The sequence below is a fragment of the Eleutherodactylus coqui genome, chromosome 9 (genome assembly GCF_035609145.1).
Source record: "Eleutherodactylus coqui strain aEleCoq1 chromosome 9, aEleCoq1.hap1, whole genome shotgun sequence".
In the NCBI taxonomy this organism is placed as follows: Eukaryota; Metazoa; Chordata; class Amphibia; order Anura; family Eleutherodactylidae; genus Eleutherodactylus; species Eleutherodactylus coqui.
In genome coordinates this window covers 153133376-153205464 of record NC_089845.1, presented here as the reverse complement: position 1 = coordinate 153205464, position 72089 = coordinate 153133376, and the positions used below count along the sequence as shown (strand labels likewise).

Genomic DNA, 72089 nt, shown 5'->3' with positions numbered 1-72089 from the left:
TGGAGTGAGAAGGAGGTGGAGGTCAGACCGTTTACTACTACTCTGGCTGTCGGAGACTTATATAGAATAGAAATCCACATGATAAATCCAAATCTCCGTAGGACCTCCATTAAATATGGCCATTCAACTCAATCGAATGCTTTAGCCGCATCTAGTGAGGCCAAGGCCTAATCTGACCTCCACCTCCATCCCACCTGTGTAATCACCTGCGTCCTTCTGATGCTGTCTGATGTAGATTTTCCTGGGATAAAACCAGATTGATCGGGGTGTATTATTTCCTTGATGGCTTGGTTTAGGCGAGATGCCAATATTTTAGTGAGGATTTTGTAGTCTGTATTTAATAAGGAAATTGGTCTATATGAACCCCAATCTTCTGGGTTTTTATCTGGTTTTAAAATAAGGACTATATTGGCTTCTAGCACTGACTCTGGGAGTTGGTTTTTATCGAATATATATTTATATAGGGAGAGCAGGTGCGGCATTATTTCCTTTTTATAGTGCAAATAGAGCTCCACTGGGAGTCCATCTGGGCCCGGGGTCTTGTTTTTTGCCATATCATTTATTGCCTCCTCTATCTCTTCCTCTGTAATGGGAGAGTCTAACAGGGACTTAGAAGTATCTTGCAATACTGGGAATGTTGTGTCGGCTAGATAAGACTCTAGTTCTGCAGGTGAGTAGTCGATTCGCGATTGGTAGAGGTCATCATAGAATTGCTGAAACCTGTCTAGGATGTCTTTTGGGTCTGTGAGCGTTATTCCTTTTCAGCTGATTTAATTCTTAGGACAGATGGTGGGGCGGTCTCCTGTCTTGCCATGTAGACTAGTAGTTTGCTGGACTGGTTTCCTAATTCAAAAAAGGATTGCCGGGTAAAGAAAAGGTTTCTCTGGGCTTTTTCTTTTAGGTATATTAGGTAGTCTCTGCCTGTCTGTAGCCATGTATCTTTTTGGGTATCTGTAGGGTCGGCGATAAATTCCTTTTCTAGTTGTTGACATTGCTCTGCTAGGAGTTCCCCTTCCCTTGCGGTGGCTTTTTTAATAAAGGAGATTGAGGATCTAAAGCAACCTCTGAGGTACGGTTTAAATGCCTCCCACACTAGCATTATATCCGTGTGTGCCTCATGCGCCTCGTAATATATCTGGATCTGATCCGGTATGCGGTCGTTAGGGCCAAATAGCGAGAGCCAGAATGGGTGCACCTTTAGTCTCTTAATTGTGGCCGGGCCTGGGTTTTTAAGAGCCATGCGGATTGGTGAGGGGTCTGAGATCCCTCGAGGGAGGAACTCTATGGATTCAATTTTTGGAAATAGTGAGGGGGACCCAAATATATAGTCTATACGGCTAAGTGCATGGTTGTGGGCTGCATGACTAGTAAACTCTTTTTGTTGTGGGTGGAATATGCGCCATAAATCTAGCCATCCCGTCACTGATATAATAGAGGCTAGGCGGGTCATGTTTGTGTCTCCCTCCCTCCGAGCACCCCCTCCGAATCTGTCCATAGTGGGATTCATTACCATGTTCATATCTCCCATACAGACGATCGTTGCGTCTGGCGAGGATGATGCGAACTGGATGCCGTCTGCTAAGATGGCTGTTGCCGCGGGCGGCGTGTTATAGCAGCACAAAAGGACGTATGGATCATTATTGATTCTGGCTCTCACAAAGACGTATATACCCTCCCGGTCTCTCCTAAGTTGTTCCAGCTCCCATCTGAGCGACCTTCTTATTAATAAAGACACCCCTCTGGAGTAGGATGTGTGGCATGAATGAGCAGACCACTGTATCCACGGTTTCAACAGAACTTTCGTGGTTTCAGGTGTCAGGTGGGTCTCCTGCAGGCACAGCACATGTGGTTGCCAGGAGCGTACTAAAGAATTTATTGCTGATCGCTTTCTGGCTGATCCCATGCCCCTGACATTCCAGGACACAAAAACTATCCCTGCCATAGGCTGGAGAGAGTCAATCGGATCCGGATGAATTTCTTTATATTGTTCCGACCGTCAGGAGTCCCACCCCGACACTCAGTTACATTCTTATTATACATCATGCAACAGTATTTCAGTACATTTTTACGATCATCATGGAGCTCTTGATGCGCACAATTTGTTAACATTACGGTAGTATACTACCAACTTAAAACTTAAACAGTTATTTTGGAACAAACTTTAAATGCTTTTTCTGTTGTGTTCGCATTCGTGGCGGACTGGTATCAGGGGGAACCTACTTAGCATAGCTTTTATATGGGCTATGCTTGAGGTACTGTTATATAGATCAATAATAGAGGCCGGCTTTAGCCTGGTGGGCATTATCTAGGTGGGCCTCCTTGTTGTATGGCCAACGCTGTAAAAAAAAACAAAAAACTAAAATACGGAGGCAAAATGCTTATTTTGTTAGTTTTGCCTCCCAAAAAATGCAATAAAAGTGATCAAAAAAGCTGTATGCACCCCAAAACTACAGCTCATCACACAAAAACAAGCCCTCAAAGAGCTCCGCCTATTAAAGAATAAAAAAGTTAATAGACTTGGAATTGAACAATTACAAAAAACAACAACCATGTTGCATGAATAACGCTGCGTAAAAAAAAAAGGCAGAATTGATGTGTAATAAAAGTTTTACAATACATTATATGTACTCAAAAATGGTACCAATAAAAACTACAGTTCGCCACACAAAAAAACATGCCATGTCGACGGAAATATAAAAAGGTTATGACTTTTGAAAAGTGGAGATGAAAATACCCAAAAAATCATTGGGTCCTTTGGGCAAAAAAAAGGCAGTGTTCTTAAGGCATTAAAGCATGGGTGTAATTTTTATTATACTACCCTCCTCCTTTCCTTTTCCAATTTCTATTCCCTAGTAGGATGGGTATCCCCTAGTGGTTGGGGCACTGATGTTCTCCATTTTGCTGATTTTCTTTTTTCAGGTCCATATGGCTATTGTAACGTTTTGCACCTGTAATGCTAAAGGTCTCAATGTCTCAGAAAAAAGAAGCCAAATTTTTTACTACCTACTAAAGATGAGCGAGAACCAAAATGCTCGGGTGCTCGTTACTCGAGACGAACTTTTCGCGATGCTCGAGGGTTCGTTTCGAATAACGAACCCCATTGAAGTCAATGGGCGACCCGAGCATTTTTGTATATCGCCGATGCTCGCTAAGGTTTTCGTTTGTCAAAATCTGGGCAATTCAAGAAAGTGATGGGAATGACACAGCAACAGATAGGGCAGGCGAGGGGCTACATGTTGGGCTGCATCTCAAGTTCCCAGGTCCCACTATTAAGCCACAATAGCGGCAAGAGTGCCCCCCCCTCCCAACAACTTTTACTTCTGAAAAGCCCTCATTAGCGATGCATACCTTAGCTAAGCACCACACTACCTCCAACAAAGCACAAGCACTGCCTGCGGGACACTCCACTGCCACTTCTCCTGGGTTACATGCTGCCCAACCCCCCCCCCCACGACCCAGTGTCCACAGCGCACACCAAACTGTCCCTGCCCAGCCTTCAGCTGCCCTCATGCCACGCCACCCTCATGTCTATTTATAAGTGCGTCTGCCAGAGGAAAAGCAGACACACACTGCAGAGGGTTGGCACGGCTAGGCAGCGACCCTCTTTAAAAGGGGCGGGGCGATAGTCCACAATGCTGTATAGAAGCAATGAGAAATCCAATCCTGTGCCACCTCCATCTGGAGCTGCACACGTGGGCATAGCAATGGGGAACCTATGTGCCACACACTATTCATTCTGTCAAGGTGTCTGCATGCCCCAGTCAGACCGCGTTTTTTTATAGTCACAGGCAGGTACAACTCCGCAATGGGAATTCCGTGTGCACCCACAGCATGGGTGGCTCCCTGGAACCCATCGGCTGTACATAAATGTATCCCATTGCAGTGCCCTGGACAGCAGAGCTAACATCAGATTAAATGCAGGTGGGCTTCGGCCCACATTGCATGCCCCAACCTGACCGGGGTTTTTAATTCATAGACACAGGCAGGTACAACTCCCTATTGTGAAGTCCCTGTGGACCGACAGCATGGGTGGGTGCCAGGAAGCCACCGGCGGTACATAAATATATCCCATTGCATTGCCCATCACAGCTGAGGTAATGTCATGTTTAATGCAGGTGGACTTCGGCCCACACTGCATGCCCCAGTCAGACTGGGGTTCTTTAGAAGTGGACACATGCAGTTACAACTCCCTGTGGACCCATAGCATGGGTGGCTCCCTGGAACCCACCGGCGGTACATAAATATATCCCATTGCATTGCCCATCACAGCTGAGGTAATGTCATGATTAATGCAGGTGGGCTTCGGCCCACACTGCATGCCCCAGTTAGACTGGGGTTCTTTAGAAGTGGACACATGCAGTTACAACTCCCTGTGGACCCACAGCATGGGTGGCTCCCTGGAACCCACCGGCGGTACATAAATATATCCCATTGCAGTGCCCAACACAGCTGATGTAACGTCAGCTGTAATGCAGGTGGGCTAAAAATTAATTTGATTACACTGTAGGCGAGGGCCCCCAAAAATTGGTGTACCAACAGTACTAATGTACGTCAGAAAAATTGCCCATGCCCAACCAAGAGGGCAGGTGAAACCCATTAATCGCTTTGGTTAATGTGGCTTAATTGGTAACTAGGCCTGGAGGCAGCCCAGTTAAAATAAAAATTGGTTGAGGTGAAAGTTTGAACGCTTTAATGAGCATTGAAACGTATAAAAATTGTTTACAAAAATTATATGACTGAGCCTTGTGGGCCTAAGAAAAATTGCCCGTTCGGCGTGATTATGTGAGGTTTCAGGTGGAGGAGCAGGAGGAATATTATACACAGATTGATGAAGCAAAAAGGTCCCCGTTTTTGATGGGGATAGAGAACGATGCTTCCATCCGCGGGTGCAGCCTACGTATTGCTTAGGTATCGCTGCTGTCCGCTGGTGGAGAAGAGAAGTCTGGGGAAATCCAGGCTTTGTTCATCTTGATGAGTGTAAGCCTGTCGGCACTGTCGGTTGACAGGCGGGTACGCTTATCTGTGATGATTCCCCCAGCCGCACTAAACACCCTCTCTGACAAGACGCTAGCCGCAGGACAAGCAAGCACCTCCAGGGCTTACAGCGCGAGTTCAGGCCACGTGTCCAGCTTCAACACCCAGTAGTTGTAGGGGGCAGAGGCGTCACGGAGGACGGTCGTGCGATCGGCTACGTACTCCCTCACCATCCTTTTACAGTGCTCCCGCCGACTCTGCCTTGACTGGGGAGCGGTGACACAGTCTTGCTGGCGAGCCATAAAGCTGTCAAGGGCCTTAGAGAGTGTTCCCCTGCCTGTGCTGTACATGCTGCCTGATCTCTGCGCCTCCCCTGCAACCTGGCCCTCGGAACTGCGCCTTCGGCCACTAGCGCTGTCGGATGGGAATTTTACCATCAGTTTGTCCGCCAGGGTCCTGTGGTATAGCATCACTCTCGAACCCCTTTCCTCTTCGGGTATGAGAGTGGAAACGTTCTCCTTATACCGTGGGTTAAGCAGTGTGTACACCCAGTAATCCGTAGTGGCCAGAATGCGTGTAATGCGAGGGTCACGAGAAAGGCATCCTAACATGAAGTCAGCCATGTGTGCCAGGGTACCTGTACGCAACACATGGCTGTCCTCACTAGGAAGATCACTTTCAGGATCCTCCTCCTCCTCCTCCTCAGGCCAAACACGCTGAAAGGATGACAGGCAAGCAGCATGTGTACCCTCAGCAGTGGGCCAAGCTGTCTCTTCCCCCTCCTCCTCCTCCTCATCCTCCTCCTCACCGCGCTGAGATACAGACAGGAGGGTGCTCTGACTATCCAGCGACATACTGTCTTCCCCCGGCTCTGTTTCCGAGCGCAAAGCGTCTGCCTTTATGCTTTGCAGGGAACTTCTCAAGAGGCATAGCAGAGGAATGCTGACGCTAATGATTGCAGCATCGCCGCTCACCATCTGGGTAGACTCCTCAAACCTTCTAAGGACCTGGCAGATGTCTGCCAACCAGGCCCACTCTTCTGAAAATAATTGAGGAGGCTGACTCCCACTGCGCCGCCCATGTTGGAGTTGGTATTCCACTATAGCTCTACACTGCTCATAGAGCCTGGCCAACATGTGGAGCGTAGAGTTCCACCATGTGGGCACGTCGCACAGCAGTCGGTGCACTGGCAGATTAAACCGATGTTGCAGGGTGCACAGGGTGGCAGCGTCCGTGTGGGACTTGCGGAAATGTGCGCAGAGCCGGCGCACCTTTCCGAGCAGGTCTGACAAGCGTGGGTAGCTTTTCAGAAAGCGCTGAACCACCAAATTAAAGACGTGGGCCAGGCATGGCACGTGCGTGAGGCTGCCGAGCTGCAGAGCCGCCACCAGGTTACGGCCGTTGTCACACACGACCATGCCCAGTTGGAGGCTCAGCGGCGCAATCCAGCGGTCGGTCTGCTCTGTCAGACCCTGCAGCAGTTCGTGGGCTGTGTGCCTCCTAAGCTGAGTAGTTTCAGCACGGCCTGCTGACGCTTGCCCACTGCTGTGCTGCCACGCCGCGCGACACCGACTGCTGGCGACGTGCTGCTGCTGCTGACACATCTTGATTGCGAGACAGAGGTTGCGTTGGAGAAGGAGGAGGGTGCTTTAGTGGAGGAAGCATACACCGCCGCAGATACCACCACCGAGCTGGGGCCCGCAATTCTGGGGGTGGGTAGGACGTGAGCGGTCCCAGGCTCTGACTCTGTCCCAGCCTCCACTAAATTCACCCAATGTGCCGTCAGGGAGATATAGTGGCCCTGCCCGCCTGTGCTTGTCCACGTGTCCGTTGTTAAGTGGACCTTGCCAGTAACCGCGTTGGTGAGGGCGCGTACAATGTTGCGGGAGACGTGGTCGTGCAGGGCTGGGACAGCACATCGGAAAAAGTAGTGGCGACTGGGAACTGAGTAGCGCGGGGCCGCCGCCGCCATCATACTTTTGAAGGACTCCGTTTCCACAACCCTATACGGCAGCATCTCCAGGCTGCTAAATTTGGCTATGTGCACGTTTAACACTTGAGCGTGCGGGTGCGTGGCGGCGTACTTGCGCTTGCGCTCAAACACTTGCGCTAGCGACGGCTGGACGGTGCGCTGACAGACATTGGTGGATGGGGCCGAGGACAGCGGAGGTGAGGGTGTGGGCGCAGGCCAGGAGACGGTAGTGCCTGTGCCCTGAGAGGGGGGTTGGATCTCAGTGGCAAGTTGGGGCACAGGGGGAGAGGCAGCGGTGCAAAGCGGAGGCGGTGAACGGCCTTCGTCCCACCTTGTGGGGTGCTTGGCCATCATATATCTGCGCATGCTGGTGGTGGGGAGGCTGGTGGTGGTGGCTCCCTGGCTGATCTTGGCGCGACAAAGGTTGCACACCACTGTTCGTCGGTCGTCTGCACTCTCAGTGAAAAACTGCCAGACCTTTGAGCACCTCGGCCTCTGCAGGGTGGCATGGCGCGAGGGGGCGCTTTGGGAAACAGTTGGTGGATTATTCGGTCTGGCCCTGCCTCCACCCCTGGACACCGCACTGCCTCTTGCAACCTGCCCTGCTGCTGCCCTTGCCTCCCCCTCTGAAGACCTGTCCTCAGTAGGCGTAGCAAACCAGGTGGGGTCAGTCACCTCATTGTACTGCTGCTCTTCCTCCGAATCCTCTGTGCGCTCCTCCCTCGGACTTACTGCCCTTACTACTACCTCACTGATAGACAACTGTGTCTCAACGTCATCGTCCTCCTCACCCACTGAAAGGTCTTGAGACAGTTGCCGGAAGTTCCCAGCCTCATCCCCGGGACCCCGGGAACTTTCCAATGGTTGGGCATCAGTTACGATAAACTCCTCTGGTGGGAGAGGAACCACTGCTGCCCAATCTGAGCAGGGGCCCGAGAACAGTTCCTGGGAGTCTGCCCACTCCTCAGAATGTCTCATTGTAATGGAGTGAGGAGGCTGGGAGGAAGGAGGAGCAGCAGCCAGAGGATTCTGAGTTGCAGCAGTGGACGGCGCAGAACTGTGGGTGGACGATAGATTGCTGGATGCACTTTCTGCCATCCACGACAGGACCTGCTCACACTGCTCATTTTCTAATAAAGGTCTACCGCGTGGACCCATTAATTGTGCTATGAATGTGGGGACGCCAGAAACGTGCCTCTCTCCTAATCCCGCAGCAGTCGGCTGCGATACACCTGGATCAGGAGCTCGGCTTGTGCCCACACCCTGACTTGGGCCTCCGCGTCCTCGGCCGCGTCCATGTCCTCTAGGCCTACGCCTACCCCTCAGCATGCTGTATTACCAGTAATGCAGAAACAGAACGCTGTAATTAAATGTGCCGCTTATTGGCCTGTGGTTGGAGGCTGACTTCGCTTACGTAACGCCAGGAAATAATTTTGCGCAAGCCTGCTGTAACACTTAGCTGGCTGCGTATGAATTTGGAGAACTACTACACCCAGCAGAGACCCAGAACACTGAGGACAGTCACAGGCAGCCCAAATAGATTTTTTTCCCCAAATATTTTTGCAAAGGCCCACTGCCTATATTCAATCAATATGTCTTCTGTCCCTGCCTAAGCGCTTCTGGCCCTGGAGTATGTCAAAGAACTGCAGAGTGTTGCACTGTGAACTGCAATACAGCGGTGATTTCACAGCCCAGACAGAGCCAGGAAATAATTTTGCGCAAGCCTGCTGTAACACTTAGCTGGCTGCGTATGAATTTGGAGAACAACTACACCCAGCAGAGACCCAGAACACTGAGGACAGTCACAGGCAGCCCAAATAGATTTTTTTCCCAAAATTGTTTTGCAAAGGCCCACTGCCTATATTCAATCAATATGTCTTCTGTCCCTGCCTAAGCGCTTCTGGCCCTGGAGTATTACTGCAGGGCGCAATGCTCTGCACGGCCGATATACCAAAAAAAAAAAAAAGTGCAACACTGCAAAAAGCAGCCTCCACAGTACTGCACACGGTTAGATGTGGCCCTAAGAAGGACCGTTGGGGTTCTTGAAGCCTAAAATACTCCTAACACTCTCCCTATAGCAGCTCCACCAAGATACCACTTTCCCTCCTCTATGTCAGAACGCATCTGTGGCGAGCCGCGGGAGGGGCCGATTTTTATACTCGGGTGACACCTGATCTCGCCAGCCACTCACTGCAGGGGGGTGGTATAGGGCTTGAACGTCGCAGGGGGAAGTTGTAATGCCTTCCCTGTCTTTCTATTGGCCAGAAAAGCGCGCTAACGTCTCAGAGATGAAAGTGAAAGTAACCCGAACATCGCATGGTACTCGTTACGAGTAACGAGCATCTCGAACACGCTAATACTGGAACGAGTATCAAGCTCGGACGAGTACGTTCACTCATCTCTACTACCTATGCAAAAAAGGATCATAGTAGCCATGTTCTGGGAGACCCATTTTAAAGCAGACTATGTTCTAGATACCATGTATCCTGTGGAGGAACCATTGCCTTCCTATGTCAAATTATATCCACCAAGATAGTCCTATCCAGTAGATTTTTATTTATAAAATTTTGGTAGTGAATGATGTGCTGACTCTGGCAAATGTTTATTTTCCCAATCAGAACCAGATTTCCTTTGGCAGAAAGCTTCCGTGGGATCTCGTGGAATTCGCGGATGGCTCCAACATTATTTTCGGAGGAGGCTTCAATATGGTGTTTGACCCGAAGATACACACATTCTCGAGTAGGTCCTCTGTCTTTCTGTCTGCCATGCAAGCACTGGTAAGAGATTTGGAGGTCCTGCATCTGGTAGACTTATGCAGGCTCCTTCAGCCGGGTATCAGGGACTTCAGCTTTCACTCCTTAGTGCATAACAGCTACAGCCGTCTAGACCATCTTTTTGTTTCACACAGGCTTCTAGACATGCATCAACGGTGCTCTATGGGTTTTTTCCTATGGTCAGATCATGCCCCTGTTTATGGAAAATTTAGTAGCTTGGCTAGAACTCCAAAAGTTTATACGTGGCGTCTGAACAACAACCTTCTTAATAACCAACAATGTGTAAAGGATGTTAGAGATGCCATAGTGGATTTTACTGATAACTATTAGAACAATGAATCCAGCGCCCCTATCAAATGGGAAGCTCTGAAATGTGTAATAGGAGGGATATTTATATCATCATCTACCATGGGTCTAGACTTAAAAAGGAGAGATAATTCAAACTGAAGAACCTCCTTGCTTATTTCAATGATAAAGAAACTTCCAATAAGGAGAATCTCTCAGACGCTCTTTAGAGCTATCCTCCCTTAGACAGCAGACCTTCTCCATTCTACATCAGTTAGAAGAGGTTTGTTTGAATATGGGGATAAGGGTGGATGATGGTTGGTTAGAAGTCAGCATCCTGAATTGCTCCAGGCACATGTGCCTAAGATACAATCTAAGCATGGCAAAGTGGTTAATTCCATGGTAGATATACTAGACGAATTTCGAACATTCTATGAGAAGCTCTACAATATAAGAGAGGAGCTGTCAGGAAATGGACCTTTGGGAGGGAAAGAGATCGAGACCAACTTGGAGGAACATTCACCCAAGTCCATAGATATAGTAGACGCGCAGGCTATGGAGTCCAACTTTATGGACCCTGAGCTGGCAGAGATAATTAAAGGCCTGAAATTGCTTGAGATTCTTGGACCGGATGGTTTCTCAGTTAGCTTCTATTCTGGGAAGACCCATCACCTTTCATTTTGAGATCTTTTAATGCAATATCACGTGGAAGCACCTTTTCAGCAAAGGCTCTACAGGCATATATGGTGGTCATTCCGAAGCTGGAGAATAATGCCTTGGTCTGCAACAACTTTAGTCCCATATCACTCATCAATATCGATATAAAATTATTCTCCAAGATGTTGGCGACACGGATGCAGTCTTTGGTGCTCACCCTGATACATAAAGAACAAGTGGGTTTTGTTTTTGGGAAAGAGGCCAGGGACAGCACTATCAAGTCATTGTCTTTGGTCTACCAGGCCTGCTGTTCTGGAAATCCTATTTTGTCTCCTGGTTGTGGACACGAAATAAGCATTTGACAGGGTATGTTGGGAGGTCTTGGAGTCAACTTTAAAGTAAATGGGATAGGTCCGCACATGAGGGAGTGGATATTAGTGTTCTATAATAATCCCACAGCTCGAGTCCATGTTAATGGCTCCTTGTCGGATTTCAGATTCAAAATAGCACATAAGAGGGATGTCCTTTATCGAGGTGTCCATTTTAGACAAAGGGTCTTCCTTTAGATGGTGACAATGGGTCCTCAATTAAATATTTTGGGATCCACCTGCCAGTGGACCCATCACAGGTTTACTCTCAATTTCAAACCATTTTTATCCAATCCCAAGAAGGATTTGAATAGATGCCGCTCACTCTTCTTGTCCTGGTCTGATACCAATGGCAAAACACAGCGTATGTTACCCTGTCATGTCCCCACAGCACCCTAAGTTAAGGTGGGGACATGACAGGGACCCAAGGATGTGATTTTATGCACCAGGTCCACGCTAACAGCCCATCTTCTTCCCTGTAGCGACGGCTTCACTCTACCAAAAGGAGATGCCGCTGGGTCCGTTTTTTTGTGTGAATGGATGTGTTTGCCAGCGTAATACGCCCAAAAGATAAGTGTTCATAGAATACAAAACCTATCTAATAAAGTAACTATCTATTGTTTGATTTTTTCCCACCTTGACTAAAACATACAGAGTACCAAAACAAAATATTTACGGGGGTAGAGGGTGGATGGGCTAGCGGGCAGGGTGTGATGAAGGGGCCTAGTTGGTATTCTGGTAAGGGGGCCTCTGAAAAAATGTGGGGGCCTTGCGCTTCCAAAGTTTCTTAATATATGTTAAACAATGCCTGTGTGCCTATCCAGAATATTTTTAATACGTATATCTAGAATAATTAATACATTTGTATGGAAGGGTTGCAGGCCAAGAATGAAACATGTAAAAAATTTTTTTTTTTTTTAACTTTTATTACCTTTTCGTTCCTTCTACTAATAAAAGTTTGCTGTTTTTTTTCACTCATCTTTACCTTCTTTTTAGTCCCCATACGGGAGTTGATTTGCAATCATTTGATCGCTCATGCAGTATTTTGACAGGCAGCCAATTAGGATGTGCGACAGACACACCTTGCTATGCATTCATTTATTTACCGTTATTTATCATATATGCGTAATATATATATATATTTATCATCCACTATTACATATACTGTATTTTCTGTTATACGTTTTATGCTATCATATATAAAAAAAATAACACATTTATTTTAATAAGACTGCCTATGACATTGTATGTTAAAAATCTTGTACCTAGAGGCCATTATACTTTTAGCGGTATACCTAGTGCTGATTGCTGGCTTCCACAGTATACGCTTTTCCTGTTTGTCTAGTCAGGAACAGGCCATAACCATTTTTATTTTTTACCATCAACATAGGGTCCATTTTTGTTGCCCACATATTTTCTGATGACACCATTTGGGGTTTATATGATGAACCTTTATTAAATACAGAAATTCTGCCTTTTTGTGGTAGTTTTGCTTCTATGACTTTCATTATGCGGTATAAATAACACAATAATGTTATTCTCTCGGTCAGTACAATTATAAGGATGCAAAATTTATAATTTTTTTGTTCTACTACTAAAATTTACCAGCGTACAGTGGGTTGGGTTATTGACCATCAATAGGACGTCATCCGCAAAAGTGTTCACTGAGATGTTGGTGTGGTATAGGTGGGCTGTTTGTTGTAAGGTTGGTGATTGGAAATGGTGCAGTAGGGGATCTAGAGAGAGGTTGAAGAGTAGGGGTGAAAGAGGGCATCCCTGTCTGGCCCCCCTGAATATATCTATGGGTTGTGTATTTTGCCCATTTATTGTAAAGATAGTGGATACATTAGCTTGGATATGGTGAATGAAGTTACAAAAGCTCAGACCAAAGTGTCTCTTTCGTAGGGTAGAATGCAGGAAGGCCCAAGATACCTTCATAGAACGTTTTTTTCCGCATAAAGGCTAAGTAGAAGTGTTTGGGGGGCTTTTGGGTATTTAGCCTCAATGGTGGCTGCCATGGCAGTCTGGATATTCTTGGTGAATTGTCTTTGGCCAGAAAAGCCTCTTTGGGATGGGTGAATAATAGTTTCTTTTGGAAGGGATAGGCCAGGAGTTTTGCTAAGTATTTATATTCACAGTTCAATAATTAAATTGGGTAATATGATAGTACCGATGTAGGGTCTTTGTTGGATTTAAGTATAAGGACAGTTATAGAGTTGAGGAGCGTGTCAACCTGAACATTGTGGGTTGAGATGTTATTATACAATTTTGTTAATGTGGGTATAAATTCTATTTGTAGGATTTTGCAGTCTTCATTACTATAACCGTCAGGGCCTGGGGTTTTGTTATTTGGCGAGTTTATCACCACTGCTCTTACTTCTTCAGAGGAGGATAGCGATTCCAGAAGGTCAGTTTGTTCCAACGTGAGTTTGCGTAGCTTAAGGGTGCCTTGCCGGACTTCAATATCATTTATGTTAGTGGGGGATGCCCTATATAAGTCTTCAAAATAGGTCTGCATAATCTCTTCTAAGTCTGCCTGTTGAAAGTGTTTGTCACCTGTTGTGGGGTTGGTTAGAGCTAGAATTGGTTTATGTTTTGTTTGCAAGTTAGTTATATGAGACAAAAGCTGGCCTGGTTTGTTGGCTTGTCGATAAAATTTATTTTGGTCTGATTTGGAGAGCCATAGCGCTTGGCTTTAAACAAAAGATTCCAATACTTGCTTTGTTTGGTCGTAGGACGTCTTGTTACGCTCAGAGGGGGAATGAGCATACTTCTGTTGGACAAATAATAAAGGAGAGTTGTAATTTGGAGAATTTAAGTTGTATCTGTTTGCATTTATGGGAGGTGTAGCTTATTATGTGTCCTTGTATTACTGGCTTAGAGGTTGCCCAAAATAAAGCGGTGTCATCTATGTGGCCAATATTATAATCAAGATAATTGGCATAGTGTGTTTTCAAAATAATTCCTGAAGTCTTCCGGGTTATACATGTATGAAGGGAAGGACCAGATTTTTGTTTTCCATTGTGGTACCCTACCGCAGAAGGATAAGAAAATCAGAGCATGGTCCGAGCTTACAATAGGGTGTATAGGGGCATCTGAGAATTTTTTAAATAGGAGGAATGATAGGATAAAAAGGCTATTCCTGAGAAGCTATGATGCGCTGAAGAGTAGCATGTGTATTCTCTTGAGGTGGTGATAACCGTGCGCCAGGGTTCACAAAGCGATAGTGTTTCCATGAGATGTAGGAGATACGTAGAGGCCTGTCTGTGTGTGTTATTTTGTGAAGATCTATCTAGAATTGGGTGAATCATGGTATTAAAGTCTCCTTCTATAATAAGGTTGGAGTCTTGCCAATCAACCTACTGTTGGATCATTAAGGAAGTGAGCTTTGCGAAAGTATTGGGCTGTTTAGGGGAGTATATATTAAAGAGGGTATAATGTTAATTGTAAATACAAACTTTTGGTAGTAGGTATCTACCCTACTCGTCTATGAGTTCTTCTTTAACAGAATATGTCAAGCCCCTACGGAAGAGGTCCACAGAGGGGTCCCTGTATTGGGCCTCCATTGCATCTCCTGCAGGTAGATAATATCAGGTTGAAGGCATTTTAAGTGATTCAAAACCTTCTTTCAATTGATTGGTGTGTTGAGGCGTGACACATTCCATGACATCATATTAATGTCAGTTGGAGTTGAGTATTCTTGTCCTGGTGTGTCTTCTATATTTGTGGTCATGATAAGTGATTTGGGTTGTGTATTGTGCAGTTGTGGTGTATCTTACCCCCCCCCCCATCCCCGTTGTCCCAACAAGCGACGGAAGGGCCAATTGGGGCGTGACAGAGAACCCGCATGCCACCAGTCTAGATCTATGGAGCAGCAGAAGAGAGAAACATATTAGTGCTAACATATAATCAACAAAAACATAAAGAAACATATTCATAAGTTAACTTTTAAACTGGTATGAGGCCTAAATAGCGAGGAAAGGGAAAAGCAAGTTCACATTGCAGTCCAAAGTTATAAATATCGTATCAAAATGTGAGATACGCACATCTTCCAAATGATGGTTTATTGTGGTAGGTCATCCTCCTGGAGGCGGAAATGTTGGTGTGTTGAGTGGGGATCATCAAAGATCAATTGTTAGCAGTTTATCCTGCACATTTAGTTTAGCAGAAAACAATAGCTAGAACTTTATTTCCTTTTCATGGAGATGGCGGAAAATTGGGCAAAAGGCTTTACAATTTAGGGAGACTGAGTCAGAGACATCCTAGAATATTAAGACCCTAAAATCTCTGTTCCTCTAACAGGTTGGTGACAGTAATTTCTGAGAATTTTTTCTTTTATTGCCCAGTTAAGCTATTTTGCAATTACCTGTCTGGGGCGTTGACTTGCATTAGATGATCTGGGGTGAGTTTGCTCTATGGTAGTTTCATCAAGAGGGATGTCAAATGAAAGGGCCTTGGGGAGTTCTTCTGTTAAAAGGACAGTGAGGTCATTTCCCACAATGTTTTTTGGGATGCCCGCAAAGCATAGTGTTACGTGTGCTGCTGGAAGCACAGTAGTACAACATGTCTCAGCACACGTAACACACAGATTATTCCTGCAGTCTCAGTTTTCCAGGTCTTCCAGTTTTTCTCCCAGCGCAAGTTTGTTTTCTTGACATCTGGTGACTGTTTGTTCCAAATTAGAGACTTTTATCTCATAGGTGTTCACTTTGTTCTCCAGATCTGTGATTTTTTTGAACATTTCTATTGAGGTATGGAGCATCTCCAGTCTCTTATCAAATATTGGCATCAAAAGTCTTGATACTTCTTGCACCACTGAGGTGGCTTGTGGAGGCTCAAAAGGTCAATGCATGAGTAGGGCTGTGACTTGGAGATGATTGGAGAGATATTAAGTTATTGTCCAGAATGGAGTTTTGCGAAAGATGTTGATCCTGGGCTAGCTACGAGGGGATCTCGTAGGGAATTTGAAGTAAATTTGTCTCTTCTGCCTTTGGATCGCGTCATGGTTCAGTTGCTTTTGTTTCCCAAGGCGAGCTGGGTGGGACACTGTCGGGAAGGCCGGGGCGTACTACTTGCGTCGGACGTCCGCAGATATTTTTCCATAATCTGGCATCACAGACTAGCAGAGAAAATGCTCAGTGGCCCTCGGGCCTTAAGAAGATGCATCTCCTCTTCTTGAAGGGAATGTGCGCATCCCGTCACAGGGTTTACTTCTTATAGTTTTGCGTGGGCTGCAATGTGTGTGCAGGTCTACTCAGGATGCATTGTATTTGGAGAGTTTATGTTAGTTGCTAGTGTTCATGCCACTTCAGCAATATTGGTAAGGTCGGAGGCTGTAGCGTTGGGCAGTAACAGGATACAGGGGTTCTGTCAGGTATAGGGCGTAACACCCCGGGGTCTTCAGAGATAAAATGTGACCATACATGATGATTCACTTCTGGAGGTCCCAAAGGTCCTCTTTTAAGAAATTTTGTGGCTTAGCACCCTCTGGCTTTCAGGTTTGGCTGCGTATATCGGATGATAAGTGTCCCTCTAAGGTTTCAGGGCCTGCTTTTCTGTTTGGGGTCTGCTTCAGGTCAGCTGTGTGGCTATCGGGGGTCTTGCAGTGGGTTACGACCGCTGCATGGGGGAGTTGGTTGTGCTTAAGCGCCTGGTGACCTGTGTGGCTAAGGGTGCAGTATAGGGTCTTTCCTCCACCAGGAAGAGTGTCCTATATGTGATCAGTCGCACCCAGGAATATTTTTTTCCCTTAAAAATTGGCTTCTACCTCATTGAGATTTTTTTATTTTGCCTTCCTCTGGATCAACATTAGGGGGGTAAAAGGCTAAATTGGATTGACATATGTCTTTTTTTTTGGCGTTACACACAATGTTACATCATTAAGCCACCCTGGTTGTTGCTCGGTTGCACACTAATCTCTAGAGCTAGTGTTATGGTAAATTTGATTTTCCGGCGAATTTCACCAAAAATCAGTTCGGTCATACACAATTACATCTTGCGAAAATCCTGGTGATTTTGTCATCTGGCTGGTCAGAACGAGCAATAATAATTATGCAGCGATCCCACAGAATTACATTAGCATATATTTATACCACCTGGTAAAAGCTGTAAAGGAAAAAGCAATGCCAGAATTGCTGTTTTTGATCATCACTATACCTCCTAACAACAAAATAAAGAGATCAAAAATTCACATACAGCCCAAAATGGAACCGATGAAAACATCAACTCATCCTGCAAAAAGAACCCCTTAGATGAAATAGTCAAAAAAAGAAACTGTCTAAATATAAACAATTATTCTTGTGCAAAATGAGTAAAAAAGAAATGAAAAAAATTATATTGTGCAACTATAATGGCCTGCAGAATAAGCAGATCAGATTTTACCATACAGAGTTTTATATATTTTTTTAACAGCTTGGCTCCTAAAAACAAAAAGTAAAGCAATCGGATCAAATGCTCGCACCCCAAAATGCTAACAATGAAACGTCATAGATGGGAAAAATAAAACACTTAGGTTCTCGGAGTATGGAAACGAAAATTTATTAAGGAGAAACAGTACAACAAAGTCACCTATATGAATGTGGCATCACCGTAATCATACCGACCCGCAGAATAAAGTACGAGGCAGCTTGTCAGTTTGAACATGGTGCCTAAACTGTTGACATCATGTTATGGAGTAGGAGGAGCTGAACAGATTGATATACTCTTGTAGGTACAGTCATACACAGATAGCTGTCAATCACTGATAGGACCGCCCATTGGACTCTTCAGCTCAGAATGTGCAGAGGTTTAAATGCATAAAGTCCTAAAACTATAAATCAATCTGCTCAGTTCCTCCTTCTCTATAAGATGCTGTCTGCAGTTTCGGAACCTGTCACACCCCCATAAACTAAGTTATGATTAGGGAACATGACACGGAGACGGGTAATTATTTTTTATGCTCCCAAAATCCAGCGCTGTTACCTGGTGCCTGGAGTCCCATGCGTGCGGTCTCCCATAGGCTTGTATGGAAAAAGATACTCACGGGACTCCGGAAAGAGTAACATTTTCCTGCGATCTTCACCAGATGACAGCGCTGGATTACGAGAGCGAGTATAAAAAAATACATCACCCAGCTCCCTGTCACGTCCCTTAACAGCACCATAACTCAGTTTATGCTGCTGTGGGGATGTGACAGGCTCCCTTTAATATGTCATTTATACCACACATTGAAGGTAATAACAATGAAACCAGTAGAACAATGACGGAATTATTGGTTTTCCTACTCCCTCCCGCCCCCCAAAAATTATTAAGCCCTGATGTACTCCGTACAGCATACATACATCGCTACTAGAGATGAGCGAGCATAATCGCTAAGGGCAATTACTCGAGCGAGCATTGCCCTTAGCGAATACCTGCCTGCTCGGGAGCAAAGATTCGGGTGCCGGCAGGGGAGAGCGGGGAGGGAACGGCGGGGAAATCTCTCTCTCCCTCTCTCCTCCCCGCACTCCCCTGCTCACTCCTGCAACTCACCGCTCCCCCGCACCAGCAGGTGAATCTTTTCTTCCGAGCGAGCAGGTACTCGCTAAGGGCAATGCTCGCTCGAGTAATTACCCTTAGCGAGTATGCTCGCTCATCTCTAATCCCTACTTTATAAACTGACATACCAGTAAGACCCTAAACAAAACTATTACTTCTTATTTCCCTAGATAAATACACTTAAGGGTGTAGTTTCCAGAATGGAGTCACTTTTGGGGGGGGTGTCCACTTTGCTGGTACGTCACAGGCTCTGCAAATGCGGCATGGTGTCCAAACATTATTCCAGCAAAATCTGCGCTCCTTTCCGTCTGAGCCTTGCTGTGAATCCAAGCAGCAGTTCTGGCCACATCTGGGGTATTTCTGTGCTCAGGAGAAATTGTGTAACAAATTGTGGAGCGATTCTTCTTTTATCGCCCCTTGCAAAATGTAACAATTTTTGGACAAACCTAATTTTTTAATTTTTTATTTTCATTTATTTTCAAAGCCCAATTCTAAAACCTCTATGGAATAAAAACCTTTACTATAACCTAGAGGGGTGTCGTTTCCAAAATGGGGTCTTTCGAGGCGGATTTCTTATCTCTCAGCAGCTCAAAGCCTCTGCAAACTTGAAATGATGCCTGAAAAGGGCCCCAATAAAAGGGATGCCCCATAATCCACAAAGTGCTCCTTCATCTTTGAGTCCTGTGTTTGAGTCATGGTACGCACTAAGGTCACATGTGGGATATTTCTGAAAACTGCGGATTCAGGGTAATAAATATTGAGATTTATTGGCCAACTCCTGCTGTGTTACAGAAAAAAATATTGTTCCACATCTGCAAGAAAAAGAACTTTTTAAATTCTTCTTCCACTTTGCTTTAGTTCCTGTGAAACGCCTGTGGAACTAACAGACCTTGTAAATGCAGTTTTGAAAACTTTTAGAGGTGCAGTTTTTAAAATAAAATGACTTATGGTGGTTTTCTAATTTATAGGCCTTCTTAAAGTCACTTCAGAATTAAAGGATTCCCTTAAAAAATAGATTTGGGATATTTTCTTCCAAATTAGAAACATTACCCAAATTCTTATAAGATTTCTGATGTCTAAAATAAATAAAAGGACTCTTAGGATTTTAAAAAAAATGTAGCGACTAAAATTATTACTGCATAAAGAGAAAAATGTCAGATTTAAGAAACAGAGCTTGGTCAGGAAGACCAAAACTAACTGCAGGGGGGTTGGGTTAAATATTTCTAAACCCATGTAAATGTAAAAAAAAGAAGTCTAGATTAAAATATACCCCTCAGAGACTCATAGAAATAAAATAGCCTAACCCAACTAAGATGGGGAAATATGCCAATAATGGTGCTGTTTGTAGTATTGGATAAAGAAGGCCCAGTCATGGGGAATTTTTCCTGGTTCAGATTAGGTTAGCCGACATCTGACCCTATTAATCCCCATACCCAGTCACCCATTTTAACGCTAACAAAAAGCCACAGAGCATCCGCCCAGAGAAGGGTGACCCAGTCGAGATCCTGCCTAACTAGATTCACCAGCACTGATAGAACTTCATTCCCACAATGCCAGACTTCAGTAAGACTACTCTCAGATGCTACGACTGAAGTGTCAACTGGAATGTGTCAAACATAATAAATAAGCCTGAAATGTCATTAATTCTGGTAACGTATGTACAGTTGTGTCCAAGAGGTTTGACACTCACAAATTTTGGTTTTCACAAAGTTCGCTGCTTCAGTGTTTTTAGATCTTTTGTCAGATATTTCTGTGGTTACTGACGTTCAATCATAAGCATTTCTTAGGTGCTTAAACTTTTGACAAATACATCAAGTTTAGGTAAAAACTCAGTATTTACAGTGTTGACGCTTATTTTTCAAGACTTCTGCGATTCACCCAGGCATGCTGAATATCAGCTTCTGAGCCAAATCCTGACTGATGGCAACCCATTCTTCCTAAACAGAAATTGCTTTTGCACGATGTTTAGACACCGTTTTCTATTCATGACAGTGTCCTTAGGCAAAATTGTGAGTTCTCACATTCTGCACACGTAAATGGCTTCTTTCCTGTGTGACTTCTCCCATGCTTCGAAGATCGGATTCATCTCTAAAGCATTTCCCACATTCAGAACATGAATGTAACTCATCTCATGTGTGAATTCTCTCATGTTTAACATAACCCGATTTATCTGTAAAGCGTTTCACAGAGTGAACATGAATATGGCTTTTCTCTTGTGTGAATTATGCAACATTTTCCACAGTTAGAACATGAAAACGTCTTCTCTCCTGTGTGATTTTTCTGATGTGCAACAAGACTTGATCTATGTCTAAAAAATATCCCACATTCAGAACATGTAAATGGTTTCTCCCCTGTGTGGATTCTCTCATGTATAATTAGGGTTGATTTCTCTATAAAACATTTGCCACATTTAGAACATGAATACGGTTTCTCTCCTGTGTGAATTCTCTCATGCCTATCGAGGTGTGATTTTCTTCTAAAACATTTCCCACATTCAGAGCAGGAGTACGGCTTAACCCCTGTGTGAATTCTCCTGTGTGTACAAAGAGTGGAGTTTTTTGTAAACCGTTTCCCACATTCACCACATTGAAACCTCTTTCCCTCTTCCGGACCAGCACTTGTGGTAACAACCTGTGACTGGTCAGGGGACGGTTCCTCATGATTAGGAGGAATATATGATAGATCCGTAATGTGAAGTCCTGGATGTACATTAAGGATAATGAGGTTTTCTGCTGAAGAGTGCTGCAGGATATCTTTATCTTCTACTTTATAACTTACTGATAACAGGACTTTTCCCTCCGAGCTCTTACTGGGATTTCCTGTTAGGATTAAAAATAAATTTTGTAATTTGTTTTAAGCCTACAAAATAGACAAATTTATAATTTTTCTATTAACTTGGAAACAAACATGTAGTTTGTGATGTAATATATGGAGTCAAAGCTAAAAATTGAGAAGTCCAGAAGTGTATTCATCAGGAAGAAGTAAAAGTCCTTCCTTTATATTTCCCATTTCTTATGAATCCCCTTCTGACTTTGCCTCAACAAGTTGCATCAAAAACTGCATGCTTGATTCTACATGTGACAAAGGAAGCCAGCTTTAAGAACCAGAACTATCTTATTCAGCAAGCTTGTACTCATCCTGCTCCAACAATGGTGCAATGAGTAGATAAAAATGTCATAATTAGAGATGAGCGAGCGTACTCGGATAAGCACTACTCGCTCGAGTAATTGGCTTTATCCGAGTATCGCTGTGCTCGGGTCTAAAGATTCGGGTGCCGCTGCGGCTGACAGGTGAGTCGCAGCGGGGAGCAGGGGAGAGCGGGCGGGAGAGAAGGAGAGAAAGATCTTACCTCCGTTCCTCCCCGCTCTCCCCTGCAGCTCCCCGCTCCGTGCCGGCACCCGAATCTTCAGACCCGAGCACAGCGATACTCGGATAAAGCAGATTACTCGAGCGAGTAGTGCTTATCCGAGTACGCTCGCTCATCTCTAGTCATAATGTATTAATTATTTAAAAGAGAAAGAACTGGCAAACAGATGTTAACCCCTAAAAACATGGCTTGGTTTGGGCATAAGGACGCAACGATTTTTGGGGGGGATTTTCATCTTTACTTCATAGGCACGATCATAGGCACTGGCAAAGCAGGACGACTGTATCTGGCATCCTGTTTCCATGGCAACCTGCCGGCCCTCTGCAATTACATTGCTAGGGTCAGATGACATCACAGAGGGAGCATATTTTTTTTTGTTATATGCGATTCCTGCCTGATAAAGCTTTATATACAACTAAAGCTCCTTTTTCATGGAGAGATGTGCAGCCGACCAGTGAGCATTATTATGCTTGGTAAAAATCAGTGCTCAACTGACAAACATAGTAGCTGACAAATGTAGTTAGGAGTCCAGTTAGCGTTACTATTGGGGATTCAGAGCATTCTCCCTATCAGTGTGCATACTGTATAGAGCTGTCAATCACTGATAGGAGTTCACTGGGTGGTCCTAAGTCCAAAATGAGTAGAAGTTTAAATGAATAAATTACTAGCTCTACTGAATTTGAAAGCGTTGCGGAATACGTTGGCGCAATACCAATAAAGACTATTATTAATATCTCTATCCACTCAGCATCTCCTGCTCTATACCATACTGCTGGCTGATTAGACACCAGGTTTAATGTGTCAGATCACCTTTAAAAGGGGCTGCCCCACATCTAATTCTTTGTTGCAGAAAGAAACGGCTCTGCACAGTGCACAGTGGCCCAGGTTGGTACTGCATGCTTAGTCCTATAAAAGTAAATGCTACTCAGCTTGCAGTACCAACCTGGGCCACACCTTGAAATTCACTTTCTCCATTCATTATTACATACCTGGGGTAACATCTACTGGAATCTCCTCCTTCACGTCTCTCATAGACGGGTGATCGTCCATCATCCGCTCTTCTTCTACCTTCACTTTAATACCAGTCAGATCTTCCCCCTGATTAATCATATGTAATAATTTAGTACAATACAGTAGAGAGGAGGGAAATCTAACAGACCACCAGAACAGACCCCCAAAATCTATGACTGCACTATCCCCCCTATATAGATCTGGTACAGGGCTGAGCATCATCTACCTGATGGTTTTCTGGTACATTGGGATCTTCCTCTGGAAAGTTCTGGGAATACAGAGGATGGGGACATCTCTTCGGGGGATTTCTCCTACTGGCTCTATCTTCGACATTGGGCTCTTCATCTGGACAGCCCTGGGAATACAGAGGATGGGGACATCTCTCCGGGGAATTTCTCCTACTGGCTCCATCTGCGACATCGGGGACTTCCTCTGGACAGTCCTGGGAATACAGCGGACGGGGACATCTCTCCGGGGAATCTCTCCTACTGGCTCCATCTGTGGGGACACAAGCACACAGTGATGACTACACGAGGCCCTGTATATCTATATATCACACACTGCTCTCAGCACCTTCACTTCTATACCAACATTATACAGTCAGCCCCACAATGAGATCCCCAGCTCGGAGCTGCTGCTCCATACAGAGACTCAGCCTTCACTCCTTCCTAAGAGTCACATTTTCAGCAGGAGCAAGGGACTCAGACATTGCTGGATTGAATAAGCAATGAAAAAGAACTCTGTTCGAAACATGTAAGCGCAAAAAACTTTTTCGGAAGATGTTTTTTTAACCATGAGGTCTAAATAAAATACTGTTTTAATTCTGGTATACATGGAAGTGCCAGAGGTTCTGTATTCTAGGGTATTGAATACATATAAGTCTCTCAATGTCCATATACCATACTGTTCCCATACGTGTGTGTAATGCAAGGAGTACAACTCCGAGAGTCCAGATGTATGCCACAGGGGCGTATCAGCCACTATATCAGTGCATTTACAGATTTAGGCTATCCTCTTGCCTCTGGCAATTTTCTTGGAAATTGTTTGTTTAGCCAGGTATACCCTAAGGCTGTCTCCTTTTCTTACAATCAGTATTTACAGATTAACTTGGATCGTCTCCAAATCGGTGAAGCCAGTTTATGTATAGAAAGCAGTTTACCAGGTTTCCAATACCGCCCACAAGCTAAGAATTTTTAAGAAATGCGCCAAATGAGCCTTTCAAGTAGAGAGACAATCATCTCCAAGCCGACAACTCAATTTAATAAGTTGACTAGCCACATAGTATACAAACAGGTCCGGAAGCACACCCCTCAAGGCTTGTCTTGGTCTTTGAAGGGTAGAGATTCGTAGCTTAGGACGGAAACTACCTCAAATAAAGAAAGCCATAATAGAGTCCATTGACCTAAAAAAAAAACACACAAAAAAACAGCATGGTAACAGCGTTGAGGTAGTGTCATGTCTGTTTCCTGAGATCTGTGGTTCTACAGGTTCTCTGGAGTTCTCCTGCTCAGGTGTGGGGGATTGTGCTGACTGGGTGTGTGTGTGTCAGCCAATCACTCTAGGTCAGTACACATAAAAGCTGTCTTCCCAGGTGTGGGTGGAGTCAGCTGCCTTCCCAGGTGTGGGTGGAGTCAGCTGCCTTCCCAGGTGTGGGTGGAGTCAGCTGCCTTCCCAGGTGTGGGTGGAGTCAGCTGTCTTCCCAGGTGTGGGTGGAGTCAGCTGCCTTCCCAGGTGTGGGTGGAGTCAGCTGTCTTCCCAGGTGTGGGTGGAGTCAGCTGTCTTCCCAGGTGTGGGTGGAGTCAGCTGCCTTCCCAGGTGTGGGTGTGGTCAGCTTTCTCTGTTTGCATTCTCTCACTGTGTGTGGTGTGAGCAGGTTCTATGTGTGGTGGCTGCAAGAAAGGTTTGTGTTTGTTTGGTTATGTCGCTGGACTCCTGGTTAGTGTAGGGGCTAGCAGTATAGCCAAAAGAATGACGTGGCCCACTAGTTTCCATATTTTGGTCAAAATGTCAACAAATACCTGGCATTTATAGCATTAAAATATGCTACTAGTGTTTGCGTATTGGCTGCTGTATGGTGTGATTATGGCTCTGTGTGTCTTCTTATCCCGTGCAGTTGTCCATGTTGGTGGTAGCATGTGTATGCGTCCTAGCCTGGGTGAGTGTGTTCCCAGGGGCAGCAAGGGCCCAGATCTGGAGACAGCTAGGTCGCCCTTTATTAGGGCGATGTCCCCGCTGAGGTAGATCCTTGCTCATCTTCCTTTGTAGAAGATAGGGAGAGGTGTTAATCGGTGGTTGTTTCACCTGATGTTCCCTATCCTTGGTAACTTTTGTGTTGGCCCAATGCTCACTTGCTTACACGAACGTAACAGGTATGTTGTAAAATATAGATGCATTTAGGTAGCACTATCATTATTAGGTTGATACGACCAGCCACTGAAAGTGGTAGTCACTCCCAAATCTTGAATTTTTTTTAGAAATTATATATTAAAGGGTATACATTATGGTCAACAGAGCACTTAAAAAGTTAGAAGAAACTTGGATTTCTAAATATCTAAATGAGTCGTTAACCTGAAGGCCACACAGTGAGCCAACATTACTTAACCCTAGTTACTGTTAGGTCTAACAGACAAAGGCGCCGTCCTGACTTCTGAGTCTGCCTCTTCCAGCATCCACAGGGTTACTGTGTCTGGCTTCTCCACCTAGCTGATGGTGATTTGCAATTATCCTCCTCTCTAACCTTCCCAGACCTTTCTCAGAATGCTTAGTGGTGTTGTGTTATTCCTTGCATGACTGCATGTGAGCTGCTGCTGCAGCTATCCTGGTTGCATCCAGTTCTTTGTGCATGCTTTTGCTGGATGGTATTGTGTTTCCGTTTTTATCCAGCTTTCTGTCTGTGCTACTTGTCCGTTGTCCGTCTCCTGTGTCTGTTACCGCTGTATAGGATCATGTTCTGCTTTCACTACACATCCACTCTTCCCTCCTCCATAACTGCTCAGCTCGGAGCAACTGACCCTTGGTTTCTGTATTCACCAGGTAGGTAGGGGCAACTAGGAGTTAGGGATGGGCAAGGCGGCCTGGACCTCCCCACCTTCAGGGTTACCTCCAGGTGAGGGTTACTTAGCCCATCCTAGTTCAGGGTCAAGTCCGTTCTCAGCCGTTGTACTGAGTGCCAGATAGGATTAGATTTACGGAGAATGTTTTTTCCACATGTTTTTTATGGTGTCAGCACCAGAAGACACCCTTGTGTTTGTCTAAAATTGTGACTTAGATACAGATACTTACCAATCAGTGCAGAAATCTGGAATTTTGAAATGTTCCCTTACTTTTCATTGCAACTGTATACAATCCTCCTTACCTTGTGATGTAAGGGTCTGGTGATCCTCCATCATGACCTCCTCGTACAAATCCTTCTGTCCTCCTATATACTCCCACTCCTCCATGGAGAAATAGACAGCCACATCCTGACACCTTATAGGAACCTGACAACACAATATCCGGTCATCACCCAGACCCCTCCTGTTACTGTATAATGTCCCCCATCCCCCGCAGCATCACCTCTCCGGTCAGCAGCTCCATCATCTTGTTGGTGAGCTCTAGGATCTTCTGCTCATGTATCGGAGAGGGAGGCTCTGTGATGGGGAAATGACTCCTGCTCCATCCTCCTGACTCCTGGAGATGGATGATGGGAGTCACACCGTCCCCCGATGTCTTCTTCACTATTGTGTAATCCTGTGTATGGAGAGACACTGAGAAATATCATCATGTACACAATAATAAGTGACGTCACATCCCCCTTTCTGGAGGATTACAATCTGCCCCCCGTCCACCCAAACTGCCCTCATTACACTGCAAACTAGGAAATACCACTGCTGCCCTCACATTGTGGAAGAACTCTATCAGGTTACTCCAGATCCTCCTGGAGACCTCATCTCCTAAATTCTATACTCATCCTACCATCTTAGAAGAAATGTACAGCAGCCATAAAATCAAGTATTACTTTTATGAAAGAGGGAATAATCTGGAACCTGCCTGCTGTATGGCTGGAAAAAAAGACACAAGTCTATCCAGTTCAGCCAATTCTCCTGCCATGTAAATCCAGAGGAAGACAAAAAAATTTATGAAGACCAAAAGTAAATTTTCTTCATTCTAGGAAAAAATTACTTCCAGACTCCAAATTTGTCATTAAGAATAAATCCTGGAATCAGCGACCTATCTCTAGTAATGATAACCTGTAATAGTTCTAAGATGTCCAGGCCCCTTTTGAACTCCTAATTTTAAAAAGGTTGTCCGACTTAGTAAGTTTTTATCTAAACAGGCTGCCCATGTGAAAAAAATAACAAAGCATCTTATATTCACCTCTCCTGGGTCCTTGCTGTATCCGGTGCTATGGCACTGGGTCTCACTTATGACATAATATTTCTGTCCCTCTCATCTTGGTTATAACCTGCCTCCTTATCATGGTCATTATTCCGTACATTGGTTACATGATCGGATTTTTGTACTTACTGTAAAATATTTTTCTCATTTCATTCTTTGGGGGACACAGCTGAAGACCTTAGGTATAGCTACTGCCACTAAGAGGCGGACGCAAAGCAGAAAAAGTGTTAGCTCCTCCTACTAGCTCTACCCCTCCTGCAGGCACCATTCTAACTAGTTTATATGTAAGCAGTAGGAGCAGCCAAGTAGGATGCACAATTAACAGTCAACATGACAACAACATTATTAAAAAAAAAAAACGAAGCTTGCTGTAGCATCAACTGCAACTGCAAAGAATACTCTCCAACAAGAAGGAAAATATCAGTAAAAATAGTCATTAACAGCATAGTTGGGTGCTGTGTCCCCCAATGAATAAGACAAGAAAGAGATTTTATGGCAAGTACAAACATCTTGCTTTCTCATCCATACCATTGGGGGACACAGCTGAAGACCTTGGGATGTTCCAGAGCAGTTCCTCAAAGTTGGGGAAATTATAGATGGGTGCATGCGGTCAGTTTACAGCCATTTGTAAAACTCTTCAACTGAGTGAGGCGTCCACAAATGCAAAAGTATGCACTGGGTAAAACTTTGAAAAGGTGTGCAAAGAGGTCCATATAGCAGGTGTGCAAAGAGGTCCACACCTGGATAGTAGAAGCCCTGTTGTGTATCGCCCACGAGGCAACCATTGCTCAAGTAAAATGCGCCGTAACATGGAACCATCAGGAATCACAAACATAGGATCTGAGCATCTGAAAGATGTTGTTTAAGAAAAGTAGTAGGAACTACTGGCGGGTCCACTGATCGAGCTTGAGGGTCCTGAGACCAGGCCACAAAAGATTGGTAGCTTGCAACTAATTCTGGGTGCCATGAGGTCAACATCCAGATGACCCGACCTTCGACAACGTTCCCGTAGGACTTTGGGATGTAGTTCCCATTCTCCTGTATTGACTTCACTCTGCTAAGAAACTGGGCTATCCAGTTGTCCACACCTAGTATGTGGAGTGCCGAAAGCGCTGGAAGATTGTCTTTGGTCCACTTCAAGATCTTTGTTGCTTCTTCCACGACCTTGGTGCTGAGAGTCCTGCTGCTGTCGCATTTTTAGTTCAGTTTGGTCTCCTCTTTGGACTAAGCTCCTTGCACCGAGAGAGACTTCAGAGTACCCCCCAAACGGAAAGGCTGGCATCTGTGGTGAGTAATGTAAAGATTTGATCCAGCACCAATATTCTTTTTAAAAAAATTACTTCTTTATTGAAAACACATTAAAAATTCCCATGTGCACAAGGATTAAAAAAACAAGCTGACGCGTTTCAGCTCTTATGCAGCCTTAATCATAGCATGGCATCACAATAGAAATTAAGGTCTTTTTGTCACAATAGTACAGAAGGATATGACATGTTAAAGCTGTCTTCTTGGTCGTTCATATTGCTGGACACATGACCATAATAATCTTTTTTGACAAATATCCAAACTATATATTGTCTGTATTGCCAAACATGTCACTATTGTCATGCTCTATGACTGATAGAAATGTCTTTATTAGTATGTGCTCTACACCAGGGGCGTGCGTTCCCTCACATCTGTGGAATGTGTTTAACAGCTAATACTCATTCAGTGGTTTAACCCCTTGAGTGGCGGGTTTCCTACCACCCTGTCGTGCCCACCAGGGCAGGTTTTTTAAAATGGTCTAATCATTGAATTTCAACTAGTTTTGCAGTTGCGTCAAGAGACATAACTTTTTCATTTTTCCATTGACATGGCCATATGAGGGCTTGTTTTTTGCGGGACAAGTTGTGATTTTTTTAAACGGGGGAGGAAAAAAAGAAATGGGGAAAAAAGAAAAAAAGGGGCCATGTCATTAAGGGGTTAAATAATGTATTAACTTCCTTCTCTGGGTCATTACGACGCATGGATACCACATGTGTGATTGTATTTTTGATTTTTTACAAAGTAAAGGGAGACAAGTGTTTTTATTATTTTTTTTATAAATTTTTAACTTTTTTTTTTTTTAATTTTTATTTATTTTTGTCCCTTTAGCGGACTTTCACAGGGACCCATCAGGACCCCCTGATTAGATTCCGGGGGTCCGATGGTGACAGCCCTTTACATGCTGCAGTGACAGCCCTTTACATGCTGCAGTCACATAGACTGCAGCATGTAAAGGGTTAACCCAGCAGAGATCGGAGGTTTTCTCTGATCTCTGCTGTAAGAGCTAGTACCTAGCTGTACTCTGACAGCCAAGCACCAAGCTCTCCCTGCCACAGAGACCATCGGCGGTCTCTATGGCAACCTGTAAACAAAGCAGGAGATTGCCGGCATATCGGCAATATCTTCTGCTGGTTTTTTAAAGCCCTTGCTTTGTTCTCTGTGGGTCTGTGCAGGCAGAGCACAATGTCACAGCTTGTGGCATTGTGCTCTGCAGCTCCCATAGTGATACATAGCCCGAAAATCTTCCGGGCTATGTTGCTTTGAGCAGTGGAGCTCGTCCCGGAAAATTTCCGGGCGTGCCACTCAAGGGGTTAATCTGGAGACCAATGTCAGCACTCATGATTAGTATACCTGGAGGAGGGGTGGACAACTTTAACATGTCATATCCTTCTCTAGTATTTAAGACCTTGATTTCTATTGTGACGCCATGCTATGAGTAAGGCTGCATAACAGCTGAAACGCGTCAGTTTTTTAAAAACCCTCTGCACATGGGAATTGTTAATGTGTTTTGAATACACCATTCATGTAGTAGGAATCTGATCTGTGACTTGAAAGGTATCCCTTATGGTAGCTATCAGGTAATCGAGTGTAGTGAAAATTTTATCCAAATCAGAAGTGGACTCAGAGAGTTTGCCCTCTAACATCTGTAGAGGGAGATTGCAATCTCAGGCTATGAAAAACTGAATGGGATGATGATGTAGGAGATCTAGATGATTGCCTTGAATGGGAGGATTTAGCTCTCTTCCAATGTCTACTATGGTAAGAGACCATGGTAGGCCTGAATCCAAGAGGTAGATGAAGACTGGCAAGAGCCAGGTATGCCTCCTACAGACACTAAGCTAAAACTAGTTAGAATGGTACATGCAAGAGGGTATAGCTAGTAGGAGAAGCTAACATTTTCTCTGCTTAGTGTCCACCTCCTAGTGCCATGAGCTATTCCCAAGGTCTTTAGCTGTGTGCCACAATGATATGGCCGAGAAACATAACTGACCGTATTGGTGGCAAATCTTCATATTTTATGCAGGTCACGTGGCCGCTCTTATACAGGACACTGAATATAGGAAAAAACAAAAACAAAAAAGATCCAGCGCTCCAAAAGAAGGAAAAGAGCCTTAGCAGCTAAATCAATGAAAGGCTCTTTAAGTATCAAAACATACAGTTACTTTTATTGAAGAAATGTCCGACGCGTTTCGTCGCATAACAGCGACTTTTTCAAGTGACATATAAAACAGTTACTAACCTTATATACTGTCATACAGCCCACCTTACCTATGTAACAACTGTTGCCTATTCTCTACTCAGAAGGACCGAGACGCCGTGTCACGGCTTCCGGCGCAGCGGAGGGCTCGTGGAGGACTTCCGGTTCATGTACATTACTTCCGGGTTCACTCCCCATATACAACTCTCCATGGTATGACGTCTCGCTGTGCCGATCATGTGACTATAATAGTCACATGATTACTCAGCGTCATGCCGTCATTACGCTCAGCGTAGGTCATTGAAACCTTTGTATGGAAGGTGCGTTACCATGGTAATGGAACGCTATCATCCAAAGCTGAGCGGATATATCCTTATATGTCACGCTGTGACCAATTTATGAGGCAAACCCATATATGAATCATGTAACCATATAAATTTACAAGATTATAAAACATCTCATCGTCATTCTTAGAATTATCTAAAATTCTTTAAAAGAAAAATTACATTACCATAACAACACTTATCGTGTATAGTGCTGTAAACCTCATTATTCTGCCTTCTATCTCTATTACATACAATACTACTACATAAAAAATCAATAAATAGTACAATTTATGATATATAATCTGCAATCTTATAAAATTTATATATGCTATCATTAAACCACAAACATTAAAAAAACAAACAATGAATACTCCATAAGCACATTTCCACCACTATATTTAAATCTATACCCCTGAATGTAAATCTTAATGTGTATATATACTGACTCCCTGAAGAGTAAAAGAATTATAGAATAAATTGGGTAGATATAGAACCCCCATTAGAATTTCTCCAAAACCTCATTTGGGCCATGTGGAGTGAGTGTATTTAATTTGTATATCCAATACATCTCTTTGATTCGTAAATTTCTAACGGACCGTAAAGGGATGCTTTCTAATGGGGTGACCTTCAGGCCTGATGGATCACTATCGTGGTAAATTTTAAAATGCCTGGAGATGCTATGTTGCATAAACCCCTTTTTTATGTTACTTTTATGTCTTGAGACCCTCGCTCTCAACATATTCAGAGTTCTTCCAACGTATTTTTTGTAGCATGGACATTCCAATAAATATACAACATTCTTGGACCTGCATGTAAGATGTTGTCTAATCTGAATTTTTTCATCCTCCTGGGTTATTATTTCCTTGGTTTCATGGGTAATATGCAGGCAACTCTTGCATCTCTTTTTGCCACATCTATACGCGCCCTTTTTCCCAGTTTTTTCATGTCCCTCTTGATCTTCTCCCCCTCTTTTTTCTTTTCTTGGACTAATAGAGGGGGCCTATAAACGGGTGTGTGCAATATCAGAAAATAGTGGTAAAAGAAAGAGTAGGGAAGAGATACAAGAAAACAGATCCCTGAGGACCAGGTTTATTACAAAATATAGTTCACAGCATAATGAAATAAAGACGATTTTTGTTTTTTCCTATATTCATTTATACTCAGTCGCATCCCCACCCAGGGATGTGACAGATCCCTGCCTGCTCTTTTTGCATCGCTTCCTTATTTCCGGACTGGAGAGAGGAGACTGCATTATATATATAACGCCTACCAGGACGTGGAGGTGCTAGGTGGAGGGTTCTCTTTTGAGGCCCACCCACCTACACCGGGTAAGTCCCATCCTTTTATTTATTGTACCACAATTATATTGCAGTGGGTGGAGCGCCGTCTCTCAGCAGTTTCTTCATTTCCTTATACAGGACACTGGGCTCTTCCTATTACTCCCCATTAAGGATTCCCCTTCCTGATGACTTGGTAAATACTACAATAAAGAGGATAGAAATGTAGAAAAATTCACCTCTCCAGTAAGCAGGCAGATGATCTCTAAGGTGAAGTCTAATATTCTTCTGGTGATCTCCTTCCTGTTCTTGTCCATCCTTGGTAGGTCATTCATAAAAGGGCCTATTTGATGAGAAAATTAGAAAACAGATGAACTGTAGGTTGTAGTACTGTAGGAAACTGTATGAAGAAAGAAGGTAAAGAGGCAAACTAGTATACTTGTATGGCCACATAAATATTAATCAGCAACAACAAAAATGTGCATAAAAATGCCAAATTAAAATAATATTTTACTGAAAACACATTAAAAAAAACTAAAGATCAATCACCGTAGGAAAAATATTGAGCCACAGGTGAAGAATCCCAAAACAAACACATCAATCAATATATTACCTACTAAAGGTCATACATAGAATATCAATGCAAGAGCAAATTAATAAAGTAGCTTATATTATAAAAAAAAGTATAATACACGTGCAAAAATATAATACGGGAGAAATATTTAGTTCAGTTATCTGGGGTGCCTCACACCATGGCATCAGCCCCGACATACGTTTTGGCGTATATGCCGGCATCTGAGGGTGTGGGATGGTGTTAACCTCATTAAGGCCTCATGTCCACGGGCAAATTAACAATTTAAATCAGCAGCGTTTTTCCTGCACGTGGATCCGCGCCCCATAGGGATGCATTAGACACCCGCCGGTAGTTAAATACCTGCGGATGTCATTTTTCCCTGCAGGCGCGGGTCCCGTGTGCAGGAAAAAATACGGACATGCTCCATTTAGGTGCGGGTCTCCCGCGGGGATGGCTCCCGCAGGCTTCTATTGAAGCCTATGGAAGCCGTCCGATTCGCAGGAGACCCGCGACTGAATTAAACTCACCTGCTCTGGGCGATGCAGGTCTTCCTTCCTTCGCGGCCGGAAACTTCTTTCTTCGGCCCGGCGGATGTGCCCGTCGCATGAGCGCGGCACACAGCCGGCGTGCCGCGCGCATCCGCCGGGCCGAAGAAAAAAGATTCGGCCGCGAAGAAGGGAAGACACACACGGCCCTCAGCAGGTGAGTTTATTCTTATTTTCAGCCCTCATGTCCGCGGGGCAGAAGGGACCCGCTACAGATTCTCCATAGAGAATCCGTAGCGGGCCTGATTTTCCCTGTGGACATGAGGCCTAAAGGTGTTTTTCTGCACGTCAATTCTGGCACGGGTTTTGTGCAGGTTGTTTCTGCAGCTGGTGGATGAAATTTTCAAAATCTCATCTGCTTTGCTGCTACTATAAATGCCGCAGAATTTCCACGTGGATTTTTTTCTTCATTAATATATGGAATTGAAAGAGTTAAGGCTTATTTACAAAGGCGTATGCAGTTTCGGTCTGTGCAATACACAGTGTTTTCTCGTACTGAAACTGTGTATTCACTGGGTATAGCGTTTTTAAACAATGGCGAAAAATCGCATGTCTGATTACCACAAGGCAAATCAATGGGGCTTTTGCTCTCCCCATTACCAGTGTTACACGGACTCACGGGTTCTGCTCAGGGTGGAGATAGTAGGCGCTATCTCTTTAGCTAAGAGGCATTTTGAATGTGGCGTTTTATGAACTCATGCGTGAGTTTGCCCTAAAATACATTAAAAACGACGGGTTTAAAATATACTTTGAGGGGTGGAAAACACATTTGGACAAACGTACTGTTTCAAATGGAGCGGCTGGGAAGGAGAAGGAGGTTGTAAGATGCACAAGTACTTAGATTATTTTTATTAAAACAAATTCCTGTTTCTTTTGGGGACCTCCTACAATGACGTTTTTGTCATGTGATTATTTCTGACATGTCTGATTGGATGGGGCGTATTTTAAATACACGGGTTGTGCGTGTGTAGTTGTACAGGGACGAAGAACGATTAGTACACCTGAAATGTGTATATGTGAACATGAGGGGTGTGGAGCACTGATTTATACTGCTGTAGTTCACCTCACGGTGGCCATTATTAGTGCATCACTCCATTATCCAGTCAGTCACACAAGATATATAAGTGTGGTGACCGGCAGGAGGGGTGACAGATGAGGTAACAGGTCACTTGTCACGGTGCTGTAGTTCACCTCATGGTGACCATTATTAGTACATCACTCCATTATCCAGTCAGTCACACAAGATATATAAGTGTGGTGACCGGCAGGAGGGGTGACAGATGAGGTAACAGGTCACTTGTCACACTGCTGTAGTTCCCCCTCATGGTGGCCATTATTAGTGCATCACTCCATTATCCAGTCAGTCACACAAGATATATAAGTGTGGTGACCGGCAGGAGGGGTGACAGATGAGGTAACAGGTCACTTGTCACAGTGCTGTAGTTCACCTCATGGTGACCATTATTATTACATCACTCCATTATCCAGTCAGTCACACAAGATATATAAGTGTGGTGACCGGCAGGGGGGGTGACAGATGAGGTAACAGGTCACTTGTCACAGTGCTGTAGTTCCCCTCACGGTGGCCATTATTAGTGCATCACCCCATTATCCAGTCAGTCACACAAGATATATAAGTGTGGTGACCGGCAGGAGGGGTGACAGATGAGGTAACAGGTCACTTGTCACAGTGCTGTAGTTCTCCTCATGGTGGCCATTATTAGTGCATCACCCCATTATCCAGTCAGTCACACAAGATATATAAGTGTGGTGACCGGCAGGAGGGGTGACAGATGAGGTAACAGGTCACTTGTCACAGTGCTGTAGTTTTCCTCACGGTGACCATTATTAGTGCATCACTCCATTATCCAGTCAGTCACACAAGATATATAAGTGTGGTGACCGGCAGGAGGGGTGACAGATGAGGTAACAGGTCACTTGTCACAGTGCTGTAGTTCATCTCATGGTGGCCATTATTAGTGCATCACTCCATTATCCAGTCAGTCACACAAGATATATAAGTGTGGTGACCGGCAGGAGGGGTGACAGATGAGGTAACAGGTCACTTGTCACAGTGCTGTAGTTCCCCCTCATGGTGGCCATTATTAGTGCATCACTCCATTATCCAGTCAGTCACACAAGATATATAAGTGTGGTGACCGGCAGGAGGGGTGACAGATGAGGTAACAGGTCACTTGTCACAGTGCTGTAGTTCCCCTCACGGTGGCCATTATTAGTGCATCACTCCATTATCCAGTCAGTCACACAAGATATATAAGTGTGGTGACCGGCAGGAGGGGTGACAGATGAGGTAACAGGTCACTTGTCACAGTGCTGTAGTTCTCCTCATGGTGGCCATTATTAGTGCATCACCCCATTATCCAGTCAGTCACACAAGATATATAAGTGTGGTGACCGGCAGGAGGGGTGACAGATGAGGTAACAGGTCACTTGTCACAGTGCTGTAGTTTTCCTCACGGTGACCATTATTAGTGCATCACTCCATTATCCAGTCAGTCACACAAGATATATAAGTGTGGTGACCGGCAGGAGGGGTGACAGATGAGGTAACAGGTCACTTGTCACAGTGCTGTAGTTCATCTCATGGTGGCCATTATTAGTGCATCACTCCATTATCCAGTCAGTCACACAAGATATATAAGTGTGGTGACCGGCAGGAGGGGTGACAGATGAGGTAACAGGTCACTTGTCACAGTGCTGTAGTTCACCTCATGGTGGCCATTATTAGTGCATCACTCCATTATCCAGTCAGTCACACAAGATATATAAGTGTGGTGACCGGCAGGAGGGGTGACAGATGAGGTAACAGGTCACTTGTCACGGTGCTGTAGTTCCCCTCATGGTGGCCATTATTAGTGCATCACTCCATTATCCAGTCAGTCACACAAGATATATAAGTGTGGTGACCGGCAGGAGGGGTGACAGATGAGGGAACAGGTCACTTGTCACAGTGCTGTAGTTCCCCTCATGGTGGCCATTATCAGTACATCATTCCATTATCCAGTCAGTCACACAGCAAGATATATAAGTGTGGTGACCGGCAGGAGGGGTGACAGATGAGGTAACAGGTCACTTGTCACAGTGCTGTAGTTCCCCTCATGGTGGCCATTATCAGTACATCATTCCATTATCCAGTCAGTCACACAGCAAGATATATAAGTGTGGTGACCGGCAGGAGGGGTGACAGATGAGGTAACAGGTCACTTGTCACAGTGCTGTAGTTCCCCTCATGGTGGCCATTATCAGTACATCATTCCATTATCCAGTCAGTCACACAGCAAGATATATAAGTGTGGTGACCGGCAGGAGGGGTGACAGATGAGGTAACAGGTCACTTGTCACAGTGCTGTAGTTCTCCTCATGGTGACCATTATTAGTACATCACTCCATTATCCAGTCACACAACAAGATATATAAGTGTGGTGACCGGCAGGAGGGGTGACAGATGAGGTAACAGGTCACTTGTCACAGTGCTGTAGTTCTCATGGTGACCATTATTAGTACATCACCCCATTATCCAGTCAGTCACACAAGATATATAAGTGTGGTGACCGGCAGGAGGGGTGACAGATGAGGTAACAGGTTACTTGTCACAGTGCTGTAGTTCTCCTCATGGTGACCATTATTAGTGCATCACCCCATTATCCAGTCAGTCACACAACAAGATATATAAGTGTGGTGACCGGCAGGAGGGGTGACAGATGAGGTAACAGGTCACTTGTCACAGTGCTGTAGTTCTCATGGTGACCATTATTAGTACATCACTCCATTATCCAGTCAGTCACACAAGATATATAAGTGTGGTGACCGGCAGGAGGGGTGACAGATGAGGTAACAGGTCACTTGTCACAGTGCTGTAGTTCCCCTCAAGGTGGCCATTATTAGTACATCACTCCATTATCCAGTCAGTCACACAAGATATATAAGTGTGGTGACCGGCAGGAGGGGTGACAGATGAGGTAACAGGTCACTTGTCACAGTGCTGTAGTTCACCTCATGGTGGCCATTATTAGTACATCACTCCATTATCCAGTCAGTCACACAAGATATATAAGTGTGGTGACCGGCAGGAGGGGTGACAGATGAGGTAACAGGTCACTTGTCACAGTGCTGTAGTTCACCTCACGGTGGCCATTATTATTACATCACCCCATTATCCAGTCAGTGACACAAGATATATAAGTGTGGTGACCGGTAGGAGGGGTGACAGATGAGGGAACAGGTCACTTGTCACAGTGCTGTAGTTCTCCTCATGGTGACCATTATTAGTACATCACTCCATTATCCAGTCAGTCACACAAGATATATAAGTGTGGTGACCGGCAGGAGGGGTGACAGATGAGGTAACAGGTCACTTGTCACACTGCTGTAGTTCCCCTCAAGGTGGCCATTATTAGTACATCACTCCATTATCCAGTCAGTCACACAAGATATATAAGTGTGGTGACCGGCAGGAGGGGTGACAGATGAGGTAACAGCTCACTTGTCACAGTGCTGTAGTTCACCTCATGGTGGCCATTATTAGTACATCGCTCCATTATCCAGTCAGTCACACAAGATATATAAGTGTGGTGACCGGCAGGAGGGATGACAGATGAGGTAACAGGTCACTTGTCACAGTGCTGTAGTTCTCCTCATGGTGACCATTATTAGTACATCACTCCATTATCCAGTCAGTCACACAAGATATATAAGTGTGGTGACCGGCAGGAGGGGTGACAGATGAGGTAACAGGTCACTTGTCACAGTGCTGTAGTTCCCCTCATGGTGGCCATTATTAGTGCATCACTCCATTATCCATTATCCAGTCAGTCACACAAGATATATGTGTGGTGACCGGCAGGAGGGGTGACAGATGAGGTAACAGGTCACTTGTCACAGTGCTGTAGTTCACCTCATGGTGGCCATTATTAGTGCATCACTCCATTATCCAGTCAGTCACGCAACAAGATATATAAGTGTGGTGACCGGCAGGAGGGGTGACAGATGAGGTAACAGTTCACTTGTCACAGTGCTGTAGTTCTCCTCATGGTGACCATTATTAGTGCATCACTCCATTATCCAGTCAGTCACACAAGATATATAAGTGTGGTGACCGGCAGGAGGGGTGACAGATGAGGTAACAGGTCACTTGTCACAGTGCTGTAGTCCCCCTCATGGTGGCCATTATTAGTGCATCACTCCATTATCCAGTCAGTCACACAAGATATATAAGTGTGGTGACCGGCAGGAGGGGTGACAGATGAGGTAACAGGTCACTTGTCACAGTGCTGTAGTTCACCTCATGGTGACCATTATTAGTGCATCACTCCATTATGCAGTCAGTCACACAAGATATATAAGTGTGGTGACCGGCAGGAGGGGTGACAGATGAGGTAACAGGTCACTTGTCACAGTGCTGTAGTTCCCCTCACGGTGTCCATTATTAGTACATCACTCCATTATCCAGTCAGTCACACAAGATATATAAGTGTGGTGACCGGCAGGAGGGGTGACAGATGAGGTAACAGGTCACTTGTCACAGTGCTGTAGTTCACCTCACGGTGACCATTATTAGTACATCACTCCATTATCCAGTCAGTCACACAAGATATATAAGTGTGGTGACCGGCAGGAGGGGTGACAGATGAGGTAACAGGTCACTTGTCACGGTGCTGTAGTTCACCTCATGGTGACCATTATTAGTACATCACTCCATTATCCAGTCAGTCACACAAGATATATAAGTGTGGTGACCGGCAGGAGGGGTGACAGATGAGGTAACAGGTCACTTGTCACAGTGCTGTAGTTCACCTCATGGTGACCATTATTAGTACATCACTCCATTATCCAGTCAGTCACACAAGATATATAAGTGTGGTGACCGGCAGGAGGGGTGACAGATGAGGTAACAGGTCACTTGTCACAGTGCTGTAGTGCACCTCATGGTGACCATTATTAGTGCATCACTCCATTATCCAGTCAGTCACACAAGATATATAAGTGTGGTGACCGGCAGGAGGGGTGACAGATGAGGTAACAGGTCACTTGTCACAGTGCTGTAGTTCACCTCATGGTGACCATTATTAGTACATCACTCCATTATCCAGTCAGTCACACAAGATATATAAGTGTGGTGACCGGCAGGAGGGGTGACAGATGAGGTAACATTATATAAACAGAAAACAAGTCTGAAGTGATGAGCCTGGAGCTGGGTGGCAGGGATGGGATGGAGACGACTTGTTTTAATTCCTCGGGGAGGTGCAGCCTACCTGTGAAACATTCTACCCATGAGGTGAATGTATGGAATCACAGAGAAAGACCGCGCCTGCGGCTCCGGCTGTTTGATGTGCCGGCGGCCGGGCAGTGACGAGCCCCGCACAGAAATAGAGCATGCCGCGGCTTGTTTGCCGCGTGAGATTTCGTGCGAACAAACCGCGGCCATCTGCCCAGGACTGCGCTTGCTAACGCAATCCTATGGCAGCTTCCAAGGGCGGAAATTCCGCCCGTCTGTAGGCGGCCAAAATGAAAGATCAAAAAAAAACTTTTTGGGGGGCTGACGGGTGACTGTGGCACAACCTTCAGACAAAGATGACCGTCATATATTTTTTTCCAAAATAAATATTAGTTCATTAATAAGCAGCAGCTTGTAAACGCGTTTCGAGGTACATGAACCTCTTCCTCAGTACTTGCTGGGGATACACATCCAGGGGGAGAAGGAGCACAGCGAACCACTATTAGGGTGTGTGTGGGAAGCATGGGCACACTGAGACCCCCGCTACTTTGGGCAGGGGGGGCACAGTGGTCTGAGGGGGCATTATTTGTTGCTACATCATAAATGGGGGCACAGAGGCAGAATTTTTACTGTAAATGAACACAAAGGAGAACGATATTTTCCTGTGAGGCACAAAGGCGGTATTATTTTCTGGTGGAAACAATGTGGAATTATTACTTTATGGCTAACTGTGCCGCTATATCTGAGCCTGCCATGTTATAATAGTTTAGAGCATCAAAAATTGCCCCCAGAGGGAGCACCACCCCCGGGGGTGCAGTCCCTTTAAAATTTAAAAGTTATATTCTAAAATGCGCTGCAAGCAGCACACAGGAACACGTGATGGAAGCTTACCTTACAGCTAGGAGAACGGCTGATAACAGAGAGAACTACCAGCAGGACCAGATCTGCAGCTGCAAGGACCTTTGATGATGTCACCACCATGTGATCAGTCACCTGATTGGGCGGAGCTCTGCTGTGGAGAGCAGATGGGCGTATTCATCATTGTATTCCCAGCATGCTCAGAGTGTGGAAAACCTAGAAATCAGGTAGGCGGTGTGCAGCCAGGAGCGGGAGGACAGCTGCCAGTCCCTGACGCTACTACAGTCCTGCTTACTGTGTGCTCCACGCGCTGAGCATGCTGGGAATACAATGATCCCTATGTTGTGGTTGAAGGACCTGTGACGGTCATGTAACACGAGAGGGTGGAGCTCCTGTGCGGTTCGTGTTGAGAATTATGCAAATGCAGGATGAGAAAAATGCCTCTGCAGCGCCACCTATTGGAAAGCAGCATTCCTGCAAGTGAATGTCTGACCTTTTAACAAGCTTTATAACTGGGATTATAAGCCAAAAACAGAATCTTCTCCAAAAGGAAGAGATAAACGTGCACAGACTGTTTTGGGGTGTTTGCCCTCATCAGTTTGCAGTAGGGTTCTGGCTTGGCTAGTGAGAGGTTTTTGATGCAAGTCAGGAAGGGTATCATTTCTCCTTAGGGAGAACACTTAGAAGGTGGGAGGAGACTTATAAGACCATCCATGATCCTCTGGGAAATTTATGCAAATGTTAAGATAGATTAATACCTTACAGCACCACCTATAGGAAGGTAGCATTCCTGCAAGTCAATGTCAGTCCTTATAACAGTGACTGAGAATATAAGCTAAATGTGGAATATGAGAAAAGTGATGGATTCAGCGTTTCCTCTAGTATAGACTGTTAGCAGTTGTGTGAGAGGTGGGAGCCCGGGGGATGCTGGGAGTTGTAGTTCTGTCTTAGGCCCCCAGTCTGTAATGTCCTCTGATATCCCACATTAACATCCCAGGCATGCTGGGATTTGCAGTCTCCTCCAGTTACAGGTGACTAGGAGGCCGTGAACACTTTCTGATCTGCCTGTCCTGGTTCTCACACTCACCTCTATCCTTATACAAGATATTGGTATTTGCTATCTATCCCATATCTATCTATCTATCTATATCCTATCTAATATCTATCCCATATTTATCTATCTATCCCATATCTATCTATCTATCTATCCCATATCTATCTATCTATATCGTATCTATCCCATATCTATCTATCTATCCCATATCTATCTATTTATCTATCTATCCCATATCTATCTATCTATCTATCCCATATCTATCTATCTATCTCATATCTATGTCATATCTATCAATCTATCTATCTTTCTCATATCTATCTAATATCTATCTATATCCTATCTATCTCATATCTATCTATCTATCTATCTATCCCATATCTATCTATTTATCTATCTATCTCATATCTATGTCATATCTATCTATCTAATATTTATCTATATCCTATCTATCCCATATCTATCTATGTATCTATCTATGTCAAATCTATGTAATATCTATCTATCTTTCTGATATCTATCTATCTATATCATATCTATCTATATCATATCTATCTATCTATCTCATATCTATCTATCCATCTCATATCTATCTATCTATCTATCTATCTATCTATCTCATATCTATCTATCCATCTCATATCTATCTATCTATCTTTCTCATATCTATCTATCTCATATCTATCTATCTCATATCTATCTATCTATCTATCTATCTATCTATCATCTATCTATCTCATATCTATCTATCTCATATCTATCCATCTATCTATCTATCTATCTATCTTTCTCATATCTATCTATCTCATATCTATCTATCTATCTCATATATATCTACCTATCTATCTCATATCTATCTATCTATCTATCTATCTATCTCATATCTATCTATCTCATATCTATCTATCTATCTCCTATCTATCTCCTATCTATCTATCTCATATCTATCTTTCTCATATCTATCTCATATCTATCTCATATCTATCTCATATCTATCTATCTCATATCTATCTCATATCTATCTATCTATCTCATATCTATCTATCTCATATCTATCTATCTCATATCTATCTATCCCATATCTATCTATCCCATATCTATCTATCTCATATATATCTATCTATATCCTATCTAATATCTATCTATCCCATATTTATCTATCTATCCCATATCTATCTATCTATCCCATATCTATCTATCTAATATCTATCTATATCCTATCTATCCCATATCTATTTATCTATCTATCTAATATCTATCTATATCCTATCTATCCCATATCTATCTATCTATCCCATATCTATCTATGTATCTATCTATCTCATATCTATGTCATATCTATCTAATATTTATCTATATCCTATCTATCCCATATCTATCTATCTATCTATCTATCTATCTATCTATCTATCTATCTATCTATGTCATATCTATCTATCTTTCTCATATCTATCTATCTATCTATCTATCTTCTATCTATCTATCTATCTCATATCTATCTATCTATCTCATATCTATCTATCTATCTCATATCTATCTATCTATCTATCTCATATCTATCTATCTATCTCATATCTATCTATCTCATATCTATCTATCCCATATCTATCTATCTATCTATCTATCCCATATCTATCTATCTATCTATCTATCTATCTATCTATCTATCTATCTATCAATATCCTATCTAATATCTATCTATCCCATATTTATCTATCTATCCCATATCTATCTATCTAATATCTATCTATATCCTATCTATCCCATATCTATCTATCTATCTATCTATCCCATATCTATGTATCTATCTATCTCATATCTATGTCATATCTATCTAATATTTATCTATATCCTATCTATCCCATATCTATCTATCTATCTATCTATGTCATATCTATCTATCTTTCTCATATCTATCTATCTATCTCATATCTATCTATCTCATATCTATCTTTCTCATATCTATCTATCTCCTATCTATCTATCTCCTATCTATCTATCTCCTATCTATCTATCTCATATCTATCTTTCTCATATCTATCTATCTATCTCATATCTATCTATCTCATATCTATCTATCCCATATCTATCTATCTATCTATCCCATATCTATCTATCTATCCCATATCTATCTATCTATCTATCTATCTATCTATCTATATCCTATCTAATATCTATCTATCCCATATTTATCTATCTATCCCATATCTATCTATCTATCCCATATCTATCTATCTATCTATATCCTATCTATCCCATATCTATCTATCTATCTCATATCTATGTCATATCTATCAATCTATCTTTCTCATATCTATCTATATCCTATCCCATATCTATCTATCTATCCCATATCTATCTATGTATCTATCTATCTCATGTCTATGTCATATCTATCTAATATTTATCTATATCCTATCTATCCCATATCTATATATGTATCTATCTATGTCATATCTATCTATCTATCTATCTATATCATATCTATCTATCTATCTCATATCTATCTATCTATCTCATATCTATCTCATATCTCTCTATCTCATATCTATCTATCTTTCTCATATCTATCTATCTCATATCTATCTATGTATCTCTCTCATATCTATCTATCTCATATCTATCTATCTATCTATCTATCTATCTATCTATCTCATATCTATCTATCTCATATCTATCTATCTCATATCTATCTATCTATCTATCTATCTCATATCTATCTATTTTTCTCATATCTATCTATCTCATATCTATCTCCTATCTATCTATCTATCTATCTATCTATCTATCTATCTATCTATCTATCTATCCCATATCTATCTATCTATCTATCTATCCCATATCTATCTATCTATATCCTATCTAATATCTATCCCATATTTATCTATCTATCCCATATCTATCTATCTATCTATCTATCTAATATCTATCTATATCCTATCTATCCCATATCTATCTATTTATCTATCTATCCCATATCTATCTATCTATCTATCTATCTATCTATCTATCTCATATCTATGTCATATCTATCAATCTATCTATCTTTCTCATATCTATCTATCTAATATCTATCTATATCCTATCTATCCCATATCTATCTATCTATCTATCTATCTATCTATCTATCTATCTATCTATCCCATATCTATCTATGTATCTATCTATCTCATATCTATGTCATATCTATCTATCTAATATTTATCTATATCCTATCTATCCCATATCTATCTATCTATGTATCTATCTATGTCATATCTATCTATCTATCTTTCTCATCTATATCATATCTATCTATCTCATATCTATCTATCTCATATCTATCTATCTATCTATCTATCTCATATCTATCTCATATCTATCCATCCATCTATCTATTTCATATTTATCTATCTATCTTTCTCATATCTATCTATCTATCTATCTAATATCTATCTCATATCTATCTATCTATCCCATATCTATCTATGTATCTATCTATGTCATATCTATCTATCTTTCTCATATCTATCTATCTATCTATCTATCTAATATCTATCTCATATCTATCTATCTATCTATCCCATATCTATCTATGTATCTATGTCATATCTATCTATCTATCTATCTATCTTTCTCATATCTATCTATCTATATCATATCTATCTATCTCATATCTATCTATCTATCTCATATCTATCTATCTCATATCTATCTATCTATCTCATATCTATCTATCCATCTATCTATTTCATATTTATCTATCTATCTTTCTCATATCTATCTATCTCATATCTATCTATCTCATATCTATCTATTTATCTATCTCCTATCTATCTATCTCCTATCTATCTATCTATCTATCTATCTATCTATCTATCTATCTATCTATCTATCTATCTATCTATCTAATATCTATCTCATATCTATCTATCTATCTATCTATCTATCTATCTATCTATCTCATATCTATCTATCTATCTCTGGTGTAAGTTATACATCTTCCTGGATTTACTGTATATAATTTCACACTTTACACACAATTAAAAAGACGCATCTAAACCGCTTGCAGTTTTTAATAGTGTCTGCAGCTCCTTAATAACATACGTGGTCTTTAAATACTGCATGCAGGTTTTTTCTGTTTTTCTTAATAAAGTACAACAAAAACATGACCCCCCCCTGAGGCCGCTCTCACACATGTTCAGAAAACACAGCTTGTAATCAAGGCATTTTTACCAGAATTTTGAGCAGTGTTTTCGAACACAGGTTACATCGTGTCACAGCACTTTTTAATGCACCCCATCATTATGATTGGTGATGAGATGTGTTAAAAACCACGAAAACGCAAAAATAGAACAGACAGCTCTCAAAAATCACAGCGATAGAAACATGTTCGAGCACAGATTTGAGTAAGCTCATTAAAATCTCTGGGGGTGTTGTACCGCGGTTAGTATGGGGCTCAGGACACTGCGCTAACAGCAGTACAAAACGGTGTGTGTGAGAGTGGCCTGCGGGGCTACAAACAAATTTTTATGTACAGGAAATGCGTCATGTTTGGAAAGATTACACCAAGGGGCAGATCATGTATGCAGCACGATCTAGATATGGGTACAGGGGAGTGTGGGGTGGAGGCCCAGGGGGGGGGGGGGAGCCCGAGCTGAACTTTTGCAACCGGGCCCCTGAGCCCTTAGGTGCGCCCCTGGCTTACATGAAGTAATCAATTGATGGAAACAGTAAGGGTGAGGGTCCTGCTCCTACGAGCTTACATACTACAATTAATGGGGTTATACAGAAGGTAAAGGGGCTAGAGATGTGCACGGTATGGAGAGGTGTAGAGTGAGGGAATAATCATATAATTAGTATTACACATTTACAGCGAATGGCTCATGCACTATGTACTGTATGGGATCTGGCACAGTACAAAGCACATTAACATGCAGCGCCCTCACCTGGTGCAAAGGGATCAGCTCATCCTGGTACAGGTGAAGAGAGGTTCAGAACATTGTGGAAAGACACTACTACATAGTTAAGGGGGTTTTCAGGACATAGAAAAAAATGTTACAAGGGCTTAAAATGAAAAAAAATTGAATACTCACCCATCCCGGACACTCCCCATCCAACGATGCAAACCCGATGCCCACCGCTCAAAACCCCGAAGAAGCGACGGGCAGGCAGTCATGTGCCGTTAATTGTGCACATAACCACTCAGCCAGTCACAAACTTCAGTGGTGATTCTTCCATTCCTGTGAGTGGCAGAGCGGTCATGAACACAATGAATGGCATGTGACCGCCCACTACTTTTTCCTGGTTCCATGCGACAGGCATCGGGGCTGCAGCGTTGGATGCGGAGTTGCCAGGATGTGCAAAAATTCAGTTTTTCTTCATTTTAAGCCCTGTCGAGGGTTAATTTGTTCAAACAGACTGGTCAGTTATGTTGTCGGTTCCGAATTGACCTAAGCAGGAGGAGCGCTCCTTGAGAGTCAAAGTACACATGGTATATGGTAAAACAATGAACTCTGAGTGTTTATTGGCATAGTCTCAGTTTATATAGAAGATCGCCCACGCAGGGATGCGACCTATGGTAATACAAGGAATAACCTCATGATAAACTCATGACTTCTATATCTGACAATAAACCTATGACATAATCATTCAATAAACTTTGACATTCAGGCTTGATATATGACTTTTAAGAAATTGCTGATAATCTTCTTTGCGGTTAGGCTATGTCTTCCGAGACATCTGGCCTTAGAACTTCCTGATTCCACTTAGATCAGACGTACTTCCTTAAAAACAGTCATGACTTCTGTTACACATACAATATATTGCTAAAATATTCTTTTTGCTAAAATAGATTGATAAGCATATATACGGTACTTAATTTTGATAAGCGACATTTATTAATTTCTTTACAGCCCCTATTGGCCCTTATCATTCCCCCATTTTGGACATCAGGAAGTCACACACAGGAATGACAATTATGGGGAATTTTGAGGCTGAGTTGATCCAGAGGAAGGCGAAAACCCTTTTAGGAAAAAGCCAATTATCCTTGTATAAAAAAGGGAAAAATTCCTTCCTGACCCCAAATATGGCGATCGGAACAAGTCCCAAGATCACAGCCGACATTTGACTTTTTAAAATGTATTATTGTTTTCCTGAATCTAAACAAATCTCTTACCATTTGTGTGAAACATAAAGTGTATGTTTGACCGCATCATAATAGGAACAATATTCATATACATTAAGAAAGGTATTTTCCTGAATAACATGGCTCTCTTCCACATCACTATCGTTATGCACTATTGAATATATATCGCGAAGTGTCTTTATTGGAGTGGGGATAGACAGTAAGCAAGTCCGTAAAATATCTTCCCCACTCCGAAGGTTGGGCATGCACATATGGGAAATATTCAGTACGTCTTTTGCAAAGTATTCCCACATGTTGGGGTGTCCTTCTGCCCAAACAGTCCATCTTCTTCTTACATCGACAGTTGATGAGGAATTGTCCCGAAAAGAGAGTAGTCCAAGAAAACAAAGGGTAAATAATACACCTATCCAGACTATCAATGCTGGTGTCCAGGTTGCCATCCTCCTCCCCCACCCTGGGTTGGGCTTACTCTCCACCCCCCTCGTGGTGCTGAGGCGTTGGAACTTTCTTGCAGTGTGAGGCATGGATCCAAGTGGGTTTGCCTTCTAGCTTGACCGAGGTGGGAGTGGTTAACAGCACTTGGTATGGTCCGTCAAAGCGAGGTTCCAAAGTCTTTCTGACGTGTCTCTTTACCACCACCCAATCTCCGGGATTCAGAGAGTGGGATCCTTCCAAACTATCAGGGTCTGAAATAGAAGAGAAGACTAGGTCGTGTGTTATTTTTAGCTTTTGGCATAAATCCTGCACAAAGGAAGTAACTTTATCATGACCCAGGGATAGAGCTTGGGGGTGATACAGTCCTAACCTGGGCACGGAGCCAAAGAGAATCTCATAAGGAGACAGTCCTGTTTTCCTATTTGGCGTGGTTCGTACTGAGTAGAGGGCCAGAGGTAGGCACTCGGGCCAAGGTTTTCCTGTTTCAACCATGGCTTTCTGTATCTTAAGTTTGAGGGTGCCATTGAGTCTTTCTACTTTTCCGGAGCTCTGCGGATGATAGGGGGTGTGAAAGGCCTGCTCTACTCCTAAGGCGGACATGACTTCCTTCATTACCTCACCAGTGAAGTGAGTACCACGGTCGCTCTCAATGGTCTCTGGTACCCCAAATCTGCACACTAACTCTGACACAAGTTTCTTTGCAGTGGCCTGGGCAGTGGCCTTCGGGACCGGGTAGGCCTCAGCCCACCCAGAAAAGAGGTCAATGCATACCAGGACATACTCATACCTTCCTGACCTGGGCAGCTGGATGTAATCTATCTGTAGTCTCTGGAAGGGGTACAAAGGTCGCGGAGTGCACTTCCGAGGGGTCTTTACTACTTGACCGGGGTTGTGTAGTGCACAGATTTCACAAGCCTTGACGTATGCCTTTGCCATCCTGTCAAATCCCGGAGCGTACCACATTTTCTCCACCAGGGCTACCATGGCATTACGAGAAGCGTGCACCTTTCCATGAGCCAAAAGGGCCATACTAGGATAGGCAGCCGCAGGTAAACACATACGGGAACCCATCATCCAACCTTCATTTCCTTTTACTGCCCCTGCACTTGCCCAGCGCTCCTGCTCTTGCCCTGAGGGGAGTAGGTCCACCTCCTTCTGTGGTGGGACAGAGAGGGTCTGGTCCTTGGCAGGGGGATCAGGATCCTCCTCCGCTGGGCAGGACCTGGTCTGAACTCTGCACACGGGTGCCCTCCAGTCCAGCAGGGCTGCAGCCTTTGCTGCTCCGTCTGCCTTCTCGTTGCCTCTGCTTTCCAAGGAGTCCCCTTGGGTGTGTGCCTTTACCTTTATTATGGCTACCTGCTTCGGGAGCATGATAGCTGACATTAAACTACTTACTGCCTCACCATTCTTTATCGGTCTGCCTTGAGCTGTTAGGAAGCTCCGCGCGCGCCAAATCGGCCCATAGTCATGCGCAACGCCAAACGCGTACCTGGAGTCCGTGTAGATATTAGCAGTGACTCCCCGGGCTAACTTGCAGGCCTCGGTCAGAGCGCACAGCTCCGCTTCCTGTGCTGACATATGTGGGGGCAAGGCGCGGCCTATCAGTACTTCATTCATTGATACTACAGCAAACCCTGTCACAAATCTGCCCATCTCATTCTGGTATCGTGATCCATCCACAAACATTTCAAGGTGGGGGTTCAGGAGAGGCTTATCTGTGACATGAGCAAATCCAGCTGTCTCCTGCTCCATCAGAGCAGCACAGTCATGCTGGTGCTCGGCGTCAAAAGCTTCCTCTTCGCCTAGGGAATTGACAAAAAGTTGATCCCCTGTGCTTACTCCCCCTTTTGAATCAGTGTCACCTAATGGCAGTAAGGTGGCCGGATTCAAAGTTGTGCAACGTTGAAATGAGACATTGGATGAAGAGTGTACTGCAAGTTCCATTTTAACCTGTCTAGCAAGAGACAGATGTCTACGGCTCACCTGTGTCAGAATTCCATGTACGTCATGGGGCGTGAGGACCACAAGAGGGTAGTCTAGAACCACCTCAGAAGCTTTCTCAAGTAGTGCTTGTACAGCCAGAACTGCTCTTACACAGGAGGGTGAACCCCTGGCTACTGCATCAAGATGTGCACTGTAGTATGCTACAGGGCGCTTTTTGTCACCATGCTCTTGTGTGAGGACGGCAGTAGCATGTCCCGCCATCTCAGTCACGAACATCTGGAAGGGTTTATCATAGTCAGGCAGACCCAGTGCTGGAGCACTGGTAATCTGTATTTTCAGCTGATGGAAAGCTGACTCGGCTTCCGGAGACAAAGCAAATGGCTTGGAACTCAGGCAGTCGTACAGAGGCTGCATGGTCATGGAGGCAGAGCGAATCCACGGCCGACAATATGAAACTAACCCCAGAAATGTCCGCAACTGAGCATGGGAGGTAGGGAGTGGCATGTCCTCCACCACCTTGGTACGTTCTGGCGTGAGGTGTTTTGTACCAGGACCTAGGCAGTGACCAAGAAACACAACATGAGATTTGCAAAACTGTAATTTGTCTTTACTGGCTTTACACCCACTGTCTGCAAGAAAACAAAGGAGGCTGAGTGAAGCCGCAACACAGGTGGGTCTGTCCGGTGCACAGAGTAGGAGATCATCAACATACTGAAGCAGGGCCACACCTGGTGGGACCGTCCATGCATCAAGTACAAGCCTCATACATCGGGTGAATTGATTTGGGCTGTTTTGTGCCCCTTGTGGTAGAACAGTCCAGCAGTACTGTTTTCCTCGGAACGTGAAGGCAAACAGGTACTGGCAATCGGGGTGGATCGGGACGGACATAAAGGCATTGGCGAGATCGATCAGAGTGTACCAACAGGTTCCGGATGGTATGGTGGACAACAGAGTGTAAGGGTTGGGGACTAAAGGTGTTTCTAGGATGGTCACCTTATTGATTTCTCTTAGATCGTGAACCATCCGGTAGGTATCAGGTTCGCCTTTCTTCCCTTTCTTTTTAACTGGGAAGAGTGGCGTGTTAGCGGGTGAGACGCAAGGTTTTAAAGCATTCAAGGCACATAACTCTGTAATAGTGGAGGCTATTGCGTCTTCCTGTGCCATGGCTAGGGGATATTGGCGGATCATGGGGGCTTTTTCCCCATCTTTGAGATATACCATGACTGGGGGTACGTGGAGATGGCCCAAGTCTGTCTTCCCTTTTGCCCAAAGGGTCTCTGGCACTGCTGAGAGAACCTGTGTATCTTCTGGGGTCAACACATATACAGTACAAGAAGGAGGCGGAGTGACCAAGTCTGCTGCCATGAGACAGAATACTTGGTGGTCGGCCGCAGAGGTACTGACATGAGCCTCACCGGAAGGATGGAGCTGAATACAGCACCCCAGGGGTCCCATCACATCGGTTCCCATGATGCAATCCCCAGCGGGTGACACCAGGAAGCGAGTGAGGACTCGTGACCCTTGAAAGGAGACTTCTATGGGCTCGGTCTCACGCATGGGTGTTGGTTCACCGGACACTCCAATGGCTATGGCTATGGAGTCTGAGAGGGGAATACTAAGGTCATTGACTTGTGAGGTACTGACACATGATTTAGTAGCCCCTGTGTCAATTAAAAAGGGCACCTCCTTCCCCTGGATTTTTAGAGGCTGAAAAATTTGTGGCCCACGTGCGTCAGTAACTATAAGGGACACGGGGGAAGGAGTGCCAGACCTTCATTGGTAATTGGTATACCCGTTATTTCCCTGTGGGCGGGATGATGTGGTATTGGCCGTACTTCCCTGTTGCCCCCTTTCGTCTGACAAGTTCTGTCTAGGGCGTTTAGGGGCTCTACAATTACGGGCCAAGTGTCCAGTCTTCCCGCAGTTATAACACTTACGGGTCTCCCGCCTGGGGTCGTTAAGTCGGACTGTGTCCCCCTCCATGGTGTAATGTTTAATCATAACACTCTTTGCGTGGTCTTTTGTGTCCATGACAAATCCTACAGCTTTCTTATATAGATCACGCGGTTTGGCCTGTCGCCAATCGGGGGTACATGCTTTAACGCGTTCAGACAGGCGCTTATCTATTCCTTGCATAAAGGCTTCACAAAAAGCAGCATTACGTATTGCTTTTGGACAGTCATATAAACCCAGATCTCTGCCAACTTCCTCTAAACGGCCAAAGTAACATTCAATAGACTCGCCCTTGTTCTGTCTACACTGGGTTAGGGCTGTACGTCTCTCTTGGGCTTTATCCTTAAACCAGGTTTTAACCTTGTCCACATATTGAGTACCACTAAGTAATGTCTGGGGGTCATCTGGGCGTTCTTCAAGACCACAAAATTGAGTAATACTATTGTAAAGGCCCAGAGGACATTTTACATTCATAAGACATTCCATATCTGTCCAAGTGGCAGAGTAGTTTTTCTGTATGACTTCCAACTTTCTATGGAAAGCTGCTGGCTCTGTCTGGGGATCGGGCAGTTGCTGACACAGTGCCATCTGGTCTGTGGCGCTCCAGGGTCGCCATGTAGTGACTGTAGACCCGGGAGTTGGTCTATGTGCGTCCGTAGGTCTGTCATTAGAAGACGATGGTCTGTCGGTGTCCTCTTGTCTGACCGTGCCCAATGGTGGACTCGGTCTGTTTGGTTCTCTATAATGGGTAGTGGAGGTTGTAACTGGGAACAAGGGAATCGGTTGTCTACACTGATCCCTGGGACGTGGAGTCCCACATACTGTACAGAGTTCTTTAAAACAGGCATTCTGTTGACCACAACGTGGACAATCCCAAGCCGGACCTCTATTTACTTCAGGGCCCGGGGATCCTGATTGAGGGCTGTATGGAGGTGTATCCATCTGGGCAGTAGCCTGTGGATACGTAGGAGGCAAGGGTGGCAAATTGGGATACAGAGAATTAAAGGGATTATTTGGAGACATTGGTGGAACGGCCGGGACGACAGGAGAGACTAATGGAACCGTAGGGGTTTCCATGGGAACGTCTATTGGTGGCCGGGGCATAGGACAATAAACTAAAATGCCCTCGCCTCGGGACTCGGAGTCCCAGTGTTCGTCTTCTGCTGTTTTAGAGCAGTCCAGGATAGCCTTCATGCCTTTTTCCAAACCCTTATTTCTTATTTCCTTTCTATGCTTATCCTCATATTGTGACCAAAATTCATAATTGAATGTTCCCGCCTTCTTGAGGCCTATACGTTTGTAAACTTTATAGGCTTGTCTGCAAATGTCCTCCCCTTCTCTATCTTTAATTATCTCAATAGGAGTCTGATATATCTTAGATTGTTCAGACCCCATCTTGACCACTTCCGACTATTCTTCACTAAGTATACAGGACGTATATTTCACACAGTAAACTAAGATAATCACTAAGACTATCTGGGAACACACAGTTCCCTGTCCCGGAATAGATTTACAGAACTAAAACGTGGTCAACTTCAAACACTAGGATTCAGGGGAGACCAGACTTCGCCTCTTAGGGAACTTTTAGTAATATTATAACAGATCCAGAGTAAGAATATGACTGCCAGAAATGAGACTATAACAATAACAATTATTTCAATCTCCAATACAGACAACATGACTCTTTAAGTCCCAATGAGTGAGTTCTTCCGTCTAGGACAGTTAAATGAACTTATTCACTCTAAAATATGGACGGGGCAGAAAATATAGGAAACAGGCAACAACATACCTCTAGTCCGTTAGAGACACACAGATCAAAAGAATCCAGACTGTATAATAGTAAGATAAGCTCTTACCTGTACACCGGTGTTTTAGTCTGGAGTCTCCGGATCCAATATCCACGTCAACGGGCCAGGAGTTTGTTTCAGTCTACTGGTTGCGATGTCCCGTAAAGATAAGCCCCGCCCCCTAGTTGGGCGCCAAGAACTGTCGAGGGTTAATTTGTTCAAACAGACTGGTCAGTTATGTTGTCGGTTCCGAATTGACCTAAGCAGGAGGAGCGCTCCTTGAGAGTCAAAGTACACATGGTATATGGTAAAACAATGAACTCTGAGTGTTTATTGGCATAGTCTCAGTTTATATAGAAGATCGCCCACGCAGGGATGCGACCTATGGTAATACAAGGAATAACCTCATGATAAACTCATGACTTCTATATCTGACAATAAACCTATGACATAATCATTCAATAAACTTTGACATTCAGGCTTGATATATGACTTTTAAGAAATTGCTGATAATCTTCTTTGCGGTTAGGCTATGTCTTCCGAGACATCTGGCCTTAGAACTTCCTGATTCCACTTAGATCAGACGTACTTCCTTAAAAACAGTCATGACTTCTGTTACACATACAATATATTGCTAAAATATTCTTTTTGCTAAAATAGATTGATAAGCATATATACGGTACTTAATTTTGATAAGCGACATTTATTAATTTCTTTACAGCCCCTATTGGCCCTTATCAGCCCTTATAAAAAATGTTCATGTTCTGAAAAACCCTTTTAGAAGGGTTGTACTAGAATTGCAAGTTATCCCCTATGCAAAAGATATCCACAGGATAGGAATAACTTGCTGATTGGTGGGGGTCTCCCATCTGTATAGAGAATGGGACTCCCGTCACTTCTTCCCCGCAGTGACGTCACAGCCACCACCCAGGCAGTCAATGATAAACAGGCTAACACCAAATGTCGCAACAAAGCAACCACAGGCGCGCAGACACTGAGTTAATGGCTTGCACAACTCCCAGGTTGTCGCAGTGAAAACAAACCTTCCTATTCCTAAACTAATCCCCCTAAAGTGCCACAGCCACCACTTTTTGATCACTTTTTAAATTCAATTTATGGGAGATGGGGTGCCCAAAGAATGCAATTTTTAACACATATTAAGCCCTGCCACAGACATGGCTGTCTTGAAATCCTTCACTAGGCCCAGGGCAACCATGGCAAGTGTTGTGATTCCGCAAGCGCATCACAGCGGGACCAATAAAAAGTTTCAGGGGATACTCTCCTCTGCCTGAAAGGTTGCCAGGGTATGTGAGCTTTGAAACAGCCGCATTCAAAGCTAGCTGCAAATCAGTACTGTTTTTGGCGGGTGTTGGCTGTTTCAGGCAGCTGGAGCTTGAAGGGGAATGAACCGGGCTTAGTTCCCCAACCTGCTTAGTACACAATCCGCATGTTATGGCTCTTGGAATGTAATGATGTAAAAACAAAAAAAAAAAAAGCCTGGTCATTAAAGGGGTTGTCTCGCGAAATCAAGTGGGGTTATACACTTCTGTATGGCCATATTAATGCACTTTGTAATGTACATTGTGCATTAATTATGAGCCATACAGAAGTTATTCACTTACCTGCTCCGTTGCTAGCGTCCCCGTCTCCATGGCTCCGTCTAATTTCGCTGTCTGCTTGCTTTTTTAGACGCGCTTGCGCAGTCCGGTCTGCTTCAGCCTGCTAGCCGCTACAGCTCTTCTGCGCATGCGCAGACGAGCTGTCACTTCTCGGGAGAGCGCTTGAGCGGCCATTCTGCTACCATTCTCTGTTAGAGAAAGGTGCAGAAACTTGAGCAGCCCAGCCGAGAAGCCCAGCCCAGCAGCCCTGCCGAGAAGCCGCCCAGCCCTGCCGAGAAGCTGCCCAGCCCTGCCGAGAAGCCGCCCATGTAAGTGAGGGGTCGGGGGTTTTTTTGTGTGCGCTGAGGGGACTGTATAGACCGCCGGGCCCCGGAACCTGCCACCGGGCCCCGGAGCCTGCCGCCAGACGTCGGAGCCTGCCGCCGGGCCCCGGAGCCTTCGTCTGTTGTCAGGGGCCTGCCGCTGGGCCCCGGGGCCTAGCGTGGGGGAGCCGGGGCCTAGCGCCGGTTACCTGCTGCCTGGCGGTGGATGACTGTGGCCCAAGTGCATGTGCCGTGGTCGGCCGCGTTCAATCCCGGGGTCCGGTCGGCAGCTACGGTGCGTCTGGTTGTCAGGGAGACAAAGCTGGTAGCGTCTCGGGAGCGCGCACGTCGGGCTGAAGCAACCGCGGTGCACCTTGGGAAAAGAGCCGGCGGCCATCTTTGGGAAACTTTTTATAAGTTGCTGAAACGCTGGAACTGTAAGTAGAAACCGGCTTTAAAAGTCATTTACACGGGTGATTAGTAATGTATGCTTAATAAGGGGGACTGGGCAAAAAAAAAATTTCACTGCTTCCTCGAGACAACCTCTTTAAGGTGCAAAATAGACCACTCACTGAGAGGTTAAAGAACATTGCAACTTTATCGATTGGGTCTTTACAAATGCAGTGATGCCAATATTGTGGTGTTTTTTCCATAAAAGGGAATTTTTTTTGTTTACTTGTTATTTTAGTTCCACTAGGGAACTTGAATTTCACTTACATTTTTCATTCATATAATATGCTGCAATACTTCTATATTGCACTATATTATACCAACATATTAGACTCTGTCTCTGTCTGAGAATTGTATGCTTTAGTAGATGGCAGACTAGATTGCTAGGCCTCTGCATGCCATAACAACCCAATGGCACCCTGCGATCATATCAAATGTAAGGGAATACAAAGGGAGACACCGCCTTTTTTTAAACCACTTTTATGCCAGGTTTAGAAGATAATTCCTTGTACTTATTTTAGCAATCCCATCTGTTTATTCGTGCTAGTGTGGCTTTTGGGTGTTTGGCAGTCTGTCTTGCCTGTCTGTCTGTCCACGAGTATGTAATCCGTCTCTCTATTCTGAGTTCCTGAGTTTGAGTTCTGTCTGTGTTCATGAATCTGAGTTCTGTCTGTATTCCTGGCTATGGTCCCTCTACCTAAGGAGTCAGCTGCCAACCACTCCAGGACAGGTTTCAGCTTGGTTGGTTGGTCCAGTGGATTCACAATCCGTTAATCCATAACAGTATTCTGAGGCCATAGATCCCGCTGATCCCTTCTTGGGTGGGAAATACGTAACATACTCTCTCTTCTCTAGTATTAGCCATCACTCCTAGCTTTGTGTCGCTGGCAAATTTGAATAGTTTCCCTTTAATTCCCTCATTCATTCAATGAATGGCTGTGATTGGTGTATCGAGGGCTGACTCCAATTGGTTTTCGAGCGCTGTGGCTCAGCCAATCTGAGCAATCTCCTTGCTGGAGGCAGGGTTTTCAATCCCCATTATCAGCAAGAGATGCTGTGTTGGCACTGACAACTGCATGGAAGCCTGCAGGAACGCCAGAGAGCAGCGGGAGGGACCCGGACGGCACCTGCTAGGTGAGTATTGCTTTTTTCCCCCCATCTTCCTTGGTTGCATTTTCAGCTGTGCTAAAAACCCAGCTGAAAACACTGGCAAAATGCATGACAGAGCTGCTGAAACTGCAGTAAACGCAGCGTTTAAAAACGCTGCATTTTTGCAAACGCCTGTGTAAGGGGGGCCTTAGTCTTATTTTAATGGGGCTACTATAGAAGGCCCACATGTTTTATCCTTTACCCCTAATGATTCAGGTATCTCTTTCAACATTGATTCAACCGCATCATCATGGACATTACTTATTTCATCAGCCTGAACTATCCCTATGAAGTTAATATTTCTTCAGGCACTGGTCCTGGCACTTTAACCAGTTTTTTCCCAAATTGTATGACTGCATTAAGTGACTTAGTATATTTGCTCGTTCACTGGGCAATTTTCTGATGCCAACATTTGAATACATCAAACAGTCAACAGTATCTGCTAGGCGTACTTGGAGCGGCTTTGTTTTAATGGACAAGGTCCATTCACGCCCATTCCCCTTATTTTTCCTTTTTCCATCACATTTTCCAGTTGAGTAGTGTTAATTTAACAGTTGCCTTTGACCTAATTCAGTGGGAACTATAACTACAGGAACACACCTGGAGTTGCCATCTTCCTAGTCTGACTGCGAGTCTGTAGTGACCATCTGTTCTTGTACTCTAATCTGTGCCGGACAATTCTTCTTCATGTGACCCTCTCAATGATATGGGTTCTGAACAGCCATGCATCTCCGTTTGTCACTGCAGTGATATTTGTCTACTGAGTCATCAGCACCCTGAAAAGCACCTGCAGCCCCTTCCCGTAGAAGGTTCATTAGCAAACGTCTGGTTACCTCTTGGGAGACGTTTTATAAATCTTTTACCAGATTCAACTGTTTTCTTATCCTGAGACACATCTTCTATATTTTCTCCATTACCTGTACATTCTGAATCTTTGTCACCAATGGTGCAGTTATGGAGCATAAGGATGCTAAACCACTATCATCATTTTGATAAATTCTGACCACACCTTTATAAAATCCTGTTGGATTCTTAGAAGCGTCTGCCAATTTACTTGCCATAGTCAGTTGCTCGGTTTGAGTCCACGGTTTATACCATGTAGTAGTCTCCATCTTATTATCTGCATTCACTGTTATTGAACTCTATGTTATGACAGGATGTACTCCAGGGGCAGTAGGAACAATGGAGGTTGTAGGAGCTGCAAAGGCTGACCATCTCCTCGTGCCACATCTTGGACAATAATTAAGATCTTCACTATATGAGTGAGCAGCACTACAGCTACATACCCAGGAATTCAACCTAAGTGCCTGTCTCCTTTGGGCCCGTGCCTCCTCCTTCTTGCTCTCTTTCCCACTCTTCCTCTCCTGGATCCATCTATCTGAGATCATTGTTGTGATATAGCTCATGTGCCTGAGGCTTCTTTCCCTAAACCCCTTAGTGATGGAGCTTTTTTTCATTTTCCTTTTTTCCTCCCCTATTTTAAAAAATCGTAACTCCTTTATTTAACCATCAACGGAGCTGTATGAGGGCTTGCTTTTTGTGGGAAGAGTTGTATTTTTCAATGGTGCTATTTAATGTACCATAAAATGTATGAAAAACTTTTTAAAAATTCTAAAAGGAAAAAAATGAAATTCTGCCATCTTTTGGTGCGTCTTCTTTCTACGGCCCACAAACTGCAACAGAAATGACCTGATAACTTTATTCTATGGGTCAGTACGATTACTGCGATATCAAACTTTCCTGCCACCATATTCTGTGTGTAATAGCTTTCTTATTTTTCTGTTGACGTAGTTGTGCAAGGGCTCATTTTTGCCGGACATCCTGTAGTTTCCTTTGGTACCATTTTGAAATACATAAGACTTTTTGACCCTTTGTATTGCATTTTTTGTTGGAGACAGGGTGACCAAAAAAGCACATTTATAGCTTTCCTTGTTTTTTTTTTTCTGATGATGTTCACTGTGTGGGGGTAAATAATGTATTACTTTGCAAAATCGGACTTTTATGGATGCAGTGATACCAAATATGTATTTTGAGATAGCCCTGACCTACCACCAAGGCCAGAGGCGCTACCACTTCTCTGTCTGATTGTAGACTTTTCTGCTAGAAATAGGCAGTTAGGAACATATGGAGCTTTAGTTAGAAGAGGTTGCTTCTCACCACAACTGAAAAGGGGTATTAGACTAAATATGACAGTCTTTTCCTCTTGGTGGGGTTCATTACTATAGGTACTATGCTATAGCTCTGAATTCCCACATCATATGGGATAAGCCATTGGATGCTTTATCACTAGGATAAGACTGCCTTTGAGACTACGTAGGCTGTCATCCTATAGGAGCTATATCACAATACGCATTCCTATACCTCTCTCTGAGATCAGTAAAACATTGAGTGTTGGCATACTGCATCTAAGTCACACTCTAATAGAAGGATACTGATCTCTGAGATAAGAAAGCTCTATTGTTTCCTATATGTTAGGGACAACAAAAGTTTCTCTACATTAATACCAATTTAAGGATCTAAGACTCACACTCAAGAGTTGACATCATGTTATAATACTAATGGTACTATGCTAAAAAATCTCCTGATGACCCGCCATCATCAAGCGGAGAAACGCGTTGAGATTGTAACACTGATCAAGCTATTGGATGCTTGAATGTACCAATTAAAGTTAAAAAAGTACCACCTAAAATTGTGAAGAAATCACAAAAACACTCTTGGCCTAGCCATTGTATGACTGACGAAATCAATAAAAGATCAAAATAAGTAGAATCGTCCACTATATATCTGAAACGGGCGTCTACTTGAAACTCCCTCCCTGTGACAAAAGAACGTTTGGGAAACATTGAGTCACTTGACAGCTGAGAAGTTAGAATAATCATCTGTGACTCATGTTTTTCCAAAGGTGTGACTATCCCCACATATCTAGTGAACCCTCTGTTACATCCTTATGCAAGGTTTAATCCTATAGCATGGGATGTCTATCATGGTTATCTAATAATATAAACAGACACTGGGTGGACTGACCTACAGTGATCTGTTAATAAATTAGTAACAGGGAAGGATATATAGTAAACTTTTGACATCCTGAGTTCTGAGTTTATGAACTTTTTTAGACCTATTAACCTACCACATTGCTCTATCCTCAATATAACCTATCAGTTTCCTCTCTTGCTTATTAAGAAGAGGTAAAAAGTATAGGCAGCAAGTGGTAGTTAGTCTCTCTTTTTGAGACTTGTACACCTCTATAAAAGTTGGAGGTCTATGTGTAGTGCCCTACTTTGTGCTCTATGTTTTTTTTTTTAATTATCTAATAAAAATTAATTGTTTTTATAATTTGCTGTCTAAACTGTGAAGGGCAAATATGTATTTTTGTTTTATTATTTAGATTCTTTTATTATAAAAATGGCAAAAGGTATTTTTTTTAACTTTTATTATTTTTTTTTTATAATTAGTAAAACTTTATTTTCTTTATATTTACTTTTTTTTATTCCCCAGAGGGGATAACAACTTGCGATGTTTTGATTACTCCTTCAGTATGATGTAATTCCATAGACTGTCTGCCTGATCGCAGTATGATGTAATGCTATCAAGCTACCCCATGTGGATGACTTGATAGGTATCTTGCCATGACAGTCCTCGGGCTTTTTAAAAGGCCCCCTGGCTAACAAAAAGATCAAGGATATACCCCCAAACTCCAGGAAACTGATATCTTTCCTCTTCTTAGCCACAAAACTAACCATTGCCCATTCCTGGCGTAAAGCATCACTAGACTTCTCTGAAGTTAAACACCGCATGAACTGGTATATGATAAACGAAAAGCTTACCTCAATAACAGAAGATAAATATGACAAATTCCTAAACATATGGACCCCATGGATAAATTATGCCCTCCCTACGGCAGGAATTAACCTACTAACCTAAACATGCCCTCACGGTGCCTTTGCCCCTACGGGGGGCAGTCCTGAGAGAGAGGGAACCCTCTTTGATGATGACAAATCCTGCGAGGGCCGCTCTGTTCTACCTTCTCCCATCCCCTTTACCTTTTCAGTGTAATTTCTTCTCTTCTTCATCACTGTGATTATTAAGAGGATTATGTTTTTCTGCTATCTTCATCCATGCTTTAATCTTTTTTAAGCTCTGTGGCTCATATATATATATATATATATATATATATACATACACACTTGTAGCAGTGTCTCTGCAATGCTCCACTCACTACTATATTATAGTGAAAAGGATTGAAGTTGGTCACAGGTCCAAAACCAGCAGAGTCGGACAGCGGCCGTGTGCTTACAGGACCTGTGATGATGTCACTGTCATATTATCAGTCACCGGGGCTCTGAGCTCTGCTCCTGATCACATGACAATATGCCATGTGATTAGGGGCGCAGCTCAGAGCCCTAGTGACTGATCACATGACAGTGACATCATCACATGTATCTCACACAGTCACTCACAGGCAGGTGGTTATAAGTATTTTTATATTTGCTATGTGGATATATATGAGCAACAGAGCAATTATCACAGACATATCAACTGCATCGATAACAGATAATAGTTAGCATGTATTCTGCAGAAATTTATATATACTTCATACTTCCAGTCTCTATTTAGTGCATGTGGATGAGGCACAGCATGACAAGGGATATCAATAAACAACTTATTTCCTCTATGATAATAACCTCAGGGTCTAATACGTATATGTTCTCGATTGAGAACCCAGGGAATTCCTGTTCTCTTTTTGACTAAAGTCACACTACATACACATTCAAAACAAACCATTCCACACAGCCTAGCTGTAGGGTATTCTTCTTTCTGATGCTTGTACACTCTGTATGACAACCACAAGGTCATCAAACAAATTAGCAATGACAAACCAATGACACCTTCAGTACAGTATACATCTATCAACTTGAAATGAGTTTCACAAGGTTGTGTTTTATTTATCTTGCACTGATTTTCATAGAACCTGTGAGTAGTCAATCACCTCAGCATAAAATTGTCTTTGTCTTATCAGTTTACATACACATCACACACATACGCATATACATTCCTTACAATGTTTCACCTGACACACTACTTCCTCCTTTACTCTGATTTACAACTGTATAATATTGAGTAACCCACACAATTCTGCGCTGCCATAAACAACATGAGCAAAAGAGATTAAAACATAGTAGAAAGTTCTTATACTCTTCTAGTTTCTTTAACTAGAATTAGCAGCAAAACATTTAGCAACGTGACAGAAGAAACATGACAACACAATACAGGAAAACACAAAAAGATCTACCTCGAGACCTTTTTGCTGATTTGCTCCCCTAGTACTGAAACCTGGGATGGTCCCCAAGTAAAAAAGGCAGGTCTTCAAATGCCTCACATAGACAGTTTTTTTGTTTTGCTTCCGGTGGAATAAATAAATCCAGCTGTGTTCAGTAATGAGGTAAATAAATGGGGATCTCACTGGGGCCTCCAAATTGTTAACAAAATCTTAAACCAGGTAAACCAAAATGGCTTTGGCTGAGCCTTTTTCTTAAAGAAAGCAAACAATGACACTTTCTGATTTCAGTAAGAGTCTGAGCTATATCATCCTCTTCAGGTGTATTTTATACTAGGATTCATTTAGATATCAAGTACATTGCAGATAAAGTGATACATCAAGTATTTGACAAGACTTTGGCATACAGATTGTCTTCTCACATGCAGTTTCATGAGAAACAGTAAACTTTGTATATTATAACACCATTGCTCAATGTTATACATTGTTTAGCCTAAACTCCAAGAGATGATAAGCCAAGGAAAAAAGACTCTCATGTCCAAGAATATTTCCCAAATTTAGTCATGTAGCATTTAACCATTACCGAGAGGAATGGTCCCCATGAACTGAATCCACAAAGTCTTAAAGACCTCCGAATTCTTAAAGGCTACAATAGTTCTTTATCAACACACTAGGTTTAATTGGAGCTGACTGTTAATCCCCTTTTCTCTGCTAGAACACCCAAGTTCATGACAGTAGCCCCTCCACTTTGTTAGAGACGTTTAAATTAGTGTGAAATATTTTTTCCCGTTTTCTGTTGTTTAAACCTGGGGTGCGTCTTATAGTCCGAAACAAATTAAAGGATGTCTAAAGAAAATCAATTTACCTGAATGTGTGAATTTTCTTATGTTTAACATAACATGATTTATCCGTAAAACATTTTCCACATTCAGAGCATGAATATAACCCATCTCCTGTGTGACTTCTTTCATGCTTAACATAACCTGATTTATCTATAAAGCATTTTCCACATTCAGAACATGAATACGGCTTATCTCCGGTGTGAATTCTCTCATGTTTAGCAAGATCTGACTTATTTGTAAAGCATTTTGCACATTCTGAACATGTAAATGGCTTCTCGCCTGTATGAATTCTCTCATGTCTAAGAACACTTGATTTATCTATAAAACATTTTCCGCATACTGAACATGAAAATGGCTTCTCCCCTGTGTGAATTCTTGCATGTCTAACAAGATCTGATTTATCCGTAAAGCATTTGCCACATTCAGAACATGAATATAACCCATTTCCTGTGTGAATTCTCTGATGTTTAACATAACCTGATTTATCTGTAAAGCGTTTCCCACAGAGTAAACATGAATACGGCTTTTCTCCTGTGTGAGATCTCTCATGTTTAACAAGATCTGACTTATTAGTAAAACATTTCCCACATTCCGAACATGGAAATGGCTTCTCCCCTGTATGACTTCTCTGATGAGTAACAAGATTTGATTTATCTCTAAAACATTTCCCACATTCTGAACATGAATACGGTTTCTCTCCTGTGTGAATTCTTTGATGTGTGACAAGATTAGATTTTTTTGTAAAACATTTCCCACATTCTAAACATGAATACGGTTTTTCTCCTGTGTGACTTCTCTCGTGCGTAACAAGAGTTGACTTATATTTAAACCACATCCCACATTCTGAACATGAAAACGGCTTCTCCACTGTATGAGTTCTTCTTTCTGTACATAGATCTGCATTGTTTGTTAACTGTATACAACGCTGAAAACTTTTTCCCCCTTCTTTACCAACAAGTGCAGTAACAAGTTGTGATTGGTCAGGAGAAGGTTCCTCATAATTAGGGGGATTAGATGATAGACCTGTACTGTGAAGTCCTGGATGTACATTAAGGGTAATGAGGTTTTCTCCTGAAGAGTGCTGCGGGTTATCTTCATCTTCTACTTTATAACTTAGTGATAACATGAAGTTTCCCTCAGAGTTCTCACTGGGATTTTCTGTTGGGATTAAAATAGATTTTGTAAGTTTTTTTTAAACTACAAACTGAACAAATTGATAATCGTTCCATCAGATTGGAAACACACATGTAGTTTGTGATTCATCTGGAGTCAAAGCTAGAAATGGAGAAGGAAGAAGAAGTCCAGAAGTGGATCAAGAAGGAAGAGTTAAAGCCCTTCCTTTATATTTCCTATTACTTATGAATCCACTTCTGGCTTTGGCTCAACAAGTGTTATCAAAATCTGCTGTGTGATTCCCTACATGAGGTAGGAGCCAGCTTCAATAACTGCAACTGTCTTCTTCAGTAAGCTCATATATATCTCACTCCAATAATGGTGCAAATCCACGAGACAAACAAATTTATCCAGGATACAAGGCGTAAACAAAAATTTCCCAAATCATTAAGAATCAATTAAGAAAAGAGCATGACCACTGTCATGTTTCAGACACTTAAAGGGGTTGTCCCGCGAAAGAAAGTGGGGTTATACACTTCTGTATGGCCATATTAATGAACTTTGTAATATACATCGTGCATTAATTATGAGCCATACAGAAGTTATTCCCTTACCTGTTCCGTTGCTAGCGTCCCCGTCTCCATGGTGCCGTCTAATTTTAGCGTCTAATTGCCCGATTAGATGCGCTTGCGCAGTCCGATCTTCTCCCTGGTGAATGGGGCCGCTCGTGCCGGAGAGCTGGTCCTCGTAGCTCCGCCCCGTCACATGTGCCGATTCCAGCCAATCAGGAGGCTGGAATCGGCAATAGACCGCACAGAGCCCACGGTGCACCATGGGAGAAGACCCGCGGTGCATCGTGGGTGAAGATCCCGGTGGCCATCTTGCTAAGGTAAGGAAGAAGTCGCCGCAGCGCGGGGATTCGGGTAAGTACTAAACGTTTTTTTTTTTAACACATGCATTGGGTTTGTCTCGCGCCTATTGAAAAAAAAAAAAACCCGTTTCGGAGCGGGACAACCCCTTTAACCCCTTCCCGCTCCTGGACGTACCTGGTACGTCATGGCAGCCTGGTACTTCCCGCAACATGACGTACCTGGTACGTCCTGGAGATAGCACGGGATCACATAAGATCCCGCGCTATCCCGCAGCGGGAGCCGGCTGTCAGTCACAGCCGGCGTCCCGCTCCAACAGCGGGGGGACATCGGAGATGCGCCCGCCGCTGTTAACCCCTTCCCTGCCGCGATCTAAGTAGATCGCGGCAGGGAAAGAGTTCACAGAGGGATCGCGATCCCTGTGTGTCTCCGGCCGGAACTCGCGATGTTATCGCGAGAGCCCGGCCTGTCACCATGGCAACAGGACGCCAGACACTGGCGTCCTGTATTGCCTGTGCCTATAATCGCTGTACAAGCGATAAGGCATGGCAGAGCAGTAGCTTTGCCATGCCTTATGACAGCGATCATAGGCACAGTGATGTAAGTCCCTCAGAGGGACTCAAATAGTATAAAAAAAAGAAAAGAAAAGTGTAAAAAAAAGAAAAATGTAAAAAAAAAAATGTAAAAAACCCCTTTTTTATGCTTTTTCTAATATTAGCATAAAAAAAGGGAAAAAAAACTAAAACCCCACATATTGGATATTGATGCGTCCGTAACGACGTGTACAAAAAGTTGAACATGCTTTTTATTTTGTACGACAAAAAGCGTAAAAAAAAACGCTAAAAAACAGAGGCAAAATGCTAATTTTTAGCATTTTGCCTCACAAAAAATGCAATAAAAGTGATCAAAAAAGCCGTACATTTCCCAAAATGGTACCAATAAAAACTACAGCTCGTCTCGCAAAAAATAAGCCCTTAAAGAGCTCTGTACATAGAAAAATAAAAAAGTTACATGACTTTGAATGCAGCTATAGAGAAAAAAAAAAGATTTCCAAAAAAAGGGGGTTTTATTGCAAAAAAGTGTAAAAACCTAAAAAAAATATAACAATTTTGGTATCGTTGTTACCATACCGACCCGCAGAAAAAATTTAGTGTGTCATTTATGCTGCATGATTAACGCTGTAAAAAAAAAAAAAAAATCTATGGCAGAATTGATGCGTTTTCTCTCCCTGTTATCATTTAAAAAAAAAAAAAAAAATTTTACGATATTGTCTATATACCCAAAAGTGGCACCGATAAAAACTACAGATCGCCACGCAAAAAACAAGCCCTTATACAGCCGCGTCCACGGAAAAATAAAAAAGTTATGGCTTTTGAAAAATGGAGATGGAAAAATACCAAAAAATCGCTTGGTCCTCAACGCCAAAATAGGCCGTGTCATTAAGGGGTTAACATCCTTTGCCATATCATGACGATAACGAAAACTTAGGACATTACTGTCTGAAACGTGTCAGTCAAATCTTGAACATACGTTTGGAAGTTTTTCTTTTTCAACTGGTTCTTAATAAATTTGGGAATCATTATCTAACCCTTGCATGCTGGATAAACCTGTTTGTTATATGTGATTTCAGCCTTAAAAAACTTTGTAAAGCACTAAAGGTCCTTTTACACGGGAAGATGTGCAGTGAGCATTTTTATGCCTTGGTAAAAATCAGGAAATCACAGGGGAGTATGGCCAAACTGACAAAAATAGAAGTAGGACACAGATAAGGAAGCTTGATGCACAACCTCCCAGTGGAAGCAGAAAGGCCAAATGCTATATAAGGGAGCTAGAAGTAGGTGCAAAGTATTATGAAGACCGCTCACAAGGCCAACCCAAGAAAGGGGAGTGGCTACTCAGTGCTGCACCTGCATATAGGTAAATCATATGAGGGTGACAGGCCAAATGTGCACCACCCAATGCATATCCACTGTGTCTAGAATGAGTAGATGTTTAAATAAATAAATTACTAGTTCTATTGAATAGTAATGCACAAAATGATATCCCAAACCGATCAGCTCCTCCTGCTCTATAACATAGTGATGGCTGTTTAGCCATCATATTCAATGTGACAGGTCCCCTTTAAGCAGTTTTTGATGATTATTAACCCCTTCCAGTTCCAGTGTGTAAATGTACGCCCTGTCTGGGAAGCAGTTGCCGCATGTCCTATCGATAGAGGAGGAGCTGGTTATGACTGACAGTCAACCTCCCGCTGCAATAGAGAACACCGATCCCTGCTGTTAACCCCTTACATGCCACGGTCAATGTTAATTGCGATATTTAAAAGGATCACAGAGGGAGGGTGCTCCCTCTGTGATATTCTTGACCCTCCACAATACAATCATGGAAAGCGATGGTTTGCCAGTACCTGGACACCAGACAATGGAGTCTGAGTTTAGTATGGCCTGTGATTGCTATGGTTACTGATAATGCATTGTACATAATACATAAGTACTGCAATGTATTATCAGAGTGATCATAGCATTGCAAGTTCAATTTCTCCACAGGGACATAAGGATTGTAAAAAAAAAAAATTTTTTTAAAACAACTAAAAACTGTGAAAATACCCCTCCTTTTTACGCACTTTCCTGTTTGTTTACATAAATTAAATTAAAAAATATATATATATAATTTTGGTAGTGTCGTAATCGTACCAACCCGCAGAGAAAATGTATCATGTTATTTATGCTGAATGATCAATGCTGTAAAAAAAAAAGGGAAAAACAAAAAATGATGTGTTTTTTCTCCTTGCCCTCCAAAACAATTTTGTAAAAGCTATGTAATACATTATATGTACCCAAAAAATAGCACAAAAAAACTACAGCTTGCCGTGCAAAAAACAAGCCCTCATATGGCCATACTGATGGCACAGTAGATCCATGTCCGCTGTCACAACACAAGTATCATTTTGGAGCAGCCTTTAAAGGGTTTGTCCTACTTAAAACATTAAAATAAATTAAACAGCTAGTCATGACCTAAAACAACAAAAGAATCAATACTTGTCTTTCCTTTTTTCCCAGACAAGCAGTATGGCGGCTCTCCTGGTCTGTGTTTACAGCAGAAGTCATGCGACCGCTGCAGCGTCACTGTCGCGAGGTTTTGGCATCATGGCACCCAAGATGTGAGCGCTGATGCCAGGAAAATGATGCTGTGGTCTCTGATTGGCTGTTGAATACCCCTGACTTCTGCATAGGCAGGGAGAGCAGTGTGAGCTGTTGTGCTGCTTGCCAGAGCAAGAAGAAAGTTGAGTATTGCTTCTCTTGTTGTTTTAGACAATGGCAGCTGGTTACAAAATGTATTTTTAGTGGGACAACCCCTTGATCATTAATGGGATAGATGACATTGCATACTGGCTGCATGCTGCCCATCGCCATGGATGCAGGATGCAGCTATATGCACTCCTTAGTCAGTAAGTATATGGCCGTTTTCTGTGATTGCTGCCCATCGCCATGTACTTTCTTGTCATATGTGCGCACGTAATACACGCCAGGATAGAACATGCTGCAATTTTTCTTGCGCATACATTTTGCGCAATTTGTGTGAGCAGTAACATGGCCACCTATGGGAGATTGGTACAATGCCGACACACCCGTTTGAGTCCAGCCTAAGCCTAATATTAAATGGGTTGCACCAGGATAACACGTTATCTGCTATCGACAGGAGAGATCAGTGGGGTTCTCACCATTAAGATTCCCACCAATCTTGAGAACAGGACTCTCATGCCCCCCCCCTGCCTGTTACTGTGTGATCACTTCTCCTTTTGCAGTGACATCAGAATGAATGGCCACATATTCAGCCGCTGCTCAATTCATTTCAATGACGAAACTATCCAAGGCTACCCATTGGCTACCCAGTGGAACTGGCTATCTCTGCCAGTCCAATTGAAAATGAATGGCGCGGCAGTGTACTTGCGTGACCAGAGTAAGCCTACAGTGATGAGGACAGGAGACATTGGACCCCTGTTCTCAGGATCAGTGGGGGGAACATCATGTTAAAGGCTAGACTTACAGAATTAACTTATTCCCTATGCACAGGACAGGGGTAAGCATCTCATTAAGGTCTGACTGCTGGAACTCCTATCAATCACAAAAACGGAGGTCTACAGCATCCCCGAATGAAAGGGCTTATGGTGATATGTGCTCACTACTGCTATATTCATTTCAATGGGACCGCCGAAGATATCAGAGTACAAGCACTTGACTATCTCGACAGTCACACTAAAATGAATAAAGCGGTAGTGAACATCACTCAATTCATTCTGGGAAACTCAGGAGCTTCATTCTCATGAACAGTAAGAGTCTCCGTGGCTGGACTCCCATTGATCAGACACTTATCACCTTTCTTGTCTAGAGGGGACAAATGAATTTTGTCGAACAATGCCTTCAAAAATACCTCTAAATTCACTTTCCCCATTCATTATTACATACCTGGGGTAACATCTACTGGAATCTCCTCCTTCACATCTCTCATACACGGGTGATTGTCCGTTATCCGCTCTTCTTCTACCTCCACTTTAATAGATCTGGTATAAGGCTCCACATCATCTACCTGATAGTCCTCCGGGACATCGGGATCTTCCTCTGGACAGTCCTGGGAATACAGCGGACGGTGACATCTCTCCGGGGGATTTCGCCTACTGGCTCCATCTGTGAGGACACAAGCACACAGTGATGACTACATGAGCTCCTGTATATCTATATATCACACACGGCTCTCAGCACCTTCACTTCTATACCAACAGAATACAGTCAGCCCCACATTGAGATTCCCGGCTCGGAGATGCTGCTCCATACAGAGACCTTCACTCCTTCCTCAGGGTCACATCTTCAGCAGGAGGAAGAGACTCGGACATTTCTGAATTTAGATGGTTTTCTACACCAGACAATGTATTACCAAATACTCAATTAATGAAATGTGAATGTCTGTAGATGAACCCGCAGTGACGACCCTCATCTGATATCAGTCACATGGAGAACCTGTAGTAAGGAAACAACTAAAGCTTCATCTCCACCAGGAAACCACGGAGGTGCTGGAGCAAGCAGCAGGCTGGAGGATAGCATTACTGGGAATTGTTGTACTGTGAGTTTCTGACGGCACCAGGAGAGACATTTGTGTTCATCTATAATTGTGACTTAGATACAATCAGAAACATTTTATTAGCAATCAGTGCAGAAATCTGAAAAATCAAAAGGTTCACTTACTTTTTATTGCAGCCATATATAATCCTTCTTACCCTTTGATGTAGCAGGCCAGAGATCCTCCATCATGACCTCCTCGTACAGATCCTGGTGTCCTCCTATATACTCCCACTCCTCCATGGAGAAATAGACAGCCACATCCTGACACCTTATAGGAACCTGACAACACAATATCCAGTCATCACCCAGACCCCTCCTGTTACTGTATAATGTCCCCCATCCCCCGCAGCATCACCTCTCCTGTCAGCAGCTCCATCATCTTGTTGGTGAGCTCTAGGATCTTCTGCTCATGTATCGGGGAGGGAGGCTCTGTGATGGGGAAATGACTCCTGCTCCATCCTCCTGACTCCTGGAGATGGATGATGGGAGTCACACCGTCCCCCGATGTCTTCTTCACTATTGTGTAATCCTGTGTACGGAGAGACACTGAGAGATATCATCATGTACACAATAATAAGTGACGTCACATCCCCTTTTCTAGAGGATTACAATCTGCCCCCCCCCCCCCCCCATACCTCTTCGTCCACCCAAACTGCCCTCATCACACTGCAAACTAGGAAATACCACTGCTACCCTCACATTGTGGAAGAGATAACAATGTTGGAAATGTAGAAGCGCTCACCTCTCCGATCAGCAGGTAGAGGATCTCCAAGGTGAAGTCTAATATTCTTCTGCTGATCTCCTTCCTGTCCTCGGCCATCCTTGGTGGGTCATTCAGGAGAAGGAGTGGATTGGAGGAGAAAACGGGATGAACTGGAGGTTGTAGAACTGCAGGAACCTTTATGAAGAAAGGAGCGGCTGTAAATCCTACAGGGACCTCATCATATGTGATATACAGAACCTCACTTATAGAGCAGCCAGAGAAAAGCTTCTCAGAGCCGTCGCCACGTGGATCAGAGGGGATCCCAACACCAACAGTTATATCCACCGGACAGGGGCATCTAGCAGACATCTAGGGGGTCCTGTGGATGTGCCATAAATGTCCACAGTAGGAAAACCCTGTAAGATGGAATCTGTGACCTCAGACAACCCCATAACAAAGTAAGGAATGACTCAAAGGAAGGACGTCGGGCTTAAATGTATCCTTATAAAACAAGGCAGCCGACACCATTCATACTGGATGCCATACATAATCCCTTACATTATCATGACATCACCCAAGTCCAGTTATCCACAAGCCGGGAGGTTTAGTGCAGAGGCTGTAAGCAGAGCGTGGAAGTGCAACACCCACAATAGCAGCCGCTGCAGCCTGTAAGCACCACATCACAGAGAACACCTGCAGCAGCCAACAGTGGACTTGTGGGGAGGGGTGAGTA

General features: G+C 43.5%; 1 protein-coding gene across 1 annotated transcript; it reads right to left on the bottom strand.

The window, feature by feature from the left end:
- Positions 1–17551: 17551 nt before the first annotated feature.
- LOC136578557 (zinc finger protein 271-like) lies at positions 17552–71548 on the bottom strand. Its single transcript, XM_066578692.1, has 6 exons — positions 71396–71548; positions 70809–71182; positions 70003–70221; positions 63578–64712; positions 46246–46248; positions 17552–21138 (listed from the first exon to the last, which is right to left on the bottom strand). Exons 2-6 carry the CDS (start codon positions 70891–70893, stop codon positions 20712–20714), a joined length of 1869 nt encoding a protein of 622 aa, XP_066434789.1. The 5' UTR covers positions 70894–71182; positions 71396–71548; the 3' UTR covers positions 17552–20711.
- Positions 71549–72089: the final 541 nt, after the last annotated feature.

Excerpts from the sequence above, each read along its gene's own strand:
- LOC136578557 (XM_066578692.1), bottom strand. The coding sequence starts at position 70,893 with ATGGAGGAGTGGGAGTATATAGGAGGACACCAGGATCTGTACGAGGAG. Across the intron at positions 70,222-70,808 it reads CTGGCCTGCTACATCAAAGG|ATGGAGCCAGTAGGCGAAAT; the intron begins GTAAGAAGGATT and ends GTGTCCTCACAG. Across the intron at positions 64,713-70,002 it reads TCCAGTAGATGTTACCCCAG|AAAATCCCAGTGAGAACTCT; the intron begins GTATGTAATAAT and ends TAATCCCAACAG.